Source organism: Eleutherodactylus coqui, chromosome 1, assembly GCF_035609145.1.
Source record: "Eleutherodactylus coqui strain aEleCoq1 chromosome 1, aEleCoq1.hap1, whole genome shotgun sequence".
Classification (NCBI taxonomy): domain Eukaryota; kingdom Metazoa; phylum Chordata; class Amphibia; order Anura; family Eleutherodactylidae; genus Eleutherodactylus; species Eleutherodactylus coqui.
The window spans coordinates 49,508,638-49,580,726 of NC_089837.1; the positions used below are offsets into that span (position 1 = coordinate 49,508,638).

General features: G+C 44.3%; 1 protein-coding gene across 1 annotated transcript; it reads left to right on the forward strand.

Moving 5' to 3' along the window:
- Positions 1–4,465: 4,465 nt before the first annotated feature.
- Positions 4,466–53,043, forward strand: LOC136620571 (cytochrome P450 2K6-like). Its single transcript, XM_066595422.1, has 9 exons — positions 4,466–4,651; positions 9,215–9,377; positions 25,518–25,667; positions 26,657–26,817; positions 31,609–31,782; positions 32,239–32,380; positions 33,312–33,496; positions 50,083–50,224; positions 52,862–53,043. The coding sequence occupies exons 1-9, from the start codon at positions 4,466–4,468 to the stop codon at positions 53,041–53,043; spliced, it is 1,485 nt and encodes a 494-aa protein (XP_066451519.1).
- Positions 53,044–72,089: the final 19,046 nt, after the last annotated feature.

Consider the following 72,089-nt stretch of genomic DNA (forward strand, 5'->3'; position numbering starts at 1 on the left):
GTCCCTGAAGATTCGGGTGCCGGCACGGAGCGGGGAGCTGCAGGGGAGAGCGGGGAGGAACGGAGGGGAGATCTCTCTCTCCCTCTCTCCCGCCCGCTCTCCCCTGCTCCAGGCTGCGACTCACCTGTCAGCCGCAGCGGCACCCGAATCTTCAGGGACGAGCACAGCGATACTCGGATAAAGCAAATTACTCGAGCGAGTAGTGCTTTTCTGAGTACGCTCGCTCATCTCTATTGATGACCTATCCCTAAAAGTGTGAAAAAGTTGCGGGAAAAAAAACAGTATGAATTTGGTATTGACATAATCATACTGGCCTGTGGAACTAATTTAAGATATTATTCATGCTGAATGGTAAACGCCGTTAAAAATAATTGACAAAATCTGGATTTCTGTCTTTTTTTTTTAATCTTGCCTCTAGAAAAAATAGAATAAAAAGCAATACCAATGTTATATGTTCCAAAAACTTGGATAAATGGAGACTAGAGTTCATCCTGCAGAAAAAAAAAAGCTTTCATAGAGCTCCAGCAATGGGAAAACCCTCCCCCCCCAAAAAACGATGGCTTTGGGAATGCGGCGAAACAAAAGCAAATCTTTAAAAAAAAAGTGGGTTTTTTGTGTACAAGAATAGCAAAACATAAAAAAAACTTCATAAACTTGGCATCAACCGAATCATGATGACCCTGAGAGTCATGGTATTACATTATTTATTTTAAATGCTGAATGCTAGAAATATGAAATCAAAAAAACAAATGACAGAATTTCTTTTTTTACCCCAAATCCCCACTAATTTTTTTTTAATAAAAGTTATACAATATATTATATGCACCCAAAAATAATGACATTAAAAAATATAACTTGTCTCGCAAAATACAAGCCCTCATATGGCTACTTTGACAGGAAAATTAAAAAGTTATGGCTCCTAGAACGAGACAATGAAAAAAACTGAAAAATTAGTTCGCCATTAAGTCTCAAACAGGCTTCAGCACTAAGGGGTTAATATGAAATCCAGTATTTAGCAAACTATGGAAAGGATTGTGCAGCTTTGATTTTGTGAGAACAGAGTATAACATGATAATGGTCTGTATATGGTGTTGCCACATCACCCAAACCGATGGAACAAGTTATCACAAACAAGTCACTGGATATACTATGCCTAAAGCTGCTATTATATTACTTGTGGCTCCTTACATATTCAGTTCTTATCCAGCATATTGGATTAAGAGAAAATAATTACAGGATTATAAAAACACAAGGTGTCTAATAACTGCCTATTCACTACAATGTATTAAAATTAATCAAGTTATCATAACTTACAAAATGATAAGTTAACATTTGCTATATCTGTATTGGTCAGCCATCATCACTTGCCTAATGGAAGGTAGACTCCCTCTCCCACTGCATAGGAACACCTGTTCTATGGGACACACACACGGACACACACACACTCTGTGGCTGTCTACAGCCAATCGTTCTTATTTTAGGCCTGATCTTTCCACTTCAGCCCACATGCCACATCAGCAGGGGGCACTCTGTGTCCCCTGCACCTTATCTCCCTGCATCTTGTCCTTAGCAAGAGACACCTGGGGCTTCTGGTCCACTTAACCTTCCTGGTTTGCTATTGGGTCTCTGTTCTTTACTAGGCCCACTTGCATCACATAATTACTCCCTACTAGTTTTGTGCAGACCAGCCAGGGGAATACAGTAGCACATACTGTTCAAACTAATCAGACGGTGCCTTCCCAACACTGTTAAATATTGCCACCCTCACCTATATGGTCATCATTGCTAATGCGTTAGTGGTCCCTTGGGCAGTGAGATGCTAGTTGCATCACTCACACGTCACTGAGCGGGCCAGACTTAGTCCTTCTTCCTGGCACTCGGAGCATAGCGCCACTTATATGACTTCCAGGAAGCAATGAGCGCCTCTACTGTCTCACAGCCACATGAATGTCAGGACACAGGGTTTTCAAACAGAGCAACACAATGCCTCCACCTGCTTGTCTACTTCCCATAATGTTTTTTCTTGCCATCTCTTCCTCAGGTTAGTGATGCATATGCAGTCTACATGACGTAAATGTGATTCCTTAGACCAGGCTGCCCTCTTCCATTGATTCATAGTTGAGTTGTGATGTTCACATGTCCATTGTAGATGTTTTCATGGTAGACAGGGGTCATCATGGATACTCTGACCAGGCTGCAGCTATCTAGCCCCATACGCAGCAAGTTGTGATGTCCTGTGTGACCTGACACCTTTCTATCAAAGCCAGCAGAAACTTCATTAGCAATTTGTACTACAATAACTCTTCTGTGGGATCAAACCAGATGGACTAGCCTTCACCCCATACATATCATTGTGCTCCTACCACCCTATTGCTGGTTTAGGAGTTGTTCTTCCTTGAACTGCTTTCAATAAAGATGTAGCATAGATTACCGTGATCACTGGCTTGCTATGCAAATAGCATAATTCTGCCTCAATCTCTACATAAGCAGAGATTCTAGAAGGTTCAAGGAGACTTCTAAGTCTATGCATGCTCATCTGGGAAATTTGTGCAAATGGGAAGATGGAACAATAACTCTATAGCACTGCCTATTAGAACGCAGCATTCCTGTTAGTCAATGTCAGACTTTAACGTGCACGGTTATCTTTTCCTTCTGGAGACGGTTTTTGCTTATATTTCCAGTCATTGTTATAAGGCCTCTTAAAAGGTCAGACATTGACCTTCAGGAATGCTGTTTTCTAATAGGTGGCCTTGTAGAAACATTGTTCGATCTTCTCATTTGCCCTCTCTCTACACTGTCACCATAGTCGTCATCATGATGAGATAGCTATTTACATACCTCTTGCATGCCAAGAACAGCTCATAAGATTTACCGTTCCAGAGATGCCCTGACTCCGTTGTCTATATGAAGCAGGTGATGGTTTTGTGTATGGTGCAGTGGTGATAGGCAGAGGCGGCACATACTGTATCATAAACTTCATAGGCGGGTGATAATTACTTTAACTTTACACTGAAATACTATGTGGTACATAGCATTCAACCCTTGTGTTACGTTCGTCCTGGACTACCAACTAGACTCTGGATCACCTGGCACTAATGCAGTCAGGACAGATGTGTCAGCTTGCTTTATAGGTGGCTAGACGCAGGAACAGACAGACAAACAAGACTCTTACATCCGCCTAACAACGGACGAATGGAGCAGGATAATTCTTGGGTATATGCCCACCCCGGACAGGTAGGACAAATAAACATGAACTAGGCGTCCAACAACCAGTGAACATGTGGAAAAGGTGTAGGACGGAATACAGACATAAACCATGACTAACAAATAAAATCACAGCGGTGAGGAAAAAATACTCAACAACAAAACTCACAGAAAAAGCAGCCAGATACAGGATATATACTACAGGAAATGCTCAATCGCCATTTGTCCTGATAGCATGCAGCAAGCCAGATTGCTATATAAAGGAGCAAAAGTGTTCATGTGCAGACTGATTGAGCAGCCACTCAAGTCAACCCAGGCGGGGGAGCGGTGACTGCCAACAGACCCAGCCCGCACTATATGAGCTGATACCAGGATGACTGCCAGAGATATGTGTGCAGCACATACAGGGGTACAACCAGCACTGACAAAGCAGTGGATTGCCCTGCATTAAAAAAAGTGTGCTACACAGGCATGCCAGCCTGGACTCCTCCAGCATCTATAGCAAACCACATGCATAAAAAACACACACTGACAAATGTAGGTGTTAGTTAGCATTTTAGGCCCAAAACACGTAAGCTGGTGCGCCAACGGCAAGGCCACCGCGCGTACACCAGAACCTACGCTATGTCACAGTTAACTACATAAAATCACAGAGGTGAGAAAAAATGCTCAGAGACATAACTCACAGAGGCCAGATACAGGATATATACTACAGCAGGGGTCCCCAATTCCAGTCCTCAGGGACCCCCAACAGGTCGTGTTTTCAGGATATCCTATAGTAAGAGCACCTGTGCAATGTCTAAGGCAACGACAATAATTACATCACCTGTGTAATACTGAGGAAATCCTGAAAACATGGCCTGTTGTCGGTCCCAGAGGACTGGAGTTGGGGAACACTGTACTACAGGATATGCTCAATCGCTATTTGACCTGAAGGCATGCAGTAAGCTAGCTTGCTATGTAGGGGAGCAAAAATGTTCAGGTGCAGGTTGATTGAGCAGCCTCAAGCTATACTACACTGATATCTCCGCCCAATGTACTGTTTAGTTCAGAATGAGCAGAGATATAAATGAATAAAACACAAGTCACACAATCTGCTCAGCTCCTCCTGCTCCAGAACATGATACCTACATTTTGGACAGCCTGTTCCAGTTGACAGGTACCCTTTAATATGTGACTAAGACATAGGTGGAGTTAGTAAGGAATGCACCCTGCATTTATATACTAGACTCAGCCACTTGTATGAGCTCTGGTCACAGCCATGGAGTTACAGTTCTCTTTAGTTTCTTACTTTGTGTTGCTTTTGACTCTTTTATATATTCTGAATGTTCTGAAGAGTTGGAATAAAAACAAGACAGCAGATTTTCCTCCTGGACCCAGACATTGGCCGCTGATTGGGAATTTACATATACTGGATTTAAAGAAGCCCCAAATGACTTATCTAGCGGTAAGAAGAGGCTATATCTTAAAGAACCTATGAAATACAGAGACCTTTCTTGTGTAATGTCTTAGAAATGTCTTATGTTCAGGGGCTTTGGAGTTACAGTTAAGCTTCATTGAAGTGAATGGTGCTGAGCTGCAATACCACACACAGCCTGTGAACAAGCGTAGCACTGTTTTTTTTGAAAAAAAAAAACTGCTGTTTTTCTTATTCTGTACAATCCCCTTAATGACACGGCCTATTTTGGCGTTGAGGACCAAGTGATTTTTGGTATTTTTCCATCTCCATTTTTCAAAAGTCATAACTTTTTTATTTTTCCGTCGACGCGGCCGTATGAGGGCTTGTTTTTTGCGTGGCGAGCTGTAGTTTTTATCGGCATCATTTTTGGGTACATAGACTATATTGTAAAACTTTCATTATTTTTTTTATGATAACAGGGAGAGAAAACGACTCAAATGTGCCATAGATTTTTTTATTTTTTTTTTACAGCGTTAATCATGCAGCATTAATGACACACTACATTTTTTCTGCGGGTCGATATGGTTACAACGATACCAAAATTCTTATATTTTTTTAGGTTTTCACACTTTTTTGCAATAAAACCCCTTTTTTTTTGGAAATCTTTTTTTTTCTCTTTAGCTGCATTCAAAGTCCTGTAACTTTTTTATTTTTCTATGTACGGAGCTCTATAAAGGCTTATTTTTTGCGAGACGAGCTGTAGTTTTTATTTGTACCATTTTGGGGTATGTATGGCTTTTTTGATCACTTTTATTGAATTTTTTGGGAGGCAAAATGCTAAAAATTAGCATGTTGCCTCTGTTTTTTGACGTTTTTTTTAACGCTTTTTGCCATACAAAATAAAAATCATGTTCAGCTTTTTGCACACGTCGTTACGGACGTGTCAATACCAAATATGTGGGGTTTAAATTTTTTTTTACCTTTTTTATGCTAATATTAAAAAAGCACAAAAAAAGGTTTTTTTTACATTTTTTTTTAACATTTTTCTTTTTTTTACATTTTTCTTTTCTTTTTTTTTTACACAATTTGAGTCCCTCTGAGGGACTTGCAACACTGTACCTATGATCGCTGTGATAAGGCATGGCAGAGCTACTGCTCTGCCATGCCTTATCGCTTATACAGCGATCATAGGCATTGGCAGTACAGGACGCCAGTGTCTGGCGTTCTGTTGCCATGGCGACAGACCGGGCTCTCCCGATAACATCGCGAGAGGCGGCCGGAGACACAGAGGGAGCGCACTCCCTCTGTGAACTCTTTCCCTGCCGCGATCTATTTAGATCGCGGCATGGAAGAGGTTAACAGCGAGGGGTGCCTCTCAGATGCCCCCCCCACCCCCCGCTGTTGCAGCGGGACGCCGGCTGTGACTGACAGCCGGCTCCCGCTGCGGGATAGCGCAAGGTCAGTCATGATCTTGCGCTATCCCGATGACATACCGGTACGTCATTTTGCGTGAAGTACCCGCCTCCCATGACGTACCGGGAAGTGTTAAGGGTGACTACCCACTTGCGTTTTTCTTGCACGTTTTTTTTCACATGATATTGCTGTGTTCTTTTAAGGGGATTGTCAATGGGACTTTCTAATGTTAAAAACGCATCACAAAAAAATTGCAAAGCACCAACTTGCGATGGGTTTTCAACATTAGAAAGTCCCATTGACAATCGCATTAAAAAAACGCAGCGATATTGCATGAAAAAAATGCGGAAGCAAAACACAAGTGGGTATTCACCCTAACTCTTTGGGTATTACTATAAATATACAGATAAACAGAGCAAATGCTAGCTCTTGTAATGTATTCTGGGGTCAAAAAAGTGCTTTCATGAAGATCTTGCAGACTCCATACTAGTCTTATTTATTAAAGGGTTTGCACAGAATATCACGTTATCCCCTACCCACAGGATAGAGAATAACGTGTTGATCAGTGTTAGTCTCACCGCCAAAACCTCCATCAATCTGGAGAACAGGATTCCTGTGTCCTGCTCTGCTGTCTCCACAGGGGTTGCTTCTACCTCTGCAGTTATATCACTCTTAGGGCGCCCACCCACTGGCGTTTGCGATTTTCGTGCGTGAAAAACGCAGCGTTTTCGCGGCTTTTTCGCGCCTTTTCCATTCATTTCCAATGACATTCATGGGTGCATTAGGAGAAAAATAAGGACACATATGCAACTGACAGTTCCTATGTTAAAAATCGCAACGCAACGCAAAAAAAAACGCCAGTGGACAGGAGTACATTCAATTCTAATTGCTCTTGAGAAAAAACGCAAAACGCAAAGAAAAAAAAAATCGCCAGTGGGTGGGCGCCCTTAGGCTTCTTTCACATGAGCGCATATCGGTCAGCGTTTTCACGGCCAGCCGATATGTGCTATGATCTGATGCATTGGATTCCAATGCATTAGATCACATGGGCATATTTGTGAGACGTAAAAATGCCCGGCCAAGCCAACATAGCGCTGGGCGTTTTTACGTCAGACCCAAAACATAGTTCTGGAACTGTTTTGGGCCAAAATATGTCGGCCGCTGCATAGGCTCCTATGGGAGCCCATGGCAGTGGCCATAAGTGGGAGGGAGTTTAGCAGCGTGGCTGCTAAACTCCCTCCTTCCATTCTCTTCCCCCTGTGCAGGCTTACCTGTCTTCCTCCCCAGTAATTCTGTGCAAAGTTAGCGGGCGGAATGGGCGTGGGGCCAAGCGTGCTTAGCTCCACCCCTGCTCCACCCCCTCCCATTGCACAGAATGAGCGGGGAGGAAGACAGGTGAGCCTACAATGGGGAGGGAGGGGAAATGGGAGATGGCCTGGTGAGGCCGGCACATTTACGCCGGCCTCACCGGGCCATATGAACGGGCGCACAAACGTTTGATTTGTGCGCCCGTTCACGAGATTTTTTACTATTAATGTAGCATATATGGGCCGGCTGTGAAAACGGCGGGCCGATATGCGCTAGTGTGAAAGAAGCCTTAATGGAACACTGGCTGAGCATGAGTGGTCAGCTCTTTATTCATTTCAGAGGGAGTGATGGAAATACCAAAATGGGTGCTTGTGTGCTCAACAGTCCAATTGAAGGTGAATAGAGCACAGGTACACTTGTGCAATCGGCACTCCATTTAGTCTCCTCCTCAGTGGGAGAGGGGTACCATAACCCTGCAGTGAGGATGGGGGATACAGGACCCTTGTTCTTGAGATCAGCAGGGGTCTGAGAACTGAGCCCCACACCAATCAGCAAATTATCCCCCAGGATGGGGGTAACTTGATATTCTGGTACAACCCTTTTAGTGTACATTTATATTAATGCCAGTCCGAGATGTAAAGAAGGTATATAAATGCAGTAGATATGGAGTAGAGCTGGCCCATTAGAATTCCAGAAAATCTATTCATTGTTAAAGGGGTTAACCAGTTGTAAACTGTATAAATGAATGAGAACTTTGCCTGCAATACCAAGCCTGGCCACAGCAGGAATCAGCTCAATACACAAACACAATTAGCTGACCAGCAGGGAGTCTGGGCTGCAGACTCCTGCCAATCTACTATTGATGACTTATCCATAGGATAGGCCATCAATAATTTATTCCAGACAACCCTTTAAAAGGCTCAAACATGTGCATGGGCCAGAGGGATGTGTGATACCACTAGGTCTATGGATTTGGCCTTTTCACAATAGAAGCAAAATTTCTGCTGCCACTCTGCTGGCCAAATGCAAGGAAGTAAGCTAATTCTTGTATATGCTCCAGTGTGGTTGCTCCATTACATGGTCCTCTATACCTTTTGATAGGGTGAAATTTCAGCAATCAGCTACTATCACCAGAGGATTCAGAAGCCAGACCAATGCTAGCTCAGGGTAGAGTATACGTGTCTAATTAGTGAGAGTCAGACCATCCGGACCCCACTAATCATGAGAATAGTGCTCCCATGTCCCCCTACGTGAAGGGAGTGGTGGCCAGAGGCATAACAACACTTCTAAGAGGCCCCAGAGCAAATATTATAATTGTTCCCCCCACCATTTTGCTTGTATCTGCAGGTCTTATTAATCTCTATAAGACCACCAAAGAGAAGCAAAGTACAGTGTTTGTCAATCTCCGTCAGTCTCGTAGAGATCAAGTACTGATCCATTCATACAAATGAAAATGGGATTCCTGTTTGCATGATCAGTAAGCGTCCCATTTCCCTCATATGAATGGAGCGGTGGTTGAGCATATGCGCTGTCGCTCCATTCATTTCTATGACACTGTCAGAGATTGCCAAATGCTGTAATCAGCTTATCTTCTGCAGTCCTATAGAAATTAATGGGATTTGCACATCCAAGTAGCATACTGGCAGTAGTGGGGGCCTGATCCAAAAATTAGCCTTGGGGCTATAAACTCTAGCCCTGCCCCTGATGCTGCTCCCTTCATATGCGGGAACTATCTTGCCAGTGTTGGCTTGTCTCATTATGTAAGTTGTTTTAACATATTGTTGGAATAAATGCTTGCTTTTATCCCGTGGACCACTGGTGCCGGATATGTCTTTTTTTATATGTGAATTTTATGGTTGCTGTATTTGTATTCAACGTTTTGCATTTAAGCTTGCAGAAAAATATGGCCCAGTGTTTACTTTCCACATGGGAATGAAAAGAATGGTGGTCCTTGCGGGATATGAGACTGTGAGAGATGCACTTGTTAACCATGCTGAAGAGTTTGGGGAGAGGGCACGGGTCAAAATATTTCACGATATGGACAAGGGACTGGGTAAGTTAGCAATACAAATAAATATGTAAGTATAAGACCTGCATTTTTTATGTGTTGTGCAATTTTCCTCTTTAAACTCTGATTAAAAAATAATTAATGAAAAAAAAGCATGACCAGAGAATAATAATGCAACTTATTGTATGTACCATCCCATTAAAGGAGTTTTCCCAATGTCACATTTCTCCCCTTTCCACAGGGTAGGGAATAAATGTTTGGTCGCTGGGAAGTATGACCACCAGGACACCCAGTAATCCCAACATCTGCACACCACAAGTTTCCCATGTTAATAGAGTAGCAATGCACATGCCTAACCAACTCTCTATTCATTTGTATGGGACGGGGAAGATTGCCAAGCTCATTGATCTTCCGATAGGTGCAGCTGTAGAGGCATCTTCATATTTGTATAAATTTCTCAAAGTAGTCTTATAAGTCGGTATTGGTGTATCTTGACGCCACCGGAAGCTAGGTCAGCATGCAGGTCAGCAACGCTGACCATCATGCTTCTGTGACTGTGCTTCCGGAACCGCTGCATCGCTTGCAATGCACAGATGTGCTGAACGCCGGATGACTGTGCTGGCTCGCATGTATAACAGCCGGGTGCTCCGTGTAGCTGGATGCAAAAGACAAGTGTGGGCACTCCGCTAGTCTTCTGCATCCTCCGCTCAGAGCGGGTAACAGCTTGATGCAGAAGGCAAGCGGGGACACACTGGCATTCCCAGCGGGGAACAGCCGGATGCAGAGAACAAGCGGCCCCCCACTTGTCCTCTGCATCCTCCGCCAGGAGCGCTCGGTATGACAATGGGGTGCTCCCAGCGGGGAACAACTGGATGCAGAGAACAAGTCCCCCCCCCCCCTCCACACTTGTTGTCTGCATCCTCCAGAGCACAAGGTGATCGCACAACGTTTGAGCGATCATCTTGCGATGTAATTGACACAACCTTTGCTCAAGTCGCTCAGAAGACATCTTTTGAGCAATAATCATTGTATCTAAACGGGCCTTAAAATATAATGCTTAATTTGTTGAAGGCGGAAGATCTCTGAGTCTAGAATAGAGTGGACAGCTCGAAAGAACTCAAATTGTCTAAATCCAAGTCTATCAACAAAGTTAATTATTCTGGTGAGATCTCTGGTTATCCACCATCCGAAGTCAGTTTTGTTCATGCCAGGAGGGAAGGCTGGACTACCAAACATACTGGACATGGGAAGAAGCCTAGTTCCTATAGTATAACTTTTAGAGAGTCTATCCCAGAGTGCCAAGGTGGATGACAAGGCTGGGTTCATAATTGCTTTTTTTTACATTGTGTTCTGTGCCAAAAGACATCTTCCAGCGGGAAGGGGGAAATTGCCTGTGTCTCTATTGACATCCATTGGGGTCTATCACAATGGGCTTTTGGCTTATATTCCAAGTCATTGTTCCAAGGCTTGTTAATAGGCTTGTAGGAATGCCCCCTTCCAATAGGTGGTGCTGTAGAGGCATTGTTCCATCTTCCCAATTGTATTGATTTTCCCCATCCCAATGAAGTGATTGGAGTGGTGGTCACGCATGCACATTGCCACTCCCTTCACATGGGAAACTCTGGATGCACAGATGTCAGGAGCAGACATATAGCACCTATCCTGTGGATAGGGGATAAATGTCATCAGTGGGGAAAACCCCTTTAAGTAAGTTATTTTTCCCAGTATTTCTAGGTATTATACTTTATTTATACAAAGGGTATCAACATTTTTACAATTTCTTATGGACCCATCAAAGCACTTGTACTATATAATGTAGACTATAAAAGGGAGGGAGATTGATTAAAGTGTCTTTGTTGGCCACAACAACCAAGTACAGCACAGTTTTCATGTCATGCTCCTCTCTGGTAAAATGACAGCTGTAATGTGATTGGTTGCTATGGGTAGCAAGAGCCATTTTCAGTTTTAGATATTTTTATATGCGATCCTGCCAAAATTATTTGGACACCTAAATCAAAAGTGGTACTCATTTAAATATGATGATACTTAGTGGGGCTCTTTTGGCCCTAATGACATCGGATACTCCCCGTGGCAAACTTTCCACTAACATCTGATACACTTCAGCTGGTATTTTCCTCCATTCATCTTGCAAATGTCTGTCGAGTTCTTCCAAAGAAAAAGTATCAGCCCATCTGTAATGGTGCAAGGAGCGTTGTCAATGAACAGGTGAGCAACGGAAGAACATTCTATGGAGAGACAAATCACGCTACTCTATCTTCAAATCAGATGAACGTACCTGGGAGTGGAGGAGCCTGGGGAATGCCTTTTGACTGAGTGTGTTATGCCAACAGTTAAAGGGGTTGTCCCGCGGCAGCAAGTGGGTCTATACACTTCTGTATGGCCATAATAATGCACTTTGTAATGTACATTGTGCATTAATTATGAGCCATACAGAAGTTATCAAAAGTTTTATACTTACCTGCTCCGTTGCTGGCGTCCTCGTCTCCATGGTGCCGACTAATGTTCGGCCTCCGATGGCCAAATTAGCCGCGCTTGCGCAGTCCGGGTCTTCTGCTTTCTTCAATGGAGCCTCTCGTGCAGGATGCCGACTCCGTGTAGCTCCGCCCAGTCACGTGCCGATTCCAGCCAATCAGGAGGCTGGAATCGGCAATGGACCGCACAGAAGAGCTGCGGTCCACGGAGGAAGAAGATCCCGGCGGCCATCTTCACCGGTAAGTATAGAAGTCACCGGAGCGCGGGGATTCAGGTAAGCGCTGTGCTGTTTTTTTTTTTTAAGTCCCTGCATCGGGGTTGTCTCGCGCCGAACGGGGGGGGGGGGGGGGGGGGGTGTTGAAAAAAAAAACCCGTTTCGGCGCGGGACAACCCCTTTAAGTACGGTGGAGTTTCCATTATGGCCTGAGGATGTTTTACATGGCATGGCCCCGGTCCATTGGTTGTAGTGACAAGAACCATGAACACGGAGGTGTACCTTGACATTCTAGACAATAATGTGTTGCCGACAATGTGACAATACTCCAAGAATGATCAGCCATATTTCTAACAAGACAACATGCCTTGTCACAAATCCAACACTGTTTTATGTTGGTTTGAAGATATCGATGCTCCACGATTGGAACGGCACAGAGTCCTGACCGGAACCCTATAGATCATCTTTAGAACAAACTGGAACATTAGCTCAGGTAATATGAACAGCATCCATATTCTTTGTGAGAACTCTCCAGATGTTTGAAGAATGAATGGAGGGAGGGAAATACCAGCTGAAGTGTATCAGATGTTAGTAGAAAGTATGCCGTGAAGAGTATCCAATGTCATTAGGGCCAAATGAGGCCCCACTATGTAAATAAATACTATTTTGATCCTCTTTCAGGTGCCTCAGAGTGTTAACTATTCTCACCATCATTCCATATGGTAACATAAAGCAGCCCCCTGGTTTACAGTAAACAATGGACTATACATGCAGACTGTATCGTTAAAGCGGCATCCATTCAGCCTTGAAAGGCTGAAACCATAGATATGGGTCTCACATCAAGGAGTTAAGATATGCTTTCACCAATCAAGAACTAACAATGTTTTAGAATGGGGGCTTATTGTATGTGTGTAAATCACTTCTCACTCCTTTGAAATGTATATTGGACATTATGCAATCAATGGACCTCTGAACTCTCTCTCACTCATTATCTAATCTGTCCAAGAATTATTAACCTCCTGCACACTTCTGTCCTTTAATCACAAATCACATCATTCCTGCTGTGCAATTCCAAAATTCTTCAGATCACTAGTGTCAGAGGCCAAGGTCTGGTCCTGGCTCTAACAGTTTTAGTTGGTGCTAGTTCTTATTTAAGCAACTAATCTGGAAATTTTTCAATTGATTTATTTTCAGGTCCCATTGTCTACTGAAAAGTTCAAATGCAGATTTACCCATAATACTTCCATAACAGAACCAGTACAAGTGCTTGGGGTGGTGCGGTAGTGAGGCAACATTGGGTCAGATTCTTTTTGTTGGCATCAATGAAAGGAACCGATTTGGTACAGCAGTGTGTTGGGCTTTCTTGGGACTCAAGACCAAGGAGGGGATTGGATATGATGAGCAGGACTCTCTGAGGACTCAGTATTGTAATGGCTTTTCCCCCCTGGCTTGTGTAGTTCCAGATTCCCCATCCTCAGCTTGATGGCTACATACCTTGCTTGGAATCATTAGTCGCAGGGGTGCCGCAGGATAATATTGGTTGCCAGTATAGACAACTTCTGACACCACATTGCGTTTGGCAAACAAATTTTACTTGAATGAAAATAACTCAGTCACTTACAACTTTTCTATCTTTGGTGGAAGAAAGCGACCGTACACTATGGTGGGTAATGCAATATGGTATTAGTGTACCTTGACGCCACCAGAAGCTAGGGGTTTGATAGGAGGAATGCCCCTCTCACACCCGTAGCTCCCGATTGGGCCAAGGCTGAAAGGTGCTAGCAGCATCTCCATTGCTTGTTGCCGGCCCTGCTGGCTTAGGCTGAGGGTTTCTTTTCCACTTGTGCTTAGATTATGAGCTGTAAAACTTCCAAATTTACAGCTCATAATCTAAGCCTAAAAAGCAAGGCCGGCTAAAAGTAATGAAGACGCTGCACAGGTGACTCACCACTTGGTCGCCCGATGCTGATCTCGAATGGATGCCGTCACACCGGAAGAAGAGTCCTCAGTGCAGGGTGGCGGTGGCATGTTTTCTCCAGTTCGGCTGCTGCCTGCTCCCAGCTATCATCTCTGTCATGGCCGATCCCCCGCGCACTGTTCCTGCGCATGTGCCTGCGCCGCCGCAGATGATCCTGAGGCTCTCCAGCGGCTTTCTGAGATCCCTGCAGAGCAGAACTTCAGTGTGTGACTGACGGCTAGCACCGTTTTCAACACCGCCGCTGTGCCCTCTCTGCTGGCCGCTGCGAGCTGAACATGACATGGGGGGAGAGGGGCAGCCTTGCCTCTGCTGCCGGCCGCAATCTTACCTTCATGTCAGGGTAAGTGGGGTCGGGGGCATGCTGCTGTCACACCGAAGGGGGAACGGCCTTTAAGATGGACCTGCATGGCTGCATCTGGGGCCGCTGTATGCTGCTCCAAAGAAGCATTCCCTAGTGGGCTGGCAGGACCACCAGCCCTGCCAACTGTGCAGCCTATCAGCTTCAGGGGTTGTCACCCCTGTGAATCTTGGCTCCACCAGGACTTCCTGGTGGCGTCAAGATACACTAATACTATGCAATACAGCACTCACACCGATCTCTCAGTCCCAGTTCTCTCCTCCTCTCACTCTCACAATCTGACTATCTCTCTCCTTCTGCAGCTGACCACTCACAGACTCTCTACGAAATCCTTGTCAGTGTCGTGGTAGTGGCAGGTGACATAGTAATCAGGATACAATGAGGACACCAGGCTTACAAAAATATATACCATATATACTCTAGTATAAGCCTAGTTTTTCAGCACATTTTTTAATGCTGAAAAAGCCCTCCTCGGCTTATACTCGAGTGAGGTAAAAAAAAATCAACAAAAAACACGAAATACTCACCTCCCAGCCAGAGTCTGTGTCCCTGGAGCGAATGTTCTCCCCTGCGGTGCGGCAAGCTGCTTGAGAATTCTTCCTGCTGTCATCTCCCTGCTCAGCTTTGAATTCCCTCGCCGTCAGCGCTGTGTAGGTAAGTGCTGTGATTGGATCGAGCGCCAGCCAATCACAGCCTGCGCTCAATCATTCACAGCCATTCAGGGGATGACATCACTGAATGGCTGTGATTGGTTTATCGAACGCCGGCTGTAATTGGTTGGCCCTCGATCCAATCAAAGAGCTTACCTATACAGCGCTGACGGCGGGGGAATTCAAAGCCGAGCAGGGAGATGACAATAGTGAGAATTCTCAAGCAGCTTGCCACACCGCCGGGGACACGGAAGCTGGCTGGGAGGTGAGTTTTGCATTTTTACTTTACCTAGTATATACACGAGTATAGCTAGGCTTATACTCGAGTCAATAAGTTTTACCAGTTTTTTGTGGTAAAACCTACTGATTCGGCTTATACTCGGGTCGGCTAATACTCGAGTACATACGGTATATTTTTTTAATGCTGCGATATCGCTGCGTTTGTTTTTTATGTTAAAATCGCATCCTATAAAAATCACAAAAACACAAACTTGCGATTTTTGTGCGATGCGATTTTTTTAACATTAGAAAGTCCCATTGAAAAAAATGCTGTGATATTGCAGTATTAAAAAAATGCTAGTGTGTAAAAGCCCTAAGTCGGCCGTAGAAGCTTCTGTTAATAGATGAGCAATATCCAGTTATTTAGTAATGCTAGACAACTTAACTGACTAAGAGTGTGCTTAACTCTAACGTGAGTGTGGTATGGTAACAATTTGTTATAAATCACAAATATCAGCAAGCACACCTCACACATGGTAGTGCCCCGGAATGTTTCAACTCAGCAATAGCAGTTGCCTACACACAGTCCAAAAGTAATGGAAGTGTTGTCCGCAACTGGCAAATAAGCTTGCATATTTTAACTGTCAGGCATGAGTTTAACCCATTAGTGACCAGCCCATTGCCTTTTTACGTCCCGGCCTGCTGGTCTTTATTCCCAGAGGACGTAAAAACATGCATCCTCTGTGAATGAAAGCCCTGCAGGCTCTGGACGTGACAGCTCCATGCTGTCAGTTACCGGAGGTAGCCGAAATGCTGGAGCTGTCATCCTGGGCCACGGGACCCCACTCCCGGTCACGCAATCACTGGTATCCGGTGGTTCACATTAAATTCAATATAAAATAACTCAAATTTAAAGTTTCAGCTCCCCTTATGGATGGGATCTGTAAGGGGAGCTGAGAATACTCACCCCTGTCCTCTGCGATGTCCAGCAGCATTCTGGCCCTGCAGGACCTGACACCGGCATTAGGGAAATTTGAAAAACTCCCGGCTAGTATGAGTAGCCGAGAGCGGGAAGCTGTCACCGGGAGTCACTGTATGCGGTTCCCAGTCACATGATCGCTGCTATTCAATGGATAATAGCGATTATGTGAAAGTTTAAAAAAAAAAGTTTTAAAAAGTGTAGCAAAAAAAGAAAAAAGTTTGTTTCATCTCCCCTCATGGATCATATCCGTGAGAGGAGATGAAATTAGGTACCCAAGACCCCCAGATTTATCTGTGGACCTTACCCCAGCTTCTGCGCACGCGCCGTCACCAAGATGGCGAATGCATGCGCAAAAGTCACAGATTGCAGGGGTAATTTAAAATCTCCCCGCACCTGGCTACTAAATGTATTAGAGAGCCTGGAGATCACACAGGGGGCCGCAGTATGTGGTTATTCATCACATGATCACCGTTATCCAATGGATAACAACGATCACGTTAAATTTGGAAAAAATCAAAATTTTCACCTCCCGTCCCAGATCTGATCCATGATGAGAGGTGAAATTACTTAACTAAGGCCACCGGTGATGTCCCATGGACGGATCTTTATCCGTCGACCTTTCCCCAGCTTTGGCGTATGCACCCGTTGCCAAAATGGCGGACGCAAGCACAGAAGTTGAGGAGGGCATGGGAAATTTAAAATCTCCTTGCTCCTGTCTACTAAAGGTAACCGAGAGCCTGGAGATGTCACGGGGGACCGCAGTGAGCAGTCTCCGATCACGTGATCACTGTTATTCAATGGATAATGGCGATCACATAAAAGTTAAAAGACAGTTCAACTTTGATTTTCCGTTCAGTTTGGACCCGGTTGTGCATCCAGACAGAAGATTAGGGTCACAATGGGTACGTCTCTGAACACAGGACAAATGGGGGTATCCATTTTGTGGTGAAAGTCTTTATGTACTGTACAAAAAAAAATATTTTTAAAATGACACAATTGCCAAAAATACAAGAATTATTTCTTACCGATAATTCCTTTTCCATGAGTCCATTATGACAGCACACATGGACGTTGCTCCCCCTGTGTTCGCTGGGACAGGAAGAAGGAGATTTCTTAAAGCCACCTCCCATATCCATCTCCAGTGACTTTTAAATCACCACAGCGGATCCTGAGGCCTCAATCATTGCTTTGCTGAACAATACGTTAATGACACATTATGGTTATATATATAACATCATAAAAAGGGAGCTTTATCTGACTCACTTTTTTATTGCTTTTCTCTGGGTGGGAAAGTATGTGATGTCATGATGGACTCATGGAAAAGGAATGGTCGGTAAGAAAATAATTCTTGTATTTCCATAGCATCCATCCTGACAGCACACATGGAGGTATTACCAGATCACCTTTACCCTAGGGTTGGGCAACTGCCTGGAGGACTTTTCGTCATAAGGCCAGCTCTGAGTTAGAGTGTCGATCTACTCGATAATGTTTTGTAAACGTATGCATGTTCGACCAGGTTGCCGCTTTGCAGATCTGATCTGTTGGCACACCCCCGCGTTCATCCCACGAGGAGGCAAGGGCCCTAGTGGAGTGGGCCCTTATTCCTTCTGGAACCGGAAGGTCCCTATTTTTGTAGCATTCTTGAATAGCTAGTTTGATCCATCTTGCAATAGTATCTTTTGATGCTGCTTAAGCCTTGTAGCGACCCTGAAATTGAAGAAACAATTTTTCTGATTGACAAAACAATTGGGAGGATTGGAGATAACATATTATGGCCCGATGTACATCTAAGTTATGTAGACGTTGTTCTTTTTTTATTTCTATAATTTTAGCAAAAGGAAGGTAGGATTATCTCCTTCTGTATGTAAAAAAAGGAAACAACCTTTGCAAGAAAATCCGGAAAGATTCTAAATATTACTAGGTTGTCTAAAATTTTTAGATATGGTTCCTTACAGGATAATGCCTGTAATTCCCTGACCCTTCTAGCGGATGTTATGACGACTAGAAAAGCGACTTTTATAGACAAGTACTTTAATGAAATATTATGACTGGGCTCAAAAGTGGGATCACATAATCCCTCTAGTACGAGATTGAGGTCCCAAGAGGGACCGGATCACTCAGAAAAGGTTTTATTCTATTTGCTCCTTTGAAAAACCTCTTGATCCACCTGTTCTCGATAAGATGAACATCAAATAATGCGCTAAGGGCCGCTACTTGAACTCGCAAGGTCCTGGGACTAAGTCCCTTGTCTAACCCTGCTTGGAAAAAATCTAGGATTTTTGAATAACCTGGTTTACCCATATCTGGACAATCTGGTCTATACCATACATAAAATCTATCCCAGATCCTGGCATAGATCTTTGAGGTTATGGTCTTACAGCTTTTTAATAGGGTATTGTTAAAGAATTTCTAAAGAAGTACACCTAGATCAGGTAAAATAAAATATAAGAGTCACATGTGACTTAACCCTTAACCAGAACTCAGACACAACATCCGAATGTAGTTAATGGCAGTGAGAGCTTGGCGAGCCAGGCACCCAAGTTTTATTGAGTACACAGGAAAGGCATCATTAACATATAGATAAGGGAAGGCATATTCAAATAAGATATAGGTAAGACATATGGGTGTATACATTGTTTGCCTCTCAATAGCCAGGCTGTCAATTTTAGCCACTAGATTATCTGACAGAGTACTGGACCCTGGGATAAGAGGTCCTCTCTGAGAGGCAACGTTATAGGAGATTGTATTGCCATTGAGGTTAGCATTTGGAACCAAGGTCTCTTTGTCCAGGCTGGGGCGACGAAAATCACCGTGTTTCGGCTTGCTTGTATTTTCTGTAGACGACGAGAGAATAACGGGAGAGGAGGGAAGGCGTATGCCAAGCTCATGTCCCAGTCTTGAGATAGAGCGTCTAATGCCATCTGATAATCTGTAGATTTTAGTGAAAAGAATCTTTGGCATTCTGTATTTCTCCTCTTGGCAAATAGATCGACTTGTGGCTGGCCACACTGTTTCATTAGATGGTGGAAGACCTCTATATTGAGGGCCCAATTTCCTGGGTCCAGCGTTTTCTGGCTTAGGAAATTTTCTATCTGGTTTTGGGACCCCTTTAGGTGGACCGCTGATAGTAACCAGACGTTGTTTTCCGCCCAGGATAAAATTCTTTGCGCCAATCCCCGCAGGTGTGGATACCGGGTGCCTCCCTGGTGGCGGATAAAAGAAATGACAGTTATATTGTCAGATAACTCCTTTTACGTGTTTTCCCTTTAAAAGGTCTTCTGATCGGACTAATGCCTCCCAGATCGCCCGGAGTTCTTTATAATTCGACAACTGGGTGCTGACGTGGGTTGACCAGGAACCTTGTAGAAATCTATCTGCCACCTGGGCCCGCCAACCAATCTTGCTGGCATCCATGGTGACTGTCACACAGAGGGATGGTGCCCATTTTACCCCTTTCCTAAGATTGGATGAAGACAACCACCAATTTAATGACTGTCTTACGCCCCGGAATACTGTGAATTTTTTATCTAAGGAGGCCTGAGTCTTATCCCACGTTGACAAGATAGTTAGTTGAAGAACACGGGAATGGAATTGTGCCCAGGGCACTGTGGGTATACAAGCTATCATATGCCCCAGGATTTTCATCGCTTCTCTAATTGAAACATACTTTTTCTTTTTGAATTTCTGGAAGGAACTTATGATGTGAGATATCTTAGGTTCCGGGAGAAAAGAGACTTTTGTTTACTGAATCTAGAAGTACCCCCAGGAAAATTTTCCTAGTATCGGGGAGGAAACTAGACTTTTGGAGGTCCACTAACCAGCCTAAGTATGGGAAGAGACTATGTGTCTGGTCTAAGTGAGACTGCATGGACTTCAGATCCTTTGCTGGTAACAAAAAATCATCCAAATAGGGGATAATATTGATTCCTTTCCCACGTAAGTGGCTAATCGGTTCATTCATGACCTTTGTGAATACTCTCATGGCAGAAGAAATGCCAAACGGCAAACAGACAAACTGAAAATAGAGGATATCCCCTCCCATCCTTACTGCAAACCTCAAATATTTTTGGGATGCGGCATGTATTGATATATGATAATAGGCATCTCTTAAATCAATTGTGTACATAACGTGGCCCGGCCCTATTAACGGAACCGTAGATCTGATAGTTTTCATCTTGAAAGTGGGATTTTCAATAAAGCTATTTAGGGACTTTAAATTTATAATAACTCTAAATGTTCCGCTGGGTCTCAGGACTAGAAATAAGGTTGAGTAATAACTAGAGATGAGCGAGCACCAAAATGCTCTGGTGCTCGTTACTCGAGTTGAACTTCTCGCGATGCTCGAGGGTTCGTTTCGAGTAACGAACCCGATTGAAGTCAATGGGCGATTCGAGCATTTTTGTATATCACCGATGCTCGCTAAGGTTTTCATTTGTGAAAATCTGGGAAATTCAAGAAACTGATGGGTACGACACAGAAACGGATAGGGCAGGCGAGGGGCTACATGTTGGGCTGCATCTCAAGTTCCCAGGTCCCACTATTAAGCCACAATAGCGGCAAGAGTAAGCCCCCCCCCCCCCCGCACTGTCAGCATAAAGATCGTTCTCCTCTGCCACAGCTGTAACAGCTGTGGCAGAGAAGAACGATGTTAGCCAATTGAATTCAATGGAGCCGTCAATACAGCCGGCTCCATTGAAAGCAATGGGTTGCCGGCGAGCGTGGGATGAATTTTCGGGAAGGGCTTAAAAATATAAGCCCTTTCCTGAAATTCATCCAGAAATGTGTAAAAACAAAAAAATATATACGTACTCACCCGGTCCCAGCAGACGGAGTTCAGCCGCGGCCGGCGGCAATTCTCCTGAACTGCTCTCTGCAGTATTCAGCAGCCGGGGATTTAAAATCGCCGCCTGCTGAATGAGCTGCCTCTGATTGGTCACAGCCTGACCAATCAGAGGCAGCTCTCACTCACACCCATTCATGAATTCATGAATGGGTGAGTGAGTGCTGCCTCTGATTGGCTCAGCGCTGTGCCAATTAGAGGCAGCACTCACTCACCCATTCATGAATTCATGAATGGGTGTGAGTGAGAGCTGCATCTGATTGGTCAGGCTGTGACCAATCAGAGGCAGCTCATTCAGCAGGCGGGGATATTAAAGGGGTTGTCCCGCGCCGAAACGGGTTTTTGTTCTTTCACCCCCCCCCCCCCCCCCGTTCGGCGTGAGACAACCCCGATGCAGGGGTTAAAAAAGAACACCGCACAGCGCTTACCTGAATCCCCGCGCTCCGGTGACTTCTTACTTACCTGCTGAAGATGGCCGCCGGGATCTTCTCCCTCGGTGGACCGCAGCTCTTCTGTGCGGTCCATTGCCGATTCCAGCCTCCTGATTGGCTGGAATCGGCACGTGACGGGGCGGAGCTACACGGAGCCGGCATCCTGCACGAGCGGCCCCATTGAGAAAAGAAGAAGACCCGGACTGCGCAAGCGCGTCTAATTTGGCCATTAGACGCCGAAAATTAGACGGCTCCATGGAAACGAGGACGCTAGCAACGGAGCAGGTAAGTATAAAACTTTTGATAACTTCTGTATGGCTCATAATTAATGCACAATGTACATTACAAAGTGCATTAATATGGCCATACAGAAGTGTATAGACCCACTTGCTGCTGCGGGACAACCCCTTTAAGTGGAGAGAAATGGAAAAAAAAAAGAAATTCTGCCATCTTTGGGTGCGTCTTGTTTCTACGGCACACAAACTGCAACGAAAATGACATGATAACTTTATTCGTTTTTTTTGTTTTGCTGTACTTGTATTTTTTTCAAAGATATTTAATTTTTTAAAATTATTTTCTGCACCCATAGCTTTTTAATTTTTCCATCGATATTGTGCAAGGGGTCATTTTCAGCAGAACATCCTGCGTGTGTTGATACAATCCTGGAATATATGACTTTCTGATCGCTTTTTTATTGCATTTTTTTTTCTTCTCGACAGGGTGAACAAAAAAAAAAGCGCATTTCTGCTGCTTTTTAAAAAAAATAATTCGAAAAACGTTATTAGTCTTTTTACTCTCTTTTTTTTCTTTGTCCCAAGAGGGGACAACAAATTGGGATGTTTTGATCGCTCCTGCGGTATGAAGTAATACCATAGCATTACATCATACTGTGATCGGGCAGGCAGTCTATCAAGCTACCCCACGGGGATGGCTTGATAGGCATTATTGCTGCCATAGAAACAAGTCTCCCCCTTCGCCAATAGATGTCAGAATTACATTTTTTTCCATTTCACTTAACTGGGAAGTTTTTCAGTACATTAACCCCTTCCCTCCCATGACATAAGGGTACATATGATCTCGCGCTATCCCGCAGCGGAAGCCGGCGGTCAGTCACAGTCTATGTAGATTGCGGCATGGGAAGGGTTCACAGAGGGAGCGCACTCCCTCTGTGAAGTTGCTGGGCTCTCGCGATATAATCGCAGAGAGCCCGGCTTATTGCCATGGCAACAGGACGCCAGACACTGGCGTCCTGTGTTACCAGTGCCTGAGATCGCTTTAAAAGCGATAAGGCATGGCAGGGCAGTAGCCCTGCCATGCCTTATCACAGCGCTCATCAGGTGTTGTAAGTCCCTCAGAGGGACACAAATTGTGTTTAAAAAAAAAAAGATTAAAAAATTGAATTAAAAAAACTGTTTTTATGCTTTTTCTCATATATGAGCATAAAAAAAAATTAAAACCCCACATATTTGGTATTGTCGCATCTGTAACAATGCGTACAATAAGCTGCACATGCTTTTGACTGTGCACGGAAAAAAGCGTAAAAAAACGCTAAAGAACTGAGGCAAAATGCTAATTTTTAGCATTTTGCCTCGCTAAAAAAAGCAATAAGGGTGCCCACCCACTGGCGTTTGCGATTTTCGTGCGTGAAAAACGCAGCATTTTCCGCGCATTTTTGGTGCGTTTTTTGCGGCTTTTTCGCGCCTTTTCCGTTAATTTCCATTGACATTCATGGGTGCATTAAGAGAAAAATAAGGACACATATGCAACTGACAGTTCCTATGTTAAAAATTGCAACGGACTGAAAAAAAAAAACGCAAGTGGACAGGTACACATTCAATTCTAGTTGCTCTTGAGAAAAAACGCAAAACGCAAAGGAAAAAAAAATCGCCAGTGGGTGGGCGCCCTAAAAGTGATCAAAAAAAGCCGTATGTAACCCAAAATGGTACCAATAAAAACTACAGCTCGTCTCACAAAAAATAAGCCTTCATAGAGACCCATACATAAAAAAATACAAAAGTTACAGGACTTTGAATGCAGCGATTTAGAAAAAAAAAGATTTCCAAAAAAAGGGTTTTTATTGCAGAAAATTGGAAAAACGTAGAAAAAAATGTAAGAATTTTGGTATCGTTGTAAATGTACCGACCCGCAGAAAAAATGGATTGTGTCATTTATGCTGCATGATTAACGCTGTAAAAAAAAAAATCTATGGCAGAATTGATGCGTTTTCTCTCCCTGCTATCATAAAAAAATAAAAGTTTTACAATATAGTCTATGTACCCAAAAGTGGCACCGATAAAAACTACAGTTCGCCACCCAAAAAACAAGCCCTTATACGGCCGCGTCGACGGAAAAATAAAAAAGTTATGAATTTTGATAAATGGAGAAGAAAATCCGCCAAAAATCGTTGCGTCCTTAAGCCCAAAATAGACCATGTGCTCAAGGGGTTAAAAATCACTGCTGAAAAGGACTCAGACACCTATGTTGATGGATAAATAAAAGAGTTATGATCTTTTGAAAGTTGGGAGGAAAAACCGAAAATGGGGGTGGTGGGTGGTAAGAGCTGCATCATTAAGGGGGTTAAAAAAATGGAACATTTATCTACAACACTTATCAGTTACCTCTTACAGAACTGCCATATCAGCAGTATACTGTATGTTAAAGTATCCTGATAACATTGCTAATAAAGATAGCAGCCAAAATACTGGCCTACTGATGAAGAGGATGGTGAAGCGCCATGGTGGTATTCTATTTCCTGTTGTCTAATGGATTGTCATGCCAATGAGACAATGCTATTAGGATGGCCACCATTTGCGCCAATGTGGGCTGGCATTAAATTCTGTTTTCACTAGACCTAATCAAGTGACCTAGTCATGATGGACATTTGACTTCCCCCATCATTATCAATTAGAGGTAAGATATTCACACTTGGTTTCATGAGTTTTCACTGAGGCGACCAATTTCCAGCCACTTATGACAGGGTGGCTTGTGATTTAAATGTACAATAGGTCAAGTCTGCAAATAGGGTTGACAGCTTTGTCACCAAAAAATAACAACTAAGGTAATAGTACAGGGGTGTGGCTAGGAGTGTAGCTGATATTACATAAGCTATTTCAGTGGCCCCAGAAGTAATAATGCCCCCTCTTAGTGGCCCCAGTAGTCATAGTGTATCCTTCAGTGGCCCCAGTAGTAATTGTGGCCCCTCTAATAGTAGTGACTAGTAATGAGCGAGCATACTCGCTAAGGGCAATTGCTCAAGCGAGCATTGCCATTAGCGAGTACCTGCCCGCTCGAGTGAAAAGGTTCGTTTGCCGGCGGCGGGCAGGGAGCTGCGGGGAAAAGAGAGAGGTGGAACGGAGGGGAGATCTCTCTCTCCCTCTCTTCCCCACCCCCACCCCCCGCTCCCCCTGCACACTGCCGCAACTCACCTGTCACCCGCTTTGGCACCCGAACCTTTACTCTCGAGCGGGCAGGTACTCGCTACGGGCAATGCTCGCTCGAGCAATTGCCCTTAGCGAGTATGCTCGCTCATCACTAGTAGTGACTCCTGTTATAATGCTTCCCATAGTAGTCCCAATAGTTCTAAGCCCCCTCTCAGTGGCCTCAGCAGTAATATTGCTCCTTCTTGGTGCCCTGCCTCACCCCTGAACCTCTGTCTGGGCAGCAACCACATGATCAAGTGCTTTAACTCACTCTGATGCTCCCATCAGGATACTGCTGCGGTGCTCTTGGAAGATCCTCATTCCTTCCCCCAGCATTTGGGTTCCTGCACACACAGTATGCAGCGCAGATGCTGGGAGGAGGAGTGGGGATCTTCTGTGAGCCTCACCATGGTCCCTGGACAAATTTGTTCCAGTACTGGAGTTGTACTTTAAAATAAAAGTTAAAAATCAAATTAGAAAATTCTATGCAACTAAGCAGAGTCTGAATTTGGCTTTCCAGCGTTAGCACAAATAATTCTAATTATATTGCATATTACAAAATTAAATCTATACAGACACTCTGTTGTGTTATACATTTCAGGGCTCATATTTTCACATGGTGATAACTGGAAGATGATGAGAAGATTTACAATAAGCACCTTACGTGATTTTGGCATGGGAAGAAACACGATCGAAGAAAAAATTACTGATGAATGTGTCCATTTGAATAACAGGATAGCTTCTCTTAAAGGTATGTCATACTGATGACCCCAGTGATCTATCTTTCTAAGGAGGATTCTGGGACATACAAAGAATATTTTTTTTGTGGCTAGGGGGGAATACAACCCCTTATCAAAACTGCTTCTGTGTGAAGCAAAACTACCGTACATCTTGTGCAGACAAAGCAAGAAGTAGAGGTCTTCATTCTATATTTTTTCCTCATTTGACCTCCTCTCCCAGCTTTGATTAAAAGAAAAAATGCACCGCAGTCTTAACGCCTCTCTCACATGGGGCGACAGCGATATCGCCGCAGGACTATTGCCAGTGCTCGAAGATCCAATCACAGCCATTCAATTAATCAATCATTTTGAGGTTTTTTTTTCATGCAGCTAGGACTTTTTTGAGGGATTTTACAGTAGGATTTCCTACTTGAAAAGTTGCTTTGCACGAAAACCTCGTTGATATGCAACTTAGGGAATTATGGGCTACAAAACATTGCAAATGATGGTTGTATAGAGCATGCTACAATTTTTTTCTCACAATGTAGCAGCCTACAAAACATCACTAATGTAAAGGAACCCATCAGAAACCATGGGCTTCATATGCATTCGATTTGTAGCACTGTCGCATCACGCGAAAATCGCACGATTTAGTCGCCCGTGAGAAATCGGCCTAAGTTGTACATTCTAGGATCAGGATAACTGTGTGCTTTGCCAGATGGGGGAAGCTTCTGGCATTCAAGTTGCCTGCTCTCATTACTACAGTAAATGTCTGGTGGGAGATATGGGTAACACCATGCATTGGTGGTACACTTTAATTGAAGCTTGATTAGAGTATTGGTCCAACTTCCAACTTCCCCGTAAACCTACTTACATCCATTTACAAAACATCCCTACAAGCCGTGTGACCACCGAGGTATATCCCTCTCCTGTTTGGTGTTGGTTGACTCGGTGACTCTTATTACCTATCATATCTCATAAGTAATCTCACTAAATGTGCTCCTTATTATTTTTCATCCAGGAAAGCCATTTGACAACATGATGCTCTTGAATTCTGCAGTGGCAAATATTATTGTATCAATTTTACTCGGATATCGAATGAACTATGATGATCCCCAATTTATGAGACTACTGAATCTAATAAATGAGAATGTTCGACTTGTGGGAATGCCAATAGTTACGGTAATATCACTGACTCCTTATACTGTACATTTAATTATACTGAATTTTGTTTGTATGAATACTTTTGATATATAAAAATTATTGGGTTTATGTTTTTATTTGAGCAGAATATTTTTGTATGAAAGGAAACTTATTACATTCCCTCAAAATATTCCCCTGTCATATCCCAAACCCACTTCCAGATCTCTGGAGGACATCTGGCACCTTCAGCATCTCCGCTGTTGTCAATGGTCCTCCATGAGCGCCCTATAGCACAATGTCTTCCCTTGTTTGGAAACAGCATTCGGGCAAGGTCTTCTTCATCTTTCAGAACTGGCCAAAGTTACACACTCATGTCTGGAGAGTAAGGGGTGCTCCAGAACCTTCCAACCACATCTTTGAAATAGGTGGCTGACAGCTGCAGACGCATGACAAGTGTGCTGTAGGAGGATTGGTGGATTATGTAGTAGATCTAGTCTCTTGAGATGCCATGCAAGATAAAGACAGTGTTGCAAGAATGAATGGTAAAACTAAGTGTTCAAAGTAACATTTAAACACGATTTAAGAAAGTATCACCGCCTCATAGTCCTAGGCAATAATAAGCATTACCTTAATGATGTTCAGTACCTGATTGAGTTTCTTCGGCTGGAGCGAAGGTTGATGTCTCCACTCAGTAGATTGCCATTTCAAGTAAGGCACATAGTTCCATACCTATGTCTCATGCATCTCAGAAAAGATTCTCCTTCTCTTTCATATCGAGCCAGATGTGTTTTCAGGTGTATTGTCAGAATTGTATGCACAGATTTAGATGAAATGCTGATCTCTACAGCCAGATATTTGCATATCCAAAGTAGACCTTCTTCCAACAACTGGAGAACTTGAACAATGTGAAATTCGTCCATGGCTGTCACAGGCCTGCCTGCTCCGGCCTCCTACTCAAAACTTGCACAACCTTCTTTAACCCCTTACAGACCAGCCTATCTTTTGCCTCAAGGACCAAATGATTTTCATTATCACATTGCAAGAGACAAAACTCGTTGACATAGCTGTATGAGGGCTTTTTTTTATTGGGAGGAGTTGACTTTCTTAATTCCAATAAATTTTTATTGAGATGACAGGTTCAACATCACGATAATAAGTTTACATTCTGCATTTAGATAGCAAACCTATACATCAAACTTTTTCTTCTGCAACATAAACATAAATTTAAAAGAAAGTGGTTTGGGAGAATAGGGGGAGAGGGGAGGAGGGATGGGGGGAGTGATATCTTTCCAAATCCCACACAATTTATGACATGAAATAACTCTTTGCCTTCCTGATCTTGGCAGGAACAACCCTGGTTTATATTTTATTCACTGTCCTTTATTAAATTATCCCTTTTTTTGATGCTATTTTTTTGTTTTAGGTTGCCAAGTTTCTACAAAGCTACACATTCTGTCCAGCCTGAGGGCAAATAATTTTTCAAAGGAGCACTGCTCTGAGATCATATTAATAAAATTTTGCTTTGAAGGTGCATTAGGTTATTTTTCAAAGATCTCCTTGAGAGATCCGGGGACGTCGAGACCTAGTAATTGGGATTTGTGGGAGTTAATTTTGTAATATGAGATTTGTCCGAATTTATTTATTATTCTGGTTACTGCCCGGAGAGAGGACAACAGATGAGTCATGAGCAACACCACATCATCCTCAAATATTCCTATTTTATGTTGACTGAATAGTAGAGGCACACCCCATATATCAAAATCCATCCTTATCCTTTTGACAAATGGCTCCATTGTCAGGACAAAAAGTAGGGGTGAAAGAGGACACCCTGATGAGTACCGTTGGTGATTTGGAAAAAATTTGATAGGGTTCCATTCACTAGTACTCTCGCTGATTGGGAAGAGTATAAAGCTTGAACTGCCCTAAAAATCCATCTCATGAATCCAAATCTTTTTAGAACTGAAAATGCGTAGCCCCACTGAATCCTGTTGAATGTCTTCTCCGCATCCAATGTGAGAAGCAGAGAAGGCGTCCGCAGGTCCGTCACCTGAGTCACCAGATTTATAATCCTTCTCATTCCATCGGATGGTTGTCGGCCTTGGGTGAAGCCTACCTGATCGATATGAACCAATAATGGAACAATTTTCAATAAACGTTGGGCTAAAATTTTTGCGTATATCTTTGTGTCACTATTCAGCAAGGAAATGGGCCTAAAATTTGCTGGGGAGGTAGGGTCCTTATCTGGTTTAGGAATTGCTACTAATGTGGCCTGAAGCATTTCCATTGGAAGTCTCCCTCTGATCATAGCTTCATTATAAATTTTAGTTAGACTTTGGGTCAGTTCTTTTCCAAAAATGTGATAATATGCATTTCAATACCAGTCTGTGCCTGGGGCTTTGTTTTTTTAAGGGTTTTTAATATTTTTAAAAGTTCCTGCTCAGTAATTGGGGCGTTAAGTAATTCTAAATGTGTTCTTAACTTGCTGTTGGAAGACTAATACTATTTAAAAATTATTTTATGTTTTCCTCTTTGGGTTGCACTATTAAAGGGTCATCTTTTAGATTATAAAGTTTTGCATAGAACCGATTTAAAGCTGCTGCTGTATCTCTTGGGTTGCAAATCTCGGAGTTTGATCCTTGTTCTTTTACGTATGGGATTCTATATTTAATTCTTTTTTGTTTTACTCTCTGGGCCATAAAACTGCTAAACTTGTTATTAGCCATGTAATTGGTAGCTTTATAAGATTTCAGTTGTTTTTAATGTTCTATAAGCAGGTGATCTTCCAATTGTTGTCTTGCATACATTAATTCTCTGTGTGCTATATCTGCTCGGGTATTTTGTACCTTCAATTCCAGTTTTTTTTGCCTGTAGCAGCAGGAAATTTAGGCATCTAGCTTTTTCCTTTTTATATTGGGAGCACTGTTGGATCATCATGCCCCTGATTACCGAATTGTGCGCATTTCATATTGTAAACTGGTTCATGTCGGGTAAATCATTGTTTACAAAGTAGTCTTGAATGGCTAATCGTAGTTGTTCTTTATAACGGTCACTAAGAAGGTGTTATTGCAACAGATTTTTGGTATGTGTTCCAAAGGGGACAGCCCAAAGGCCAGAAAGACTGGTGCGTGATCCGACCAAGAGGTAGCCCCGATTTGAAGCCTATTTTACCCTTGGCAGAAGATAGAAGCCCACCAAGAACATATCTATTCTGGTGAAAGTTCTATGCCTCATAGAATAAAAAGAGTACTCCCCCACACCTGCATTTATGCATCTAAATGAAACATGGAGCTCCTCCTTCAGTAACCATGGTGCTAACGTAGGTATTCTGTTTCTGCCCGGCTATTGGTGTCTACCATTCTATCTGAGATTATATTAAACTCTCCACACAATAATAGTTGGCCCTCCTATAGCTGCTTAACTCTCCAGCACTTTGTTAAGAAAACGCAGTTGAGAGGTGTGCGGTGCATACAGGTTCACTATTGTTATAAGAAACCCATTGATTAGCACTATGTATCTGCCTCTTTTTTTATCTATCTCAGACTCAATAAGTTTAAAGACTATAGAGTCCTTGATTTGCTATGAGAACTCCTACTTATTTCTTTTCCATGTTTGCCATAAAAACTGTTAGGAATTTGGGGTGGGAAAATCTCCTGTAGACATATCTTTTCTGCCTGAGCAGCCAGTGCGTCCCTCCCGAGGAAGGCCCATTTGTGGGGAGAATTAAGCCTCTTGACATTGTAGGACATAAGTTTCATAGTCATGGTAGGTGTTTACGTGGGCGCTTTAGGTTTAAATCATTGTTTTCAGACCCAGGATACACCTGCATCCTCTGGATGTGAGAGTCGTTTTTTCAAAAATCCTCAAAATTATGTTTCGGTTCTTCAGGAAGAGGGTTTGGTATCATGGTATGTATCAGGAATAGGGAGATCAGGGTATAGGGTTCACCTAAAAAGGTTAGAAAAGAACTTTGGAGAACAAAGCGTCAGTGTCTTTCACGGCACTCGGCCATCCTCTGCAGAAGGGACACTTTTTTTTAGGGTTTTTTTTCTGGCCGCTGCAAGAATTATGCTGAGAGAGGGAAGTTGGTCTAAACAGAGTATCTAACAGTGACCATACATGTCAGACTCAAAAAAATGTCAAAAATGTTTAACTGATAACTATAGCTTAAAGGAGATGTCCCGAGGCAGCAAGTGGGTCTATACACTTCTGCATGGCCATAATAATGCACTTTGTAATGTACATTGTGCATTAATTATGAGCCATACAGAAGTTATAAAAAGTTTTATACTTACCTGCTCCGTTGCTAGCGTCCTCGTCTCCATGGAGCCGACTAATTTTTGGCCTCCGATGGCCAAATTAGCCGCGCTTGCGCAGTCCGGGTCTTCAGCTTTCTTCTATGGAGCCGCTCGTGCCAGAGAGCGGCTCCGTGTAGCTCCGCCCCGTCACGTGCCGATTCCAGCCAATCAGGAGGCTGGAATCGGCAGTGGACCGCACAGAAGAGCTGCGGTCCACGAAGGTAGAAGATCCCGGCGGCCATCTTCAGCGGTAAGTATTGAAGTCACCGGACCGCCGGGATTCAGGTAAGCGCTGTGCGGGTGGTTTTTTTAACCCCTGCATCGGGGTTGTCTCGCGCCGAACGGGGGGGGGGTTTAAAAAAAAAAAAACCCGTTTCGGCGCGGGACATCTCCTTTAAGATATTTCTTACCTTTTTTCTTTTATTCCGTTTGTTGTATAGATTTTTAGAAAATTCAGGCAATGAGAAAAGTATTCTGATTTGACTCTTCTTTCACAATATCACATGATGCTTTATTTCTCATTTTATTTTTACAGCTGTACAACATATTCCCATTTCTGAGGATTCTCCCTGGAAGTCACAAAACCATTGTAAAAAATGTAGCAGAACAATGTGAGTTTATTACGAAGACATTTGTAGAACATCTGAAGAACTTGGATGAAAATGATCAGAGAAGTTTCATTGATGCCTTCCTTGTAAGACAAAAAGAGGTAAGGGATCCATATGGATCTGTCTATTTGTGAATCCATGGTTACCCACAGTTATAATTTATTGTCTAGTCATTGACCTAGTGGTACATACTGCTTCAGAACTCAATAACCAGTGCTATATGTAAAGGGGTTGTCCCAACTCTAGAAGGGTTCACAAAATGCCCATTCTGAGTATGCAGGTATGAATACCATAAAGATAGATGCTCACTTAATGCTCCACTCCTAATTAAAGGAATGTAATACTAAACTTTAGCTGCCACCGAGGAAAAAACATGTGGCACCCCTGCACTGTCTCACACCCATAACAACTGATTTCCAAGGGGTTTTAGCATCCTGCCCCTGTGACAGCCAGGGCTAAATATAAATTTTGCTTATGGCTTGCCATACATGCTTGCAGTATATATGCATAGTCCATAAGGTGTCACAAGCTCACTGTTATATCAACTTATTCTGCAGGAAGCAGGAAACTCCCAATCGTATTTCCACAATGTCAACCTGACAAGAGTTGTAAGAAACTTGTTTACGGCAGGAATGGAGACATCTTCTACCACACTGCGCTGGGGACTTCTACTAATGATAAAATATCCAAAAATTCAAGGTAAGTCATTGTGAGTACAACAAATTGCTATATAATAAACAGAGAAGTAGATCTAGTAAAGCTAAATTCACAGGCACAAGTGACAATGTGCAATATATTATAATGATGTGTTTTAAAGAAAGTCACCAGAAGAGTGACAACCTGACTTCTGCAGCTCCCTACATTCCTTTAAAGATTAAAATAATATTAAAAAAATCATGCTAGCCATCTAAAACTTACTCCAGTCTAGCGGGTGAATTGTTGGATTTGCCCAAGGATTCAGCCATGTCACCAGTGCTACATCGGCCCATCAGAATACCAGGAGATCCTCTCGTGATTTTCAAGCTCTGATATAAAAGCAAACTTCCAACAAAAGACAATCCCATTTGAAGATCTGGGTCCCCACTAAAACAGGAAGTGATATCACGTTCATTGCTCCCATGACCTCAGCCTTGGATCCTTTTGTACCGTTCACACATAACCATGGAAGCCTGCAATGAAGTTGACATAATTTCTTCTTGTTCCAAGAGAAGATGGGACTGGGTTAGCTGCACTGGAGAACAGGTAACATGAGAGGTTGACTAATTTTGACTATTTAAATTTTTTTATTCCATTTCGTACCCTGGGAAAAGTAGTTTTTGTTTTTTTTTTATGTAAAAGTCAAGACCTAAAATCCAAACCTTAGCCATCTATTGGGGTTCACATCTTTTATGTCCTGTGAAAGAAGTATGATAATCTCCAAGGACAATCGGGAACACTATCTGCATAGAATGTGTTTGGGTCTCTATGTAATTCCAGTTTCATTCCATTCTATAATCCACATCAATAGGATTAACCATACATTGTGTTTGTAAAATAGAGAAATGAGTGCCATAGCCAAACGGAAACTAACAAATAACTAAAATTAAGTTTGATTTTAGCCTGTTTTGTTATTGTTCCTTATTTAATTTAGAAAAGGTCCAGGAGGAGATTGCAAGAGTCATCGGATCCGCACAGCCCATGTACAGTCACCGAACAGAAATGCCCTTTACCAATGCAGTAATACATGAAATCCAGAGGTTTGCTGACATTGTTCCTCTGAATTTGCCTCATGAAACAACCAAGGATGTGACCTTCAGAGGATATTTTTTTCCAAAAGTAAGAAAAATATTTTTACTTTTAGTATTTATGATATTTTAAAGGATTATACCTATTTTTATACCAGTAGAGCATTCAAGAGCAGCTAAAGGTGAACTTAAAATCTATTGTTCAGCTAGTGAGAAAAAGTATCTTTCAATAGACCGCACACTGTTATCTCCATGGGAATCGTCAGATAACATTGTAATTTGCTGCCATTCGCAAGCAGAACAATGCAGCGGTGTGCACAGCTAGGTGTGTGATTAATCACACGCTGGGCTCTGCAAACAGCTCCTGGAGGCCCGTTTACATGCAAATGAAGATGATAAAGTGTTAATCCTTAGTCGTTTGAAAAAATATCTTTGCATGTAAGTGGGTCTTAAAGGTTACTTGATGATGGATTATGTTATCAATCTATTGTGACAGAAAGGGACGTGATTTCCTGCTAGATTAGTCTGCCATGTGAGCAAACAGGGAGCCCACATGGTTGCTGAGTAAATAGTTAATGACGCTTTTAGATGGAATCATTATTGTTTGAAAAAAATCATTCAAAGGAGGGAAAGTGAACGATACTCATTTGGTCCAAATGGGAGCCAATGACTGAACAATGAACAATCGATTATTTTTGGATATTTATATCAGGGTACATAATTGTTGCCAGTTGCAAAATTTTAATTCTAGGATTCATTATAAGTAAGGAACATTCATTAGCAAGCAGTCACTTGTTAGTGTATTAGTCCAAAACATTTGTCAGCTCTTCTGAATGTTATACTTATATTTCTAGAAAGTTCTAAAAACGTTAGATCTAAAGCTGTTCATGGATAGAACAATCAGAATGATGTTGCAATCATTAAGAGTTTGTGCCAAGATAACATTTCCTGTTCATATACCCTATTAGGGCAAATAAATCCCATAGAGTGGGGCTTCTCCTTTATGGCTGGAACACAGAGCGGTTTTGTATGAGAGGCTCTAGTCCAAGCAGACAATGTATCCTCCTCGTAATTACAGAATGGCCATTCAATTCAATTCAATTCAATGGCCATCCTGTAATAGTGCTGGCATCTGGTCTGTCGAACTGGAGCCATGACTTCCCCCATTTGCTGGTGGTGCAGGCAGTGGGTCCCAGGCAATCAGCTGATCGCTTTCTAAAGGGGTTCTATATGTTGGTACTACTCCTTTAAGTATAATCAGTCCAAAACAAGTCACATGCAGGGTAAATAGGCGGATTAGTTGATAAACTGAAAACTTAACTGATAAGAAAGAAAAGTAAGAAGGAAGGGGGTGTCAAGGAACATTGAAAGTGTGAGGCCTAGTATTTTTAGGACTCAAGTATGAACTTTGAGGTTAGCTGCACACAGCCATGAACTGGCTACTTTCTTGTGTATTGTGGGAGGACAGCTCGGTAGAGTGCGGGTTGGCGACAGTTAAAGACGGAAACGAGTTGGTAAAGTCCAAGTGCAGGCGTGACCTGCGTTTATTTCAGTCCAGAAAAACCAACACAAATTCAGCCTTAGCTTCAGGCAAGAAAAGAACAGTCCAGCAATCGGATATCAGGCAGTCCCTGCCTGTACAGGTCATGCTCAGCAGATGCACCACACAGCAGGGTTTTCAGCTCTAGCAGGTATCACAGGCTGCCAGGGTCCAGCAGCCATCTTATTCCCCCCCTGTGTCAGTGCACACTGCTATTTATATCTACACCTATCCTGACTCAGCCTTAGCACCTGTGCTGATTGACCTCGCACACAACCTGGAGTGAAGGAAGTGGAATGGATGGCCCCACTACCAACCTGACATCCATTCCAAAAAACCCGGCCCAGATACTTTTAAAGAAAAGACCTCCAGCAAGTACTTGCTAGAGATTACATTGCACTCCTGGCTTTTCATGTCTGAAACAGCGGGACATGAACTTCCTCCAGCCCCACTAGGCATAATAGCGGAACCTAGGGGCGATGTAGTGACCATCCACTATAACGCCCCTCAGTACCTCACAGTATGTATCATGGCTGGACCCCTGTGAATCAAATCTAGAATACCATAACGTTCTATGATGACTAGAGATGAGCGAGCACCAAAATGCTTGAGTGCTCGTTACTCGAGTCGAACTTTCAGTGATGCTCGAGAGTTCGTTTCGAGTAACGAACCCCATGGAAGCCAATGGGCGACTCGAGCATTTTTGTATATGACTGGTGCTCCGCTAAGGTTTTCATTTGTGAAAATCTTAGCAAATCACCAAAGTCATGTAAAAAACACAGAAATGGATAGGGCAGGCGAGGAGCAACATGCAGGGCTGCATTTCGGGCTCCGAGGTCTCAATATTAAGGCACAATAGTGGCAAGAGTGAGACCCCCCCCCCCCCCCCGCACTGTCTGCATAAAGATCGTTCTCCTCTGCCACAGCTGTAACAGCTGAGGCAGAGAAGAACGATGTTAGCCCATTGAATTAAATGGAGCCGGCAATACAGCCGGCTCCATTGAAAGCAATGGGCTGCCGGCGAGCGCGGGATGAATTTTCGGGAAGGGCTTAAAGATATAAGCCCTTACCTGAAAATCATCCTAAAATGTGTAAAAAAATAAAATAAAATGTAGACTCACCTTTCCGCTGCAGCCGGAGTGTTCAGTCGCATCTGGCCAGCAGTTCTCCTGAACTGCTTTCTGTAGTATTCAGCAGGTGGGGATTTAAAATCCCCGCCTGCTGAATGAGCTGCCTCTGATTGGTCACAGCCTCACCAATCAGAGGCAGCTCTCACGCACCCATTGATGAGCTGCCTCTGATTGGTCACAGCCTCACCAATCAGAGGCAGCTCTCACTCACCCATTCATGAATTCATGAATGGGTGAGTGAGAGCTTGCTCTGATTGGTGAGGCTGTGACCAATCAGAGGCAGTTAGAGATGAGCGAGCACCAAAATGCTCGGGTGCTCTTTACTCGAGACGAACTTTTCGCGATGCTCGAGGGTTCGTTTCGAATAACGAACCCCATTGAAGTCAATGGGCGACCCGAGCATTTTTGTATATCGCCGATGCTCGCTAAGGTTTTTGTTTGTGAAAATCTGGGCAATTCAAGAAAGTGATGGGAACGACACAGCAACAGATAGGGCAGGCGAGGGGCTACATGTTGGGCTGTATCTCAAGTTCCCAGGTCCCACTATTAAGCCACAATAGCGGCAAGAGTGCCCCCCCCTCCCAACAAGTTTTACTTCTGAAAAGCCCTCATTAGCAATGCATACCTTAGCTAAGCACCACACTACCTCCAACAAAGCACAATCACTGCCTGCATGCTGCCCCCCCCCCACGACCCAGTGTCCACAGCGCACACCAAAGTGTCCCTGCGCAGCCTTCAGCTGCCCTCATGCCACACGCTGGCCTCATAGCCACACCACCCTCATGTCCATTTATAAATGCGTCTGCCAGAGGAACCGCAGGCACACACTGCAGAGGGTTGGCACGGCTAGGCAGCGACCCTCTTTAAAAGGGGTGGGGCGATAGTCCACAATGCTGTACAGAAGCAATGAGAAATCCAATCCTGTGCCACCTCCATCTGGAGCTGCACACATGGGCATAGCAATGGGGAACCTATGTGCCACACACTATTCATTCTGTCAAGGTGTCTGCATGCCCCAGTCAGACCGCGGTTTTTTATAAATAGTCACAGGCAGGTACAACTCCGCCATGGGAATTCCGTGTGCACCCACAGCATGGGTGGCTCCCTGGAACCCACCAGCTGTACATAAATGTATCCCATTGCAGTGCCCTGGACAGCAGAGCTAACGTCAGATTAAATGCAAGTGGGCTTCGGCCCACACTGCATGCCCCAACCTGACCGGGGTTTTTAATTCATAGACACAGGCAGGTACAACTCACTATTGTGAAGTCCCTGTGGACCGACAGCATGGGTGGGTGCCAGGAAGCCACCGGCAGTACATAAATATATCCCATTGCATTGCCCATCACAGCTGAGGTAATGTCATGTTTAATGCAGGTGGGCTTCGGCCCACACTGCATGCCCCAGTCAGACTGGGGTTCCTTAGAAGTGGACACATGCAGTTACAACTCCCTGTGGACCCACAGCATGGGTGGCTCCCTGGAACCCACCGGCGGTACATAAATATATCCCATTGCATTGCCCAACACAGCTGATGTAACCTCAGCTGTAATGAAGGTGGGCTAAAAATTAATTGGATTACACTGTAGGCGAGGGCCCCCAAAAATTGGTGTACCAACAGTACTAATGTACCTGAGAAAAATTGCCCATGCCCAACCAAGAGGGCAGGTGAAACCCATTAATCGCTTTGGTTAATGTGGCTTAATTGGTAACTAGGCCTGGAGGCAGCCCAGTAAAAATAAAAATTGGTGGAGGTGAAAGTTTCAACGCTTTAATGAGCATTGAAACGTATAAAAATTGTTTAGAAAAATTATATGACTGAGCCTTGTGGGCCTCAGAAAAATTGCCCGTTCGGCGTGATTATGTTAGGTTTCAGGAGGAGGAGCAGGAGGAGGAGGAGGAATATTATACACAGATTGATGAAGCAAAAAGGTCCCCGTTTTGGATGGTGATAGAGAACGATGCTTCCATCCGCGGGTGCAGCCTACGTATTGTTTAGGTATCGCTGCTGTCCGCTGGTGGAGAAGAGAAGTCTGGGGAAATCCAGGCTTTGTTCATCTTGATGAGTGTTAGCCTGTCGGCACTGTCGGTTGACAGGTGGGTACGCTTATCTGTGATGATTCCCCCAGCCACACTAAACACACTCTGACAAGACGCTAGCCGCAGGACAAGCAAGCACCTCCAGGGCATACAGCGCGAGTTCAGGCCACGTGTCCAGCTTCGACACCCAGTAGTTGTAGGGGGCAGAGGCGTCACCGAGGATGGTCGTGCGATCGGCTACGTACTCCCTCACCATCCTTTTACAGTGCTCCCGCCAACTCAGCCTTGACTGGGGAGCGGTGACACAGTCTTACTGGGGAGCCAGAAAGCTGGCAAAGGCCTTGGATAATGGTCCCCTGCCTGCGCTGTACATGCTGCCTGATCTCTGCGCCTCCCCTGCTACCTGGGCCGCGGAAATGCGCCTTCGGCCACTAGCGCTGTCGGATGGGAAGTCTACCATCAGTTTGTCCACCAGCGCCCTGTGGTATAGCATCATTCTCAAACCCCTTTCCTCTTCGGGAATGAGAGTGGAAAGGCTCTCCTTATACCGTGGGTCGAGCAGTGTGTACACCCAGTAATCCGTAGTGGCCAGAATGCGTGTAACGCGAGGGTCACGAGAAAGGCATCCTAACATGAAGTCAGCCATGTGTGCCAGGGTACCTGTACGCAACACATGGCTGTCCTCACTCGGAAGATCACTTACAGGATCCTCCTCCTCCTCCTCCTCCTCCTCCTCCTCCTCCTCTGGCCATACACGCTGAAAGGATGACAGGCAAGCAGCATGTCTACCCTCAGCAGTGGGCCAAGCTGTCTCTTCCCCCCTCCTCCCCATGCTCCTCCCCCTCCTCCTCCTCCTCCTCTGGCCATACACGCTGAAAGGATGACAGGCAAGCAGCATCTGTACCCTCAGCAGTGGGCCAAGCTGTCTCTTCCCCCTCCTCCTCATGCTCCCCCTCCTCCTCCTCCTCCTCAACGCGCTGAGATATAGACATGAGGGTGCTCTGACTATCCAGCGACATACTGTCTTCCCCCGCCTCCGTTTCCGAGTGCAAAGCGTCTGCCTTTATGCTTTGCAGGGAACTTCTCAAGAGGCATAGCAGAGGAATGGTGACGCTAATGATTGCAGCATCCCCGCTCAGCATCTGGGTAGACTCCTCAAAGTTTCCAAGGACCTGGCAGATGGCTGCCAACCAGGCCCACTCTTCTGTAAATAATTGAGGAGGCTGACTCCCACTACGCCGCCCATGTTGGAGTTGGTATTCCGCAATAGCTCTACGCTGCTCATAGAGCCTGGCCAACATGTGGAGCGTAGAGTTCCACTGTGTGGGCATGTCGCACAGCAATCGGTGCACTGGCAGATTAAACCAATGTTGCAGGGTCCGCAGGGTGGCAGCGTCCGTCTTGGAGTTGCGGAAATGTGCGCTGAACCACCAAATTAAAGACATGGGCCAGGCATGGCACGTGCGTGAGGCTGCCGAGCTGCAGAGCCGCCACCAGGTTACGGCCGTTGTCACACACGACCATGCCCGGTTGGAGGCTCAGCGGCGCAAGCCAGTGGTCGGTCTGCTCTGTCAGACCCTGCAGCAGTTCGTGGGCCGTCTGACTCTTCTCTCCTAAGCTGAGTAGTTTCAGCACGGCCTGCTGACGCTTGCCCACCGCTGTGCTGCCACGCCGCGCGACACCGACTGCTGGCGACGTGCTGCTGCTGACACATCTTGATTGCGAGACAGAGGTTGCGTAGGAGTAGGAGGAGGGTGGTTTAGTGGAGGAAGCATACAAAGCCGCAGATACCACCACCAAGCTGGGGCCCGCAATTCGGGGGGTGGGTAGGACGTGAGCGGTCCCAGGCTCTGACTCTGTCCCAGCCTCCACTAAATTCACCCAATGTGCCGTCAGGGAGATATAGTGGCCCTGCCCGCCTGTGCTTGTCCACGTGTCTGTTGTTAAGTGGACCTTGGCAGTAACCGCGTTGGTGAGGGCGCGTACAATGTTGCGGGAGACGTGGTCGTGCAGGCCTGGGACGGCACATCGGGAAAAGTAGTGGCGACTGGGAACCGAGTAGCGCGGGGCCGCCGCCGCCATCATGCTTTTGAAAGCCTCCGTTTCCACAAGCCTATACGGCAGCATCTCCAGGCTGATCAATTTGGCAATGTGCACATTTAACGCTTGAGCGTGCGGGTGCGTGGCGGCGTACTTGCGCTTGCGCTCAAACAGTGGCGTTAGCGACGTCTGGACGCTGCGCTGAGAGACATTGCTGGATGGGGCCGAGGACAGCGGAGGTGAGGGTGTGGGTGCAGGCCAGGAGACGGTAGTGCCTGTCTCCTCAAAGGGGTGTTGGATCTCAGTGGCAGGTTGGGGCACAGGGGGAGAGGCAGTGGTGCAAACCGGAGGCGGTGAACGGGCATCGTCCCACCTTGTGGGGTGCTTGGCCATCATATGCCTGCGCATGCTGGTGGTGGTGCCTCCCCAGCTGATCTTGGCGCGACAAAGGTTGCACACCACTGTTCGTCGGTCGTCAGGCGTCTCTGTGAAAAACTGCCACACCGTAGAGCACCTTGACCTCTGCAGGGTGGCATTGCGCGAGGGGGCGCTTTGGAAAACAGTTGGTGGATTATTCGGTCTGGCCCTGCCTCTACCCCTGGCCACTGCACTGGCTCGGCCTGTGCCCACACCCTGACTTGGGCCTCCGCGTCCTCGCCCGCTTCCACATCCTCTAGGCCTTCCCCTACCCCTCAGCATGGTGTATTACCAGTATTGCAGAAACAGAACGCTGTAATTAAATGTGCCGCTTATTGGCCTGTGGTTGGAGGCTGACTTCGCTTACGGAATGTCAGGAAATAATTTTGCGCAAGCCTGCTGTAACACTTAGCTGGCTGCGTATGAATTTGGAGAACTACTACACCCAGCACAGACCCAGAACACTGAGGACACTCACAGTCAGCCCAAATAGATTTTTTTCCACAAATTTTTTAGCAAAGGCCCACTGCCTATATTCAATCAATAATATGTCTTCTGTCCCTGCCTAAGCGCTTCTGGCCCTGGGGTATGTCACAGAACTGCAGATTGTTGCACTGTGAACTGCAATACAGTGGTGATTTCAGAGCCCAGACAGAGCCAGGAAATAATTTTGCGCAAGCCTGCTGTAACACTTAGCTGGCTGCATATGAATTTGGAGAACTACTACACCCAGCACAGACCCAGAACACTGAGGACACTCACAGTCAGCCCAAATAGATTTTTTCCCACAAATTTTTTAGCAAAGGCCCACTGCCTATATTCAATCAATAATATGTCTTCTGTCCCTGCCTAAGCGCTTCTGGCCCTGGGGTATGTCACAGAACTGCAGAGTGTTGCACTGTGAACTGCAATACAGTGGTGATTTCAGAGCCCAGACAGAGCCAGGAAATAATTTTGCGCAAGCCTGCTGTAACACTTAGCTGGCTGCATATGAATTTGGAGAACTACTAAACCCAGCACAGACCCAGAACACTGAGGACACTCACAGGCAGCCCAAATAGATTTTTTTCCACAATTTTTTTTGCAAAGGCCCACTGCCTATATTCAATCAATAATATGTCTTCTGTCCCTGCCTCCACACTTCTGGCCTGGAGTATTACTGCAGGGCACAATGCTCTGCACGGCCGATATACCAAAAAAAAAAAAAAGTGCAACACTACAAAAAGCAGCCTCCACAGTACTGCACACGGTTAGATGTGGCCCTAAGAAGGACCGTTGGGGTTCTTGAAGCCTAAAATACTCCTAACACTCTCCCTATAGCAGCTCCAACAAGATAGCACTTTCCCTGAGCTATGTCAGAATGCATCTGTGGCGAGCCGCGGGAGGGGCCGATTTATATACTCGGGTGACACCTGATCTCGCCAGCCACTCACTGCAGGAGGGTGGTATAGGGCTTAAACGTCGCAGGGGGAAGTTGTAAAGCCTTCCCTGTCTTTCAATTGGCCAGAAAAGCGCGCTAACGTCTCAGAGATGAAAGTGAAAGTAACCCGAACATCGCGTGGTACTCGTTACGAGTAACGAGCATCTCGAACACGCTAATACTCGAACGAGTATCAAGCTCGGACGAGTACGTTCGCTCATCTCTAGAGGCAGTTCATTCAGCAGGCAGGGATTTTAAATCCCCGGCTGCTGAATACTTCTCACAGCAGTTCAGGAGAACTGCCGGCCGGCCACGGCTGAACTCCGTCTGCCGGGACAAGGTGAGTATATTTTTTTTTTACTTTTTACACATTTCTGGATGAATTTCAGGGAAGGGCTTATATTTTTAAGCCCTTCCCGAAAATTCATCCTGCGCTCGCCGGCAGCCCATTCCTTTCAATGGAGCCGGCTGTATTGCCGGCTCCATTGAATTCAATGGTCAGTGCTCGCTTAATCGAGACGAGTACCGCGTGGTGCTTGTCTCGAGTAACGAGCATCTCGAGCACCCTAATACTCGAACGAGCATCAAGCTCGGACGAGTATGCTCGCTCATTTCTAATGATGACCTAAGCTTGTTCAATACAAGTGTGGGGGGTCCAGATTTTACAGCTTACACTGAAGCAGGATTATTCAGTACAAAATGAGAAATATGACTAGATAAAAAAGAACTCAGATGTTAGCTTGGCATATTGTGCAAGGCTTAAAATTTAAAAATTGGGGGGCGTGGCCTGGATGGTGAGCTGGCTGGTCGCACCTTAACTTAGCTCCCGTCCAAACCTGTCTAGCGACTATAAAACTGGACATCTATTCAGCTTAAAACACGCAAAAACCTCTCCTGAGAACGTCCAACATCAGGGAACATGCCTAGAAGACAAAAAAAGCTGTCACCAAAGAAGCTAACAGACTTCTATGCCACGAGAAGCCGAGAAGAGGATCCCAAAGATGGCGACTCCGGACTCCCGCGCTCGGCAACAAGCAAGAAACACTCTTCCCCCAAGTCGGCTCTGACGGAGGGGGACAGTGGAGGTGAAACCCTGCCCTCAATCCCAGCTGATAAGAGAAAGCTTTCCCCTGCTGTGCCAGACGCGGACCCTCCGGGAAATAATAAAGAAGAGTCCCTGCCCGACCGCTCAAGCCGCGAACCGCGGCGCTTACATCCCGTCAAGTCGCATTTCTTACCGGAGAGTCCTCCTGCCGCCGACAGTGGGACCCGTCTGAAAGAGGGACTCGGAGCGCCCGCCGCTACTTCAGAGATGGCTGCGGAGCCGCCAACGGCTCATCGGGACATCGCAAGTGCTGTAAGTGAGAGAAGCGCTCGCTGCGGCTCTCCCTACCTTCTGGATGCGGCGACATACTCATCTCCTCCACGGCTTCCCGGTCCTGCCGCTGGAAATCAAGACCAGACCCAGAATTTGCAGGTGGGTGAACGGGGTCTCCCAGGGCTAGCTCCAAATGAGAGCATTCTTCACCGGGCAGCGGCAGCCATAAATTTAAAGGGGCAGTCCCCCCCACCCCACACAGCCCATTCTCCCAGCGGAGCTCCACATTGCAGAGCACTGCAGACTGTTCTGCTGGGAGACTACCAAGAAACCACAACAGCCAACCTAAACAAAAGGGAGGCAGGGGCCCTGTACATTACAAGTCACGACCTACAGTACAATGCAGGAAATGCCACCAACCTGCTGACACCCCAGGGGAGTTGTGGGGATAGGGCAGTCAGCCCCCCAGATGCAAGTTCTCCCCCACCCTCCTCCCCTACGGAAAGTCCACCGTTATACAACCCTACTAAAACAGACAAAAGCCTTCTGGGCGGGTCCCATGCAGGATCCTCCGATCCCTCCCAGGCGGCCGGAGGGCCTACAAACAACAAAAGAGCACTAAAAAAGCCCCACCAATCCCAGAAATGTTGCAAAACAACAAATCAAACGGCGCCAGTCCGCTAAAGCAACGTGCACGCTACTCTAACGATTCAGAGTCAGTATCTGATATGTCACTAGAAGACATACCGGCTCACAACTATGCAGCTTCAGAAAGATTCATGAAAGAAGCAATGCTGGCTCTGCAGTCCTCTATAAAAAGAGACATTGCTATAAGCCTTGCAGGCATAAATGCGACAGTTGAAGAACTGGGAGTTTGCGTGGACCATACAGAGCATAAAATGGGAGACTTTGCTTCGGCCCATAACTCACTGGTGGATTCACATAACTCTCTGGAAGAAGAGGTGGAATCCCTGCGCAACAAATTAGCAGATATTGAAGATAGAAATCGTCGGAACAATATCAAATTCAGAGGCATTCCAGAATCGACTCCTACCTCCGAGCTCATTTCCTTTCTCCAAAGCTTAATCCGAGCGGTCATTCCACAGTGCTCCCCAGTTGACCTCACTATCGACAGGGCCCATAGACTTCCTAGAGCCCAATCTATCCCGTCCTCTTACCCCCGAGATACAATTGCTCGGATACATTTCTTTCATATCAAAGAACAACTCATGAAAGCTTCAAGACAATTAACCAAGCTCCCAGCTCCTTTCCAGGACATTTCACTTTATGCAGACCTCTCCCAAATCACAGTATTAGCAAGAAAGAAACTCAACCCCATATCCTCAGTCTTAAGAAATCACAATATAAGATACAAATGGGGCTTTCCAACTAAGATCATCATTGTAAAAAATGGGAGAACCCATGTAATCTCTACCCTGGATAAAGGCATGGATCTTCTGAAAGAATGGAACATTCCTTGCTCATCACGGCCGAACCAAGGTCAATCCAAGAACAACAACTCTTCTCCCAAGATTGCGCAGGAGTGGAGAGAAGCAACCTAGAAGCCTCAACTTGCTGAACACTGGACCCTGAGTACAGGTTTTGTCACATGTATTGCAGATATTCCCCGAGTCTGCGCAGTTTCAACCTACTGCACGTTTATGCTTTTGTTTTTCTTTACAAATGTTTTAATGTTTTTTATCCCCTACAAGGTACTTAACTTTTGCTGTCCTGTGAATTGTATACCACTGACAAAAATTAATATTTCCCGCTGTTTTGGAGTTGCTTGGTGCTGGGATGCGGCTCCCTCGATGCAGACCCTTGATAATCTAAATGGCGTTAAAAATTTTGTCTCTTAACGCAAGGGGTCTGAACAGCCCCTTTAAAAGATCCCTCTTGTGGAAGGAAATTAAAAGATCCAAAGCAGAGGTGGTTTGCATCCAGGAAACCCATTTTCAAAAATCTGACACTAATAGATTGAATAACAAGGACTTTCCTCATATTTTCTATGCAAACAGACCAAAGAAAAAAGCAGGAGTCCTTGTTGCAATCAAAAAAACCGTTGCCTTTCAGCTTGTTCAAGAGGTCCTAGATGAGAGAGGTAGATTCGCCGCTTTAGTATGCAAGATTAATAATGTGACATTCACTATAGTGAGCGTGTACGCGCCCAACACTGCACAAATGGCCTTCTTAAACTCTGTCCTTAAACAGATCTCACAAATAGCGAAAGGCAAACTTGTATTGTGCGGTGATTTTAACACCATCCACAGTCCAGACTTGGACTCCACGTCTAAAAGCGCCAGGTCTCCCGCTTATCTCTCACAGTGGCTCCGCAAGGAGGACCTGTACGATGTGTGGCGATGCAAACATGCGTCTGAAAAAGATTTTACGTTCTTCTCACACAGACATAATACCTACTCCCGCATCGACATGTTTTTAACAACCAAATGGCTTTTGCCTCTGGTTGAAAGGTGTGAGATAGGAGTTATTTCCTGGTCTGACCACGCCCCAATTACCATGACTCTTCGCTTGTCCCCCCCAACCAAAAATACTTTCATTTGGAGAAACAACATTCATGTAATGTCCTTAAAAGACAACATCTCAACAACTGAAAAGTTGCTTTCTGAATTCTTTGCCTTAAACGCCCTTCCCTCCACCAACCCAGCCACTCTATGGAATACACACAAGGCATACATAAGAGGCCTTCTCATCCAACAAACGGCCCATTACAACAAGCAGCGCAACGCTAGGACAAATGACCTACTAACTAAGGTATCAACTCTAGCCGAAATTCACAAAACAGACCCTTCCCCAACAAATTTACTCTCACTAAAAAAAATAAGAACAGAACTGCAAGCCCATCTAGCAATAGACTACGAGAAACACATAAAAAGACTCAAAATGCAACACTACTACATGCATAACAAGGCAAGCAAATTAATGGCCAACAAGGTTAAAGCAATGAATGCAAACGCAAGAATCCCCTTCCTAATATCCCAGACAACTAAAAACAAAGTCTATAGCCCACAAGAAATTGCCGACGAGTTTAGTAACTATTACAAAACGCTATACAACCTAAACAAAGATAATGACTCCCCCCAGCCCAATGAGGAATCAATCAACTCATTTCTTTCTACACTCTCTCTACCATCCCTTTCACAAAAACAAACTCAACAACTAAATCTCCCTATTACAACCCAAGAAATTGACCAAACTATCTGTTCCCTTAAAAAGGGTAAATCTCCAGGGCCGGACGGATATTCCAATGAATATCTTAAAATATTTAAACCGACCCTACTCCCACATATATGCAATTTCTTTAATAACATAATGTCATCAGGCTCAATCCCCCCGGAGAACTTAAGGGCAACAATAGTTACCATTCCCAAGGAAGGGAAACCCCCCGAGACCCCAAGCAACTTCCGCCCCATCTCTCTCCTCGACTCAGATATCAAATTATATGCAAAAATAATCGCTAACAGGCTTCTTCCCATTTTACCCCAACTTATCAAAAACGACCAAGTAGGATTTACAAGGGGACGCCAGGCTCCAGATGGAACAAGACGACTGATTGATCTGATCGCCAAAATTGGCCAAACGCGAATGCCTTCTCTGCTCCTTGCTCTGGATGCGGAGAAGGCATTCGACAGGGTGCACTGGGGATTTATGCGCCACACGCTAGAAAAATTTGGCCTTTCAGGGCCGATTCTGTCAGCCGTGTTGGCTCTTTATTCCGCTCCCTCAGCCTCCGTGCTATCAAACGGGGTCCTATCTGAGCCATTTCAGATTACAAATGGCACACGCCAAGGGTGCCCTCTTTCCCCTCTGGTATTCTCAATGCTGATAGAACCATTAGCGGAGGCAATTCGGATAAACCCACAAATAGAAGGCATCCCCATAGGAACAAGTTCTCATAAAATCAACCTTTTTGCCGACGATGTGATTCTAACTCTGACAAACCCAAAAACGTCACTGCCCCAGGTCATGTCCACCCTGCAACTATTTGGCTCTGTTTCCCTCTACAAGGTGAACCCCACCAAATCACAAATGATGGGCATTAATCTAACTAGGCGGGAAGAAAACTTCCTAAAATCTTCATTCCCATTTCAGTGGTGCCCTAACTCTCTCCCCTACTTAGGAATCGCCCTAACTCCCTCAACTGACGACCTACTATCAGCAAACTTCCCTTCTTTGAAGACCTCAATTCAAAAAGAACTAGATCGCCTCTCCACATACGAGCCCAGTTGGATGGGCAGGGTGATACTGTACAAAATGATTATACTTCCCCGAATTTTGTACTACTTTAGGACTATTGCGGTACCCATCCCGGACTCCATACTTGCCCTATTTCACCAGCAAATGTGCAAATTTATATGGAGAGGGGCAAAACCCAGAGTGGCATTCTCTATCCTAAATAGGCCTCTGAGATTCGGAGGACTGGGTATTCCCAACCTCCGAAATTACCATAAAACCTTTTTAATTGACCAGACCAGACACTGGTGTAATACGGAGACAGACAAAAAATGGGCGACTATTGAATCAACCACAACAGGAGCTCCCAAATGGAAGGCCTTCCTCTTGGCCAACTCAATGCAACCACAAAGTGACCCACAACTCCTCCCGTCAGTGAAGGCCTCCCTAAAAGCATGGCATACAATAGGCGATGGTAGAAACGCAGAACAAGGCACAACAAAAATTCCTCTCCCACTTCGCACTCTAAGTCACTTAGTCCCTGATCTCTCCTTGCACAACTGGCCACATAAAGCATCCATGACTATTTCGGACCTTTTCCAGGGTAGCAACTTACTCGACTTTCGACAGATACAGGAAAAATATGCAGTTCCTCCCTCAGAATATTATACATACCTCCGTATCTGCAATTACTTAAAAGCTCATAAAGCTACCTCCATAACCCTCCCAGACCCTCTCAACGACCTGCTAAACGCAAAAATAGCAACACATAAAAAACTAACAAAAACTATCTATACTTGTCTCTCTGGCATCCAATTTTTTAAGAAAACGATAAATTTCCTTAACTGGGAAAAAGACTTAAACAAGAAATTCTCTCAAAACATGTGGTGCGATGCCCTTAAATGGGCCCATAAGTCTTCCGCTTGTGCCTCTCACTGGGAACAATACCAAAAACTTATAACCAGATGGTATTGCACTCCACTAAGATTGGCACAGATGAAAAAAGACATATCACCTCTTTGCTGGAGAGGCTGATCTTTACTCCACATATTCTGGTCCTGCCCCCGTATACGCCAATACTGGACTAAAGTATCACATTTTATCTCTAACCTCCTGCACATACCAAACAAACTAGAACCTGAACTTGCCTTGCTTCTAGTAGGTATAGGAAACGGACATAGAAACTACAGAGTAATAATTTCTCATATATTACATTCATCGCGGGGCCTCATAGCGAGAAATTGGAGATCCAAACACATTCCATCTATCGAAGAAATGCAAGATATGGTGTCATTAAACTGTGTAAATGAGAGAATGATAGCTCATCAGAGAGACACTCTACCCCAGTTTCGCAAAAACTGGTTAATATGGACTCAAGCAATGAAAATGCCTATGGGCTATGACTAGTCCGGTACTAATCCCCCCCTTCCATTAAACACATCAAATGGCCTAGGGAGACGCGAACCGTCTCATCCCCTACTATAGACCCTATATTTCCGCTGAGTCGGCGAGAATAGAGATTCCATAAGAACAGCACTTAAACCTACAATGTTATTGATCTAAAGTACCTTAAAGTTAAGATTAAGTTTATTCCCTATTGTCCCCTCCTCCCCTGATTTTTCCACGCAACTTTCCTTTTTCCCCTCCCAGGAATAAGTTGTAATATGCTACACTGTAAAATATTGATGGCGAATTTAACACTTAATTCTTGTACTTGTTGTATGAATCAAATGCCAATAAAAAATTCCTTGATTTAAAAAAAAAAAATTAAAATTTAATGCTATTGCACAGATACAAAAATACTGCGTAAATGAGAAAAGTAACCAATAGCCAGTAAAGCTTCAATTAGACATACCTAGAGGTTGCTGGGAGTTTAGAGGATGTGATGCATTTGAGTAAGGAAAATGTGAATGGAAAAATAGAAAAGGTAAATATGAAAGTGGAGCAACAAAGCATTAAAGGAATAGACCCCCAATGATATATTACATGTCTCAGTTAGGTCATGCAATTTAGAATCCTTTTTCAATTTGAAATTGTGTTTAAAAATTGCCTGTGTGTCCGGAAAATTTTCAAAAAATGTCAAAATAATGCCATGTTTTATCAAATTTACAAAAACACTAAAAATATATCTTGATCATTTTAAAACTTCTAGTACTTGTTAAAATTACTAGAAAATAATTTCATCCTTTTGGTAGCTGACAGCAAAAAGATTCTGATATAGAGGATATATAAGGGTGTTGTACAGCAGGCCATGGACTATCTTAAAATGGTCATTCCAACTGCCTAACTCCTTTTGCAAGCCATGCAGCTGTGGTCCCCAATATATGTCTAATGAATGGGTGATTAAAAAAATATTCTTCTTTGCAACAATTCTCCATTGCTGCTGGGTAATAATCCATACCGTATGCTCTGGCTTTACAATGTCATATGTCTTGTTTGGTATCTGGGCAGGGGTAGTATTGATCAGATAACTTCTTTATTAAGGTATGTCGACAAGTATTACTACACTTTCAATGTTTTCTGGATAATTTTACGTGCTCATTTATAGTCTCTGACAAGTTTTCTTGAATCACTGACATAGGGGACCTATGTAATCCCGTTATTGTCATCTGTATTGAGAGACAAGACACAGTTTGAGAAACCAGAAGAGTTTTACCCAAATCATTTTCTTGATGCCAATGGAAATTTCATGAAGAAAGACGCCTTCATGCCCTTCTCTGCCGGTAAGGAATATTAATTATATATGAAATACAAAATAAAATACATCATGCCATTGATTTCTATTGGAACCAAAGGTGGAGGAGAATCCATCTACTTTATCCTTAATTGATGCCACTTTTGTACAACTATACAACACCAATTAAAGGGTCTAGTTCACCTGACAAATGCCAGTAGTATGACATTGGTCATGTGCTGCACTACTGGCATTATTGCTCTGCAATGGGAACTATGATGTCAGTAGTATTCTAAATAACTACTAAAGCCACTGATGGGTTGCAGTGGTCACACGGGAACAGAGATCAGGGGAAATCGCCAGAGCGTCAATTGTTGGATTGGTGAAGATTTAAAAAGCTTTGTGGCTTTTTTTTTTCTGTGCTATAGCATTTTCAGCTTTTGTTCTTTTTTTTGCCAGAAACCAGATATGCTGCATTATATGTACACCAATATTGTGGAGCTTAAAAATATAACTTTCTGTGCTAAAAGCAAATTCTTGTATAACTCTTAAGAAAAATATAAAAAGTTAGGACTATGGCATTTATCAAATTGCTAATATTTCCTTTTAGCTTCTGAGCTAAAAAAAAAGTACTCTAAAGAGTACTTTTTATTCCTAAAAATGTGCTGCTTTTTTTTTCCTTTATACTCTACATTGTAGATTCATGTTGAAGATATGGAAACAATGGAGGAATACATATGGAATTAAATAGCAAACAAAAAGTGTTAAGCAAACCAGAATGTTTTATATTTTAGATTCTTTGCACACTCTTGGCATTCTGTCAATCAACTTCATGAGGTCGTCACCTGGAATGGTTTTCCAGGAGTCTTGAAGGAATTCCCAGAGGTTCTGAGCATTAATTGGCTTCGTATTTTCAGGGCTCCTTCACACAAGCGTTTTATCGTGGCTATTTTGCAGTGATAAAATGCTGGCCAAAAATCGTGACCATCTGAAGCATTAAATTCCAATGTACTCGTTCAGATGGGCGGGTTTTTTTTGTGGGTAAAATTGGATGGACGGAACAGATAGCACATACGGTGCGCATTCCGTCTGGCCGCTTTTACGCTGACCGGAAAAGATAGGTCTGGATCAATCTTTTGCCGGAATATGCTGACCGGTCCCATAGACTCCTATGGGAGTTTATAAGAGCTGCCAGAAAAGGGAGGTGGGAGGGAGTTCAGCAGCCACTGCGCTAACCTCCCTCCCCCTTTCCCTCCACCTCTCTGCCCCATGCCAACTGAGTGGGAAAGGTGGGAAATTAGCACAGTAGCTCCCATCCCGTCCTGCCCCCTTCTTTTACCAGCAAGGGGCAGAGAGGGGGGGGGTGGAAAGGAGGAGGGAGTTTAGCAGATCTAAACTCTTTCCCCTGCCCGAAAGTATTCTGACTATTCTGAGTTGAGCGAACGTACTCTGCCAAGCTTGATGCTCGTTTGAGTATTAGCGTACTCGATGGTGCTTGTTACTTGAATGAGCATCAAGCCGTGTTCGACCCTGCCCCAGTTTTTGGCTCCTCCCCGCTGTGACGTGCCTGTTTTGGCCCCTCCCCGCTGCGACGCAGCCCGCCAATGGCAAATGTTTTGTCTGGCAGGCAGGAAGGACGGAGGGAGGGAAAGAGAGGCTCAGCACCCAGCGTCCCACATACAAAAATGCTTGAGTCTCCCATTGTAGTCAATGGGGTTCGTTACTCGAGTAGAGCTCTCGAATATTACAAAAAGCTCGACTCGAATAACGAGGACCCGAGCATTTGGGTGCTCGCTCATCCCTAATTCTGGCCTGCAGTGTATATACGCCACATCCTGGACATCTAAATTGGCATTAAAATGGGAGATGTAACTGCGTCTGCCTCTTGCTCATGTGCTTTTCGGCCACGTTGTGGCATCCGTTTGAAGGAGCTGTCACTCTGCAGTCTAACTTATCCCAAACCATCTCAATTGGGTTTAGGTTGGGTGACTGTGAAGGCCTTGTCATCTGACACATTCCTCTCCTTCTAGGAGAAATAGGCTTTAGGGCTTATTTACACAAGCATATATCAGCTGTCACCCCCCCCACCCCCTCCCTTCCCCTCACTGGTGGTTTGCAATGGGAGTGGGCAGGACGGGGGGGGGGGGGGGGAGAGGAGGGTCAGAGCTTAGCTCTCCCGCTCCTCCCATTGCAAACACCAGAGTGGAGGAGAGATGCAGAGAGCTGGTGAGTGGGAGGGAAGGGGGAACTGCTCAGATGGAAGCGTATATCGGCCGGCCATGAAAACGTTGGCCGCTTTACGCTCATATAAATAAGCCCTTACATAGTCTGGAGGTGTGTTTGGGGTCATTGTGCTTTGGCTCCATTTTCCTGCATTTCTTTTTAAATGGAAAAATAGAGCAGATTGCAGGCTTTTTTCTGCTAGAAAAAAAACCTGATCTATTACAAACAGAAAAGAAAATGCTGATGTGAACGAGCGCTCATCCATCTGCTGATCCACTGTAGCTTTCAATGCACAACCCTGAGAAAATCCTTGCAAACTCATAGGGGACATACAAAGGCCAGCAAATGTTGTCATTGATCAGACTGCCTCACACAAGTCACCATACTGCCCTAAATTACATGTCCTGTTCTACAGCATTTTCCGGCTTATTAATGAGTTCTGCTACTTGTTATCCCCTTTTAGGTCGGAGAGTCTGTGCTGGAGAAACACTCGCAAAGATGGAGCTCTTCATCTTTTTTACAAGCCTGCTACAGAAGTTCACCTTCTGTTTACCTCCGGGGGTGACTGATGTGGACCTGTCATCCGTTGTCTCAATAACAAATGCACCAAAACCGCAAATGATATGTGCATTATCTCGCTTTTAAAAAATATGTATATTTGTTAGTATGTGGTGATACCGATGCTATAAAATGCACTAAAACAACATCACAATATAATGGAGGACTTTTTTTTTCACCTGTTCACTAATAAAAATGTCTAAATAAATTTATCAAAAAGATTTCTATACTATTATTTAGACTATAATTATACGCAGCAATTAGAGCATATATTTTGGATTTTAACAAAGTTGATTTTTTTTTTCATCTCTACTTTTCAAAAGCCAGAATTGCTTTTATTTTATCATCTATGTAGCTGTATTAGGACTTGTTTTGTTTCATGGCAAGCTGTGGTTTTATATGTACTCATTTTTATAAATTTTATAATTTATTTTTTTGGGTGGTGGGAGGGGCTGGGTGAAAAAACATAGCAAATCTGGGACAGTCCAGAATTATAGCAGCTGTTCTACCATCCTGGGATACAGGAGACATATCTTGCCCTCCCCTATGTTGATCCCCTTCCATTTGCTCCCAAATCTCAATGTAATAGTAGCACACCTGTCATGGCCTGAATCTGGTAGGGTTAACTCGAGGGAAAATATTGGATTAGTTATAGCTGTGGTGCTTGTCACCCAATACAGCCCCAAGCACTGACGCCACTAACAGATACACAAGGCATATGATAAGGATTGCGAATGAATAAATTTGTGACGCCAAGAAATACGTGTACATGTAAGGGAGAATAACACCAAGAATCAACTCTAGTAAACCAGAGACACCAAGTTTACATAGAACTGATAAGGAAATCATATGCCAGTACAGATGATTCAAAAGATTAAAAAAAATGGTTTGTATTGAATTTACAAAATATTATTAGAAATATGTAGAAATATACAGATAAAATTGGACAGCCACATAGACAAAATAAGGGTGATTAGCAACCCTTAAGGCTCTGTATACAGGACCCGATGTTATAGAGGGGAAGACCTTAAATTTCCTTGGGGAACTGGAGGATCCCTAGTCTCGACTGTGAACGTATGGAGGGGATGAAGGCACTGCACCACCCCACTAGTCTTCCTTTCTATTCACTGATTGCACTGTGAGTGGACCTATAAGTAGTTTCACCCCGCTGAATTACAATCTCCTACTCAGCTGATGCCATTATTGAGCCCCGCTGCCGACCACCAACAGACGTCCTCTCACAACTTCTGCCAGCTTCTCTGCTTTCTCTGGTACCTCTTCTCCTTCTTCTCTGAGCTGTCACTCTCTGACTTCTCTGTTTCTTCTGTCAGCTGTCTCTTTCTCTGCCTCTTCTCCTGTCAGCTTCCTATGACACTGCTCTGCTTTAGCTGTCAGCTGTTTTCTCTCTCCTCTTCTCCTGCCACTCTCTGTCCCCTGCAATGGTCACCTCCTCCTCCCTAATTTTTCTTCCTCTGCTCTTGGCCTCCTTCCTCTTCAATAAGTAGACTCCTTTGCCTAACTGACAACGTATGCCCACTTAAAATTACTCTGACATCCCTAGCCTCCGCCCCCTGACTCTGCCACCACCAGACTCCACCCCCTCCTGCTTCAGAACGGTCACTGTGACTAGAAAAACCTGATAGCGGAAAAAACGAGGGGGGTTCTCCCACAGGGCACCTCCACTGACCCCAGAGGAATATAGAGGTCCCAGGGACTTACTGACCCCCAAAAATACCCTGCACAACCTTTGGGGCCTCTACACACCCACTGTTCCATATTCTATCTTTATTCCTCACATGAACTTCAGTAGCGTTCTGTTTATAGACTCCTCCCCCTTACTCTGGACACACTGTACTCAGGACATAAGGGCAGGAGTCTGTACAGTCCACTACTGTGTGTTGCCGAGTCTTGTGTGAGGGAGAAAGATAGATGTTCTGCAGTTCTTCTATTTGAATGAGGTTGAGAAGAGGGACCTGGTGAGAGGAGGGCTCTAGAGGTGGGGCCACAGAAGGGGGCAATATAAGTGAGGTCACAGAAAGGCGGCACTATAAATAGGATCAGAGTGGGGGCAATATTACTTTAAGGAATCTCAGTGGGGTCATAAGTACTATGCCAGGATTACTTACAGGTTCATTCAGGATATTGGCAGGATGGGTTGTGGCTGGTCGTGGCGGTTTGAACCCACATTGAGAAGACTGACTAATGTCACCAACCAGAGAAGACAATCAATATGATCACTGGAGGTAACTGCACTTTAATCAATATCACAGTACAGCTTGTAGCTGACTATTATTTAGAGATAATACCGAGTGCGGTTCACTGAGGGACATTACTACTGTGAGGGGATATAAAGTGTGTGGCTTAGCACAAAATGGGCTTAGCATAGTAAAAAATGTTGCCACAATGCACTGCGTGTGCCACAAAATGTGCGCTTTTCGATGTTCAAAAGTTGAGAGGTATGCCTGAGGAGTCTTTTGTCCAAGCTAAATAGGTCCAATTGTTCTAGCTATCCATTATAAAGGCCCATTTACATACAAAGATAATCTTTCAAATGACTAAAAAAATGTAGCTATCTTTTTGCATAAAGAGTTAACACTTTATCATCTTCATTTACATGTAAAAGGGCCACCAGGAGCTATTTGCAGAGCCCAGCAGGCTCCCTGCGGAGATACGAGCCTGTCATCTACTGTGAAATAAATATGTTTGCTTTATCTCCAGTAGTTGCATGATGGATTTTAAGTTCACCTTAAAATCATTGTTCAAACGAAAAATACACAATCCCCACATTTACATGCAACGATTATCGCTCATTTTCAGTCGTTTGAACGTATTTTGATCGATAATCATTTTGTGTAAATGGGCCTTAAAGGAGAACCCTCCGATTCCAATAAGAAGCCAGAAGAACTGGAAGAACGATGGTCCTGCAGAACAAGTCAGACCTGAATCTTTGCCTTGTCTGAAACTTCACACAAATTATACCTCTGTCCTAAGCAAAGGTCCAAAGGGACCTTTCACACGGGACAGAATAGGCTACATGTCGCACTGCAAGCCACGGTAAATCCCACATTAAAATCTATTTGTGGATTTTAGTGTTGACTTCCACAACTGTGGATTTGGTTGCATCCTGCAATGCAATTCTGTCCCGTGTGAAATGTTCCCAAAGGATCAATGTTGTGGAAGATTTCCAGAAAAGTGTGCTTTCACATAGATGTAATTATTCTGCCAGGATGCAGCGGAATTTACAGTTCTTCAGAAAATTCTGCACCAAAATCGGCACAGCTAACATGGGGATTGTTTAATGCAGAATTGAAAATGGCTTAAATCTGCCTACAATTCCACATAAAAATCCACATTTAGCCTTGCAGATTTTGGTGTAGATTTCTGCAGTGCCAAATTCCGCTGCATCCTTGTGGAATAATTTAACCCGTGTAAAAGAGCTCAAACCCTCCAGAGCCGTTTAATAGGCTTTCTGGAAGTCTTATAGAAAACCGCAGATAATTGGCATGCCTCTTTACGTGTGTTATTCCCTGCCACTATTACAGTTTGTGTGTTCTGTGTATATTGCATGCTGTTTAATATGAAATCCATATTTAGTAAACTATGGGGTGGATTGTTCAGCTTTGATTTGGGAGAACAGAGAATAACATGATAATGGTCTGTATATGGTGTAGCCATATCACCCATGTTGGTGGAACAAGTTATCACAAACAAGTCACTTGATATGCGGCGCCTAAAGCTGCTTTTATATTACTTTTGGCTCCTTACATATTCAGTTGTTATCCAGCATTGATCACATAATTATGTGCAGACAGGTGTGATTATAAAGAACCTTAGGCTACTACCGTATTAGGTTACTTTTGAAGTTTTCACACATTCAGTGTTTATCGAGCATATTAGATGTTTGGATTATGAGAATCACATATTATTACAGGATTGTGAAAAACACAAGATAGATGTGAACAGAGCCTAACGACTGCCTGTGTATTTATCAGAACATAGGCTAATACATTGAACAGCCATCATCATTTGGTGAGCAGTAGAAAGACTCCTCCTCCTTCCACTCATGGCGCTTATTCTCTGGGCCACACATAGATCTTTGGACGCCTGCTGCTCCGATGATCATTCTCTCTTTAGGCCTGCCTTTCCACTTGGGCCCATATGGCACATCAGCAGAGAGGAGACTCTATGGCACATTGCACCTCATTCCTCAGCAAGTAGTTTTTAGTCCCTAACCAGGCACTCCTGGTCCACTTGATGCTGATAGCTTGCACTTAGGTCTCCTTAGTCATCCCTTCTTTACTGGGCCCACTTGCTTCACATAGGCACTCCTTGCTTATCTTGTGTAGACCAGCAGGGAAATGCCATTGCACATGCAGTTTAAACTCATAAGATGGTGCCTCTAGGGTCATCGGGTCCAATCTGCTGCTCAATACAGGATCACTAAATCATCCCAGACAGGTGTCTGCCCAGGCTGTGTTTGAAGACTTCCATTCAAGGAGTACTCACCACCTCCCATGGCAACTTGTTGCACTCATTGATCACTCCCACTGTCAAAGAGTTTTTTTCTAATATCTAATCTGTGTTTTCCCCCTTTCAGTTTCATCCCATTGCTTCTAGTCTTTCCTTGTGCAGATGAGAATAGGGCTGATCCCTCTGCACTGTGACAACTAGAGATGAGCGAGCACGCTCCGTAAAGGCAGTAACTCGAGCGAGTATCGCTTTTCTCGAGTAACTGCATACTAGTCCTTTTTTTCCCAAATATATTTTATTTTTTACAAGTAGTACAGCAAAAAAAACCCCAAACTATGTAAATTTGATATTGTGGTAATCGCACCGACCCATAGAATAGTGTGTATACTGTAGAAACAAGACACCTCATCCCAAAGGTGCCAGATCCCATTAAAAGTGAATGGAGCGACGGTGCTTCCTTGAGGAGGATGGAGGACACTGGACCCCCATGCTATGAATAGGGAAAAACTTTAAATTCCGGTACAACCACTTTAGCGAAGAAAGCAAACAGTAATAATAGCAGAACGGTAACATGATAGAAACTGAATTCCCAAGTCATGAAACATGATATTACCATGTAATGTACTTAAAAGTGGACTGAAATGCAAGAAAAAAAACAATTGTGCCATATTTCGTGGACCTTGTTTTTACGGCATAAATAGTGCAGAAAAAATTACATGGATCAGTACAATTGGGTTTTTACACTGGGTTCTGCCACTCTTTAAAAGTGCGTGGGGCCAAGTTTTAAGGAGGTTGACCAAATACGGGGATATCAGTTTTAATATAATACATGCCAGGAACTGACATACATTACAGCAGAAACTTATGCTAGCTCGGAGGGGTGGAGCCTAACCGCTGAGCTGGATGGAGGCTTGAGGAGATAGCTCCATCTTAGCGGCACTCCTATCGACCTCTACAGCAGTTATTCTCAGCCAAAGATGGTGAAGACAAGCAGAGACAGGGGACCCCCAGACCGCAAAAAGGAAAGGTGGATATGCAGCGGTTCTTGAAGGAGAGGAGCAGCACCTCACCGCATGCAGCCTCCAACGTGGCGCCGCTGAGAGACAGAAGCAGCGGTTTCAGCAAGGTACAGGGGGAGGAGGGAGCATCCTCTGAGGGAGATGAAGATGAGCCCATCTCCAGGGGCTTCATGAAAGACTTGCTAAAACAGGCCATGCATCCCGTCCTGGCAGACCTCTCCCTGATTAAAGAGAAGATTAAAAACATGGGCCACCGGGTGGAGGACCTGGAGTCCTCATCTGCCTCCATCACATCTCACTCCATGGAAGTGGCCCATGTCCTCAGGGATCAACACACTAGCCTAAATAGAGCCCTATTGATGCAGGAGGACTTGGAGAACCACAATAGGAGATGCAGCATCCGCATCAAGGGGCTCCCAGAATCCTGGGCGGCCGACACCCTGCCAAAATTTGCAACTGAAGTCTTCAGTTCCCTGGTGGGGATGGATAAGATGGCCTCTATTATAATTGAGAGAATACACGGGCACTCAGACCACCACCCCCAGCTTCTGACCCCCTGAGGGACGTGATATGTAAAATTCTTTCCTTCCCTGATGTGTTAGCAATTTTACGTGCTGCCAGGAACTGTAATGATCTCCACTATGCGGGCGTGCCTCTCCAAATTTTTCAGGATTTGTCCCCTACCACCTTGGCTAAACGTCGGATCCTACGACCGCTCCTTGGTGCACTAAAAGCAAAGAACATAAACTATGAATGGTTTTTTCCCTTCAGCTTAGGGATAACACACAAAGGAAGGAGAATCAATATCAGCACTCCTGAGGTCCTCCATGATTGCTGGAGTCTTCTCGGCATAGAGCCTATAGATATTCCGAGCTCGTTACCCATCCCGGAATTTCCTGCCATCCCCAAGCTGACACCTCCAGAGAACTGGACTACCATGGGGAATACAAAATCGCCAAGAGGCAAAAAGAAGAGAAACAAAAAGGACACCACAGGGTCGACTCCTGAATTCCCTCAGCGGATCTGTATCGATTCGTATCCGAGTTAATCAAGTACTCCCGGATGAGGTCCGAGTAGTCATTTACAGGTTCCATTGTTGGACTTTTTATCCTTTGACCTTTACTCAGCTGGAGGGAGACGGACGGTTCCGAATGGATTGCCATTGGTCCCGTCACACTGGGGGGGGGGGGGGATCTCCCCCTCCTCCTCGTCTCTGTATCCATATGTTTATGGTCTTCTTCGTATCCAAATGTTTATGTTCTCGACAAGCACAAGTATGGTGGACTTTCCCTGCGCCCTGCCCTTCCATACATGTGAAGTTGAAGTTGTAAGAAATACTTACTGTGTTTACCTCCTGTTAGTTCCAGAGGTCCCACACGTGCCTGCTAGCGTAGGCTCAAGTATAGTTCTAAGTTTAATTCTTAGTTCCATATTGCTCCGTTTTCTCGCTGTCAATAGAGGAGAGTTTCCATCTCGCAGGGGGCTCCTTTAGTGACTCTGAGATTCTGATTTGAGCGTCTTCTGTCATTTTTGTTTGTGTACTTGTACTGCCTACTGTGTCCTTCCCTCCCTTTCTTCCCTACCCGCTTCCCCTATCCGCCTGACTAGTTGATAGCCCTGGGAAAGAGCCCTCACATTACTGTGCCATTTCTTTGATCCGTAGTGATAAAATACTTTTTCTGTATAGTTCTGCCCGATATCCTGCAAGCTGATCATCTCTCACCTGGGCAGAGATTCAGCATCTAAAGGGGTCTCCATCTTAGTTCATAGGTCCATTAACTTCAACTGTGAGGCGCAGTATAAGGATGAGGAGGGTTGGGTGCTCCTCATAAAGGGCACTCTCAACAATGCCAAGGTGACACTGTAGTGGATATCAGCAATATCTAGATTTTCAAGACAATGGACATACATTTCATATGTAGTGGACAGTGGACCTGTTTTTATGTATGTTATGCATTCTGTATACCAATGACAGTACTTTTCCATCCTGTCTGCTTAGAACACAAATATTCAGAGATATTTTTATATATTCTTATATTCTTTATATATGCACTTCCTCATATGCAATGAAACTTTCCGTTCTCTAAAACCCTATACATATAAACAGAAGCTGACATTTAGCAAGAACCTCAATTTCCCGATTCTTGGTAAACTTTAGGAGAAGTAAAGTCAGACACCCGTAACCGCAGTCTGAAACATTACCACTTTTTAGCAGATGTGCTAGTCGACGCAAATAGCTATGGAAAATTAAGGCCTCCTTCCCACGAGCGTGACGGGCTCCGCCGCGTAATATTACGCAGTGAAGCCCGTCACGGCGCCCCCCAGAGATCCCATACTTACCAGCGGAAGATAGCGTGAAGACGCTTCCCCGCCCACCGCCGTCGCGTCGTGTGACACGCCCACCGCGTCACATGACGCGGCCGGCCGCGTCACGTGACGCGCCGGCCGCGTCATATGACGCGCGGCGGTAGGCGGGGAAGCGTTTTTTCACGCTATCTTCCGCTGGTTGCAGCGGGAGATAGCGTGAACGGACGGCTTCCATTGACTGCAATGGAAGCCGTCAGCGCGTACACCCGCAGCAAATAGAACATGCTGCAGGTGAGAACGGGAGATTTCACGGTGCGTAATTCCACAGTGGAATTACGCATCGTGTGCATTGTGCTATTAGGTTCAATAGAACCTAATAGCAGGGGGCAACGCAGCAGATTTTTGCCGCAGATTTACGCGGCGTAAATCCGTTCGTGGGAGGGAGGCCTTATACTAATAATAAGTGCAAGTTATAACCTCCAATCATATCAGACCATCCACACGTGGTGTCTAAGACAAACCACCCATCTCGTCCTGCCCTCCCCGGACTGATACCACGTGACGGGCAATAACAGATGACCGGATGAAGGAAGAATCTCAAGACGCTTATCCAATAATCAATTAATACGTTGTATCTATGTAATCTTTGGCCTGCCCGAAAAGGGCAGATATGTTAAACTCTTTAAAAGAGGCTGCGCGCCAACAAATAAAGCAGAAATGAGGAAGTCTTCACATACTGAACTTGTGTCAGTGTGACTGCTTCAGGCTGTGCGCACAGTCTCCTAACATTAATTTGGAAGGATGCAAACATTCCTATTGATTACGCCGTGGACCCCTCAAAGGAAATCCACGACAACACCAGCAAATCTGTATGCCCCAAACACAGATCAGGTTCCCTGGCTTACTCGACTTACTTCAGCATTTTGCAGTGGGCCAGATCTTGCTGGGCGGGGATCTTACTATCACTCTCAATCCTCTTCTGGACTCCTCAACAGGCAAGTCCCAGATCTCGCAGGTCAAACTGAGAAAAATTAACCGCCGTTTACAGGAGCTGGGGTTAGTGGACGCATGGCAGACACTGAATCCCTCAGTTAAAGACTACACTTACTGTTCCCAGGTTCATACCTCTCACCAGAGGTTGGACTACATATTTGTCTCCTCGTCTCTTCTGTCTCAGCTACAGAACTCACGTGTTGACCTAGTGACCTTCTTAGACCATGCTCCTTTACATTTAGACTTATGCTCTCTTCAGACACTTCCCCAGGAATGGAGATGGCGTCTAAATGCTTCCCTGTTTGATTCCCTAGAAGACAAAATTCAGCAAGAAAAGCTCTTGGATGAATACCTCCGAATCAATAATACTGGCAAAGTTGAGATCCCAATTGTCTGGGAGGCCCACAAAGCTGTGACAAGGGGTCACCTTAAAGCTCTAGGCTCTAGGGTTAAAAAACTGCAACAAAAAGCAATTGATGATAAACTTGCGCAGACAGCAAAATTAGAGCGTAGCGCGAAAATATCCCAACTGAAAGATAGTATTGATAATCTAACTGCTCTAAAGAAGGAACTTAATGCCCTCCAAGTTTAACAGAAAGCACCTATTTTTTTAAGCAAATGGTATGCGCCCAGAGTAATCGGGGCAGTAAATTAATGATGGCTCTGATAAAGAAGGCATGCGCTAGGAACTTTATCAACTCAATAAAATCCATATCGGGACCTAAAGTGACCTCTTCCGGTGATATTGCTAAGGAATTTCAGAAGTATTACTCCCAACTATATAACCTGAGAAAACTCCCAACCTCTGAGAATGAGAAACAGGACATACAAGCCAATACTTCATCTTTTCTAAACTCACTAAGCTTGCCCCGCCTGGAAGAGGTAGAGGCTTCGTCACTAACTATACCAGTTTCTAATGGCGAAGTGGAGAAATTGTTAGATTCTTGTCCCCCCAGCAAAAGCCCTGGCCCTGATGGCCTTTCTATGATGTACTACAGAACCTTTAAAATAGAACTGTTCAACGCTCTCCTGCAGGACGTTCACATCACTCTAATTTTCAAAGAAAATAAGAACCCCAAAAGCTGTAGCAGCTACAGACCAATTTCTCTCATAAACTTTGATGTTAAGTTGTGGGCGAAAATACTGGCTTCTAGGCTCCAAGAATATATCCCTAAGTTGATTGACTGTGAGCAAGCTGGGTTTGTGAGGGGAAGAGAGACAACTGTCTTCGCATACTTCATGCAATGCGATATGCGCAGGCCCACAACATTCTGTTAGCTCTCTTTGGCACGGACGCAGAAAAGGCTTTTGACCATGTGGATTGGCAATACATGGAAGCGGCTTTATCACGCTATAATATCTCAAATGAGTTTATCTCAGCAATTTTTACATTGTATGCACACCCTCATGCTAAGCTGAAGGTGAATGAGACGTTATCTCTGCCATTTGATATAAAAAATTGGACCCGCCAGGGCTGTCCTCTCTCTCCCACTCTCTTCATTCTAGCTCTCGAACCCCTGCTGCAGAGGGTTAGACAGGACCCCCTAATCTGGGGCCTGAACTTCGGGGAAGGTTCTATTTCCACAACTGCTTTCGCGGACGACATCGTCTTCTTGATCACAAACCCAGAGAATGGTCTCCTTCAACTTGTTTCCCTTTTAGAGAAATTTGGAACAATCTCTAATTTTAAAATTAATTTTGGAAAGTCCACAATCCTCAATGTATCTATCCCCGAGATACGTAGTAAGGCCTTAAAAGACAGTACTCCCTTCGCCTGGTCAGAAAACTCAATTGACTATCTGGGCATTAAAATAACAAAAAAGTTAGATGATCTTTGCGCAATGAATTTCACTCCTTTGCTGACAAAGGTTAAGAGTCTTTAAAGAGCTTACGACTTTCCCCTAATATCATGGTTCGGGAGGAAAAATATTCTGAATACCTATATTTTGCCTTTAATCCTGTATACAATTTGCATGTTACCTATTTCCTTTCTGAGATCGTTTTTCAAAAACCTACGCTCGATCTTCATAAGCCAAGTTTTGAGACCGAGGTTGGCTTTTAGTCTCATGATGAAGAGGAGTGTAGAAGGGGAAATCGGCCAGCTAAACATCCACAACTTTTGCAGAGCTTCCCAATTAAGCTACTGGACAGATCTGGTGGTACCAAAAAGAGATCAGCTCCTTCAATTTTTAGTGCAGGGTTCACACTGTACGACCTTTTTAGAGGACTTGTGGTGTCCTTCGAAACAAACATACAATGGCAGTAAGTTCAACCCTCTATTACGTGGCCCCTGCGAGGTCTGGGATGCCTTGGGAGACTCTCTGGCCCCCTTACCCTCCCCTGCTATCCCTTTAAAGCTGATTAATACGATTTTAAGGAAGAAGTTGGACCCCTGCAAAATAGTACTCTGGAATAAATTATACGGCTTGCAGCTTCAAGACCTTCAAGGCCTGGCTCACCTAAAAGCAGATGAAATTCTACCAACCCTTTTGCCCTCCCACAACCTGTCCTTCTTACAGATGGCACTTATTACTAGGACATTGGGAGACTTTACCAGGTTACACAAGTCCACCAGACCTTTAGCCCCCTTCGAGAAAATGCTGGAAGACAATAGATTGAGTTTGAGAAAAATTGCCAACATAAAAAAAAACCTTTATTTCCCCCTAGCTACTTCTAAACCTACTTTCATAATCTCGTGGGAGACAGAACTCGGCATAACACTCTCTGAGAGGGACACCCGCCTTGCCCTGGGGACGGCCTTCGGACACTCTCCGTGTATCCTATCACAGGAAAACCATTATAAATTACTTGTGAGATGGTACACAACACCTCATTGGCTGTTCGGTGATAAATTAATTCCTCACAATAGATGCTGGAGATGTGACCGCGGCATTGGTTCATTTCTACACATCTGGTGGGAGTGTCCGTTGGTTGTACCCTTCTGGCATAAGGTCGAGGAGGTTATGAGAAGGTTATCTTCTGTAGAGTTGACTGTTACTCCAGAAATGATGTTTTTATGGTGGCCAGCTGCGCATTTTCATTCTTTGAAAAATAAACTATTGGCTTTTCTTATTGACAGCCAATGCCTTGATTCCGTGCCTCTGGCTTCAAAAAACATCTCCGACACTTGAGCAATGGATAGACAAAGTAGATCTAATATATAACCTTGAGGAGCTGACTAGCTGGTCGAGGGGCTCACATGAAAAGTTTCTGCTTACCTGGGATCCCTGGTGTTTGCTGCGGAAAGATCTTAAGTGACTAAGCAGTGTTGTGGGGCGTTAAATAAGGTGTGTTAAATAGGTGCTCCTATCTGGAGCGCCGACTCCCCAACTCAAAAGCAGGATTAGGTGGGTACCATATTTCCCTCTCCCTAGGTGTTTTTTTTTCCTTAGTTGTTATTATCTGTTTACATGTGGCAGTATTTTTGGCGGCATATGTGGATTTATGTTGGTGAAGGAGGTAGACCCACCACACCCTGATAGAAGGACTTTAGAGTGATATTTTGACTGTTATAATTGAATTTTGTAGGGGTTTTGTGTCTCTAGAAGATCCTCAGATGTCAAAACTGTGATTTGTCTGTCTATATAACTTTTGAAAATCTCAATAAAAGTTGATTAAAAAAAAAAAACTTATGCTAGCTCGAAACTGGCATTGGTTTGTATCTGGCATATGAGGGGGTACCCAAAAGAAACAGCAATCTGTTCTAGCGGGCAGGGCATTACTAATACAGGCTTCTATTGCTAGGTGAATGAACCCTTCTGAGGCGGTATACCAGCCGATATTGTTGGGGAAGGTTGCATTCTATCTGTGGGCGATCCCTCGGAATGTATCGCCCATTGTTTTCAAAGCAACCTTGAAAGACATCACATGGCACTCACATAGCTTTGGATGTGGATGCGAGTATGATGTTTCCCGTTGAAGTCAATGGGAAACACTTGCGATCTTAAAACGCACATGAGGATTGTAATTTCCCAATGCGCTGCGTTTTTTAATAAAAAATGCTTTATACAACAGTGTAAATCTCATATTTGCAAGCATAAACATGGATGAGTTTTTCTGCCATTCACCTGTGTGAATGTTGCCTGACTCTGATAATAAATCTGATGTATCTTTAGACTGTCTATTCTAACTTTATACCACATATCAATTCTTGGATGCAGCGAAAAAATATCTGAAAGTGTCGCAAACACATGATAAATGCAATGGAAAGCATGATAGCCATTTTCTGTGGCGCAATTTGTACCTAAAAAAAACTTCAGAATTTTTAATTGAAAATCTATCCAACTATATTCTGCCCAGCACAGGAGCCTCTGGTACAGCCAACAGGCATGGCTTTTTTGACCGGTAAAAAGTTAGACAGAATGAGAGTAGCCAAACTGACCTCAGTACAGTCAATGGGCTTCATTGTGCGGCATTTGGTTCTGTCATAAAATATAACCATTTGGCCAGAGGATTACATTTTTCTGCTTCCATAACAGAGCAGGAAAACTGAATCCCCAACACAGATATGAATGGGCCCTTTCATGGTCTTTGAATCCCTGTATCATTATAATGTTCTGCACGTTCCCTAATTCAATTAACACAGTGCATTAATTTCCCTGTTGTATTCGTGTAAGATATGCCTTCCACTAATCAACAATAAGCTGGGTTCCCTAGCTCATGCAAACTGAAGCACGGAGATACGTAAAGATAAAAAAACATGATTAGTTTCCATTTGTATTGGTGAAACATTGTTTGAAGTGTACATTGTACATCATGCACTCAATGGACCCCTCAACCCTCTCTCACTCATTACCTAATCTGCCCAACAATTATTAACTTCCTGCACTGTCTGTCCTTTAACCAGACTGAACACATAGCATGACTTGACCTAAATGTATATGTGACTTATTAGATCTCAGCAGATAAACTGTCCAGTGTCTTCTCCATTGTACTGGCCTTGGCCTTCCTGTAAACATACCAATCAGGTGGGTAATTTACCAGCCTGGTGGACACCCTATTAATTGTGGATTATGAATATTGTTGTGTGACGTCTGCCTATATAAATGAATGTTATAGCATCTTATGTGTTACTGAGTCATGTAATGTTTTATAATTGTTGAATACTTTGTAATGAATTGCTTTATGAGCTCCATGACAATCAGATGTCATTTACATTGATTTCAATGTAAAAAAAAAAAAAAAAATCACTTGGGTTCAATGAACATAGAACCATTCATCCTTCATTCAATGTATCACACAAGTCAACAGAACTAATAACTAAACGGCTATATTAAGCCATCACACGTGAGTTAGTCTTGTCCAGTTATTGGTTGATAGTTGGGGTTCCTGTGACATTCACTGTACAAGATAAAAGGTGTAATTAAAGCATTACGCTGCCTTTAAAAAAGTCTAGTTTTGTCAATCCCCCCCCCCCAACACTTCCAACCTCCTCTTCCCACCCTGTCCTTCCTCCTACCATTTCTTGATTTTTTTATCAATCAGTTTTTATTTGCAACATAGGAAAAACAAGCTCCGATACCAGAAGTTCTTCTGCCTCCTACCATCTCTTAACATGAACAATCTCAATGCGAGGTCACATTCACTACAAATTAAAATTTCCTCCCAGTAGTCTGTACTAGCCCAAAATATAATATTTATATGATATGGAGCCACGCTCCGAGCAAAACTATCTAATTTGCCACTGACTATATGATCCAGTATTAACACAATATTCAATATCTTTAAAGATAACACTCACTGATTTTGCACTGGCCCTTATGTGGCTGAGTCAGGGTGTGTTACAGGGGAACACCCTATTGGTTATGGGGTTCTCCCCCTCTCCCTATTCTCCTACCTTCCTCCAATGCATCTTACCCAAACTAATTGGTCCTGAAGAAACAGGTTTTGTTAAAGATAATCATAATGTTAGTAAGAGAAAATCCTGCATGCAGAATTTTTTCTCACTACCATTATTGTCTCTTGTTTCTTATTATTGTATCTTTTGTACATGGAATCTGCATTCTGGGTTTTGGATCTTCCTGACGCTCTCCTGGTTTCGCTGGATGCCCCCATAGGCCATATGAAGTTGTGCATTATTAGTTTGCAGGGACTGCAGGTGTGACAGTTTGCCCTCTTCTTGGGTCTAGCTCTGTACATCAGGTGAGTCCATTATCTTTATTCTAGATTTTTACTTTTAGGTGCTGCCTTTGTCATTTCTCTCTCATTTTGTGAAAATAACAACAACACTTTTAGGATCATAAATTTACTACTAGAGATGAGCGAGCACCAAAATGCTCGGGTGCTTGTTACTCGAGATGAGCTTTTTGTAATGCTCGAACGCTCGGCTCGAGTAACAAACCCCATTGAAGTCAATGGGAGACTCAAGCATTTTTCAAGGTGCCCGATGCTCTGCATTGTTTTCAATTAAGCTGTGGCTCCATTGAAAACAATGGTCTGCCGGCTCCCTGCATTCTTTTTCAGGGAAAGGCTTTACATATAAGCTCTTCCCTGACAAAGAAAAATTTTAGTGTAAAAAAAATTTTAAAAAAATTACCATCCGCCACTGCCGTGTCCCCTGAGGGGATGAAGAACACATCTGCTGCATGCAGCAGATGTTTCCTTCATCCCCGCTAGTAAAAAGAATTCCCTGCTGCTACATCTGCCACATCTGTGACAAATGCAGCAGAGGAATTCTTCAATTCTCTACTATAGCTGTCACACATGACAGCTCCGATAGAGGATGCTGCTGCCTGCACCCGTCAATGGATTTCAGGAAAGGGCTTTTAATATAAGCCCTTCACTGAAAAACCAGAAAAAAGAGTGTAAAAAAATTTAAAAAAAATTGATACTCACCTCCCTTCAGCTGCCGGGGCTCAGCCGCGTCTTCTCTTCGCTGTCCCTGGCTCCGTAGTCCTAATCTATCAGTAGGCTGAAAGTGCTGATTGTGATTGGCTGAGGCACTCAGTTAAATTTAAATCCCCGCATGCTGATAGATGAGCACTACAGCGCCGGGGATAGCAGGAGAAGACGCGGCTGAGCCCCAGCAGCTGATGGTTTTTCAGGGAAGGGCTTTGAAATATAATCCCTTCCCTGAAAAAACATGACAAATAAGTGTAAAACACTTTAAAAAATGATAATCACCTCCTTTCAGCTGCTGGAGCTCAGCCGCGCTGTCCCCGACTCTGTAGCGCTGCTGACCTATCAGCACGCTGGGATTTAAAATCCCCGCCTGCTGAAAGAGCTGATTGTGATTGGTTGAGCATCGAGTTTGCTAATGCTCGAACAAGCATCAAGCTCGTACGAGCATACTCGCTCATCTCTATTTACCACACCATTCACAGCAATGCAAGTTACCTTTTGGTCCCCCTAAGTACTGATGCCAAAAAGGCTACCTGAACCACACAGGGATTGAACCCGCAACCTTCAGGTCGTGAGCGACAGCATATGACTGCATTTCTGCTGACTGAACACTTTGCACCACACAAGGTCCTCAAGAACGTTGGGAATTCCCCTGCATCTGTATGGGGGCTCCCAATGCACGGGAATATTATGGTATCCAACAAGTGTGATGTACTGATCCAGAATATGAGCCCCTTTACAAAAGAACAATATCCGTTTTCCAACACTTTAAGTTCACAAGATATATTTCATCTTTAGCATCACTGGCTTTTCTTCTGACCTACTTAAAACATCGTGAACACTACCTTATCAAACTGGAAGCATTGGTTTAATGCCACAGCAGCCAATCTTTTTTAAAATAAGGCAGCTGTTAGCTTTTTCTTATCACGGCCTACAAATTTAAGACTCTCGCCAAATCTTCTCCACACCTTGGCTCTCCTAGGCCTGAGTAAACAGTTTTTAATTGAATTCAACGTTAATAATGAACCTTCGTGGTTAGAAATATATTTATTTCTTCCCACCCTGCCCTTTGTTCTGACTTCAAAATGTATGTAGATCTTACATCAGACCACACCTCCTAAACTAGCTTTCTATTGGCAGGGGAGAGAGATTTGGAAACCTCCTTTTCAAAAGAAACTATCTCTTGCATAATCACACATTCCCATAGATTCTCCAGATGTGTAAAAATTCTGGAAAACCATTTCAAGGCCTTGACTGGTTGGTACTGCACTCTAGGATACCTACACCTCCAGCATTTGTTATTCCCTCCAACAAATGATGGTGGTGTAACTCAGGGGAGGGCACAATGAAACTTATCAGGGTTGACTGTCCTTCGATTCATGGCTTTGGGAGCACCATTTCGGATAATATAAAACAAATCACAGGAAGGAAAAGATTTCCAATATCTCTTTCCCCAAGCTATTCTTTTTTTTTTTTTTTTTTTTTTTATAACAAGTTTTTATTAGTTTTACAATAATAAACAATAAACAATACATTCACATTTTCCGAGAATCACTTGTAATACAATAGATTGGAATAAACTGCCATCCTAGATATAAGACTATCCCAAACAAACGTTTGCGTCTGTTCTGTTGCTATCTCAGATCTCAATAGCGGTATTAACCATAAACTTGGTTATAACTTGTACTTACTCACGTGCAAAGTACAACTTCTTCTCTCTCCCTCCACTACTCGTGGAGTAGAGGCGCTCCTCCCGCTCACACTTCGCTTGAGCGAGGAGCTAAGTAAGTCAGAATTAAATCATCTCAAGGGTGGTGGGTGTGTTGGGGAAGGGGAGGGGGGGGACAGAAAGGGTAGGGGGGGGGAGGGAAGGGGGGGGGATATACTGAACCTATATTGTCTCTACGAGTTCCAACGGGTCATCTCTGTCCAGGACCCTGCCTCTTTAGCTACTCCAACAATGTACTCACTCTCAAGAATCACTCTGTCTTTCCAACGGACGCCCAATGCCGCGGAGCCGCCCGTCGCCTCCTCCACCATGTTTCAGGCGTCAGGCCACCCCCTCCAATAGTCCTAGCCTTCACCAGGGTCCAGCATGTCTCGGGGTCTCAAGTCCCTCAGAATTGCGTGTGTGTCTTTTCGTGTGTTAACCTGCTCTATGAGTTATCTCTCCCGGCTTCCAGTCTATTATGTGTTCATGCGTTCAGGGTCTTAATTCTGCTCTAATTGTCTCCAGGGGTGCCAAGTCTTGATAAAGCCCTCGTGTGAGTCTGTGTTCCAACTATATAGCTCCTCCATGTTGTAAATAGACTCTACTTTAGTTTTCCAGAGTGCCATAGTCGGTGGTGCTTTTTGGAGCCACAGGGAGGGTATCAGAGCCTTAGCGGCGTCAATCAGAAAAGCTAATAGTTTATCCCTGAGGGGGTGAAATGTCTCAGACGGTCTCCATAAGAAGAGTATCTCTGGAGTAATATGAAAGTTAGGTTTCAGTGATCTTAGAACTCCTTCCACCTCTCTCCAGAATTTGGCGAGGGCACCACATTCCCACCATATGTGGATATAGGAACCCGTTGCTGCCTCGCACCTCCAGCATTTGTTTCTTTCCGTTAACTTATGAGCATGGAGCCACTGTGGGGTCCTATACCATCTGGTTATGACTTTATAATGACTTTCTTGTGACAAGATGCATGGAGATAAGCCGAATGAGGTCTGAAGAATTAATTTTACGTCTGACGTAGATAAGCTTATTTTGAGTTCTTTTTCCCATGATAATAGAAATGCCGGTTTGTAGTGAGCTATGGGGACAATAAACTTGTTGCGAATGCTTGAAATAGAGCTATTGTTTGGATGGCTTCTGAAAGTCTTTTCAAAGGGGGTCTCTGGTCTCGTAGATTTAAAAGTTTTCTGGAAATCGGCCAGAGTCTGCGTTATTTGGGCTTTTTGCAGAAAAGATACGGGGGCCTGCGGTGCCAATGTCTCCAGAATATCTGCTGGTCTTTTGTCTGCTTGATTTTGTAAGTCCCCCAGACTGAATGGTGCAAACCTCTTCCATAATTTTCTGGAGATACTGTCTGATGGTAGACCCAGGCAGCTATTTAGGATTCTCAAAGGGGTTATAGGAGAGGGATCGGGAGCCAGTGATCTCCTGACCCTGTCCCAGATCTCGCATGGGCCCTTCAAGAGCGGGTTAAAATTTTTGGATCTATATCTATTTTTAGTTGGGAACCATAACTCCTCCAGTAAGGTGTCTCCCATGCTTCCCTCAGCCAATGCCCGGAGGACACTGTCCCCTGCAGGAGAGACCAGATCCAGCCAGTATCTCAGTTGTACCGCTCGAAAAAAGTCGTGGACGCATGGAAGCCCCACCCCCCCCTCATTTTTTCTCTTAATCATAAGACTAAAAGCCAGGCGGGGTCTCTTTTGTCTCCATGTATATCCCGAGAAGGCAGACCGGATTGCTTTGAAAAAAGCCTGGGGTAGGTGAATGGGCACCATCCTAAGTTT

Excerpts from the sequence above, each read along its gene's own strand:
- LOC136620571 (XM_066595422.1), top strand. The coding sequence starts at position 4,466 with ATGGAGTTACAGTTCTCTTTAGTTTCTTACTTTGTGTTGCTTTTGACT. Across the intron at positions 25,668-26,656 it reads CAGGATAGCTTCTCTTAAAG|GAAAGCCATTTGACAACATG; the intron begins GTATGTCATACT and ends TTTTTCATCCAG. Across the intron at positions 33,497-50,082 it reads GAGGATATTTTTTTCCAAAA|GGGACCTATGTAATCCCGTT; the intron begins GTAAGAAAAATA and ends TCACTGACATAG.